General features: G+C 42.7%; 6 protein-coding genes across 8 annotated transcripts; 4 read left to right on the forward strand and 2 right to left on the reverse strand.

Annotated features, from left to right (window-relative positions):
- Positions 1-19,456: 19,456 nt before the first annotated feature.
- adora1b (adenosine A1 receptor b) lies at positions 19,457-24,403 on the forward strand. The gene is made up of 2 exons (XM_084016178.1): positions 19,457-20,262; positions 21,745-24,403. The coding sequence occupies exons 1-2, from the start codon at positions 19,934-19,936 to the stop codon at positions 22,553-22,555; spliced, it is 1,140 nt and encodes a 379-aa protein (XP_083872304.1). The 5' UTR covers positions 19,457-19,933; the 3' UTR covers positions 22,556-24,403.
- A 10,835-nt stretch (positions 24,404-35,238) lies between these two features.
- Positions 35,239-39,537, forward strand: mmp9 (matrix metallopeptidase 9). Its single transcript, XM_084016549.1, has 13 exons — positions 35,239-35,563; positions 35,747-35,985; positions 36,148-36,296; positions 36,413-36,541; positions 36,659-36,832; positions 36,926-37,099; positions 37,196-37,369; positions 37,454-37,609; positions 37,713-37,920; positions 38,015-38,145; positions 38,235-38,385; positions 38,599-38,702; positions 38,809-39,537. The coding sequence occupies exons 1-13, from the start codon at positions 35,426-35,428 to the stop codon at positions 38,931-38,933; spliced, it is 2,052 nt and encodes a 683-aa protein (XP_083872675.1). The 5' UTR covers positions 35,239-35,425; the 3' UTR covers positions 38,934-39,537.
- Positions 39,538-39,995: 458 nt separating this feature from the next.
- LOC311017595 (zinc finger protein 335-like) lies at positions 39,996-51,591 on the forward strand. 2 transcript variants are annotated; one of them, XM_084016040.1, is made up of 28 exons: positions 39,996-40,132; positions 41,559-41,752; positions 41,906-42,182; positions 42,305-42,385; positions 42,643-43,752; positions 43,858-44,040; positions 44,167-44,331; positions 44,433-44,688; positions 44,783-44,960; positions 45,156-45,268; positions 45,366-45,384; positions 45,535-45,651; positions 46,461-46,537; positions 46,723-46,883; positions 46,979-47,223; positions 47,328-47,427; positions 47,658-47,746; positions 47,865-48,121; positions 48,579-48,693; positions 48,777-48,974; positions 49,323-49,465; positions 49,588-49,727; positions 49,866-49,963; positions 50,050-50,136; positions 50,222-50,305; positions 50,407-50,466; positions 50,579-50,684; positions 50,832-51,591. In XM_084016040.1, the coding sequence occupies exons 2-28, from the start codon at positions 41,561-41,563 to the stop codon at positions 50,951-50,953; spliced, it is 4,773 nt and encodes a 1,590-aa protein (XP_083872166.1). In that variant the 5' UTR covers positions 39,996-40,132; positions 41,559-41,560; the 3' UTR covers positions 50,954-51,591. The 2 variants fall into 2 exon arrangements, with proteins under 2 accessions (XP_083872166.1, XP_083872167.1); XM_084016041.1 differs by having other exon boundaries at positions 39,997-40,132; positions 47,000-47,223.
- Positions 51,592-51,900: 309 nt separating this feature from the next.
- On the forward strand, positions 51,901-53,822 carry LOC311016873 (uncharacterized protein). Of its 2 annotated transcripts, none has more exons than XM_084014873.1 (6): positions 51,901-52,215; positions 52,302-52,613; positions 52,852-52,978; positions 53,155-53,174; positions 53,253-53,299; positions 53,413-53,822. In XM_084014873.1, exons 1-6 carry the CDS (start codon positions 52,182-52,184, stop codon positions 53,581-53,583), a joined length of 711 nt encoding a protein of 236 aa, XP_083870999.1. In that variant the 5' UTR covers positions 51,901-52,181; the 3' UTR covers positions 53,584-53,822. The 2 variants fall into 2 exon arrangements, with proteins under 2 accessions (XP_083870999.1, XP_083870998.1); XM_084014872.1 differs by having other exon boundaries at positions 51,902-52,215; positions 53,062-53,174.
- A 560-nt stretch (positions 53,823-54,382) lies between these two features.
- Positions 54,383-56,959, reverse strand: LOC311017282 (pepsin A-like). The gene is made up of 9 exons (XM_084015533.1): positions 56,880-56,959; positions 56,476-56,617; positions 56,180-56,297; positions 55,777-55,895; positions 55,495-55,691; positions 55,293-55,409; positions 55,063-55,207; positions 54,740-54,838; positions 54,383-54,644 (listed from the first exon to the last, which is right to left on the reverse strand). Exons 1-9 carry the CDS (start codon positions 56,933-56,935, stop codon positions 54,510-54,512), a joined length of 1,128 nt encoding a protein of 375 aa, XP_083871659.1. The 5' UTR covers positions 56,936-56,959; the 3' UTR covers positions 54,383-54,509.
- A 1,592-nt stretch (positions 56,960-58,551) lies between these two features.
- On the reverse strand, positions 58,552-60,641 carry prok1 (prokineticin 1). The gene is made up of 3 exons (XM_084015162.1): positions 60,439-60,641; positions 59,430-59,555; positions 58,552-59,000 (listed from the first exon to the last, which is right to left on the reverse strand). The coding sequence occupies exons 1-3, from the start codon at positions 60,511-60,513 to the stop codon at positions 58,881-58,883; spliced, it is 321 nt and encodes a 106-aa protein (XP_083871288.1). The 5' UTR covers positions 60,514-60,641; the 3' UTR covers positions 58,552-58,880.
- Between the last annotated feature and the right edge of the window lie 307 nt (positions 60,642-60,948).

Genomic DNA, 60,948 nt, shown 5'->3' on the forward strand with positions numbered 1-60,948 from the left:
CTCCTCTCACCCCGGATTAGGCTGCAGAGTACATTAGCGCAGAACGAGAGAGAGATGGAGAAGAAGTCAGTTATGGTTTAAGTGTGAGAGCAGGTTTCATGTACTCTTGTCTTTGTTGGACAGTAGATAGCTGAGTGTTGGCAGCTGTCACCACATTAGTGCTGTGGCTTGCACGATTCTTCACTAATAATAAGTGGCTGTTTTTTTGGGTCGAAGACATGGCTGAGGTGCAAATTAAAATAAGAGACGGCAGGGTTTTCAGCACAGAAAATAAGGGGATGATACCTCTGGCTAACCCACTTTTTGTTATGCTGTAGTTATCATTTACAAAACTGTGGATTCACACAGTGCAATAGAAAATGGTTGAAATTATTCATGCAGCTCCAGTTGGGCTGACATAAAAGACACTTTTATGGCATCTCTCCCTGTCTTTTTCCCTGTAGATCACTCTATTCATGTTCTTTTCTTTCTTCCTTTTTTTTCTGTTGTCTTTTCCAACCGCAACCTTTTTTATCTGGCTTCACCGTTTTCTTGGTTCCCCAATTTCCCCTTTTTAATATTCCCACATCCTGATATGTATAATTAAATTTAATCTCATCATGATAGTGGTAGAACTAGTTGATACGATGCAAGCAAACCCATGACGCCTTATCCTGCAGGCGTAAAGGTTGTCCTTTAAATATCATAAATTTCAAATATGAACAGAGATCGACACAGTGAGAACAACATTATTTTCTGTGTATCTGCAGTGCTTTGATTAGTAAATCAGAAGAACTCCATGAATATATATTAAACATGTTGAATTGTGGTTTGGGTTGTTCCCTTTTTAAATCTGTTTAAAATGATGATAAAACTCAAGGTGAAGTACCCATTTGACACAATTTGCATAGAGCCAGATGTGCAAACAGTAGAAAAAAATAAAAGGACAAATGCTCAGGTAAACATCTGAGAGTGCTTCCGCCGCAGAGCGGGGAGTGAATGAAAAATGCTCTTTTATCTCATCTCGCTGCCTCTTCCTGTGCTCCAGATGCCAATATGTAATGCTTATGGATGGCCTGCTCAGCATCAATTACAGCCAATGTAAACGGAGGTGATCCAGTGCACGTGTAAGGACCCCATGGCAAAGTGAGAAAGCCGATTACGACAGTTTTAAAGGTCAAGTAATGAGGTTTTCATCTGACATAGGGCAGGGTAATTACATCAGTGGACTGTAGCTTCCATGTTAGTATTAAACACAAGTCCTATCTGTATAATAAGTACAACCCTAATCCAAAACAGTAGCACATGTTCTTTTCTGGAGGTTGCACTGTGTGATGATCTAATGGTCATTTTTAATTAGTGGTGCTTCCAAATTATTCACTGTTTATTGGCGTTGACTAATCCCACATACCACAGCATTTATAGGCTAGTTTGCAACGCCTGTCTACTGCTCTGACACTCGTCTACCTCTGTATAAGTATGATGCTGTTAAAAACAAATCAACTTCTTTCTGATGTATTGTCAGCAAAACAATGTTTGTTTGTATTATTTTTTATCGCGTTAGACAGCGTCTCTAATACGCTGCTGAGTGAGTATGTCGTTCAAATGAAATTACCAATATGAGTCAACCGTGAAGCAAACTGCTGCACCTCGGATACGGCAGACGTTCCCTCTGAAGTCTAAATGCACAGAGCTGCACATTTATTCACGAGAGCGATTTCCAATAATGAGGCTAAACAGCAAGGCTTCATTTGTCTCCATTACCTCGTGTCTGGTTAACAGACTTCAAAGGCTGAACTGAAGTTAAAGAAGATCCACTGAGGCAGTGCAGCATTCAGCAGTGTGATAGCATGACAGCAGATGGTTTAGTCAAATGTGAAGCCTCTTGTACAGCTCCAGTATAGTGTATTTTATTAGGATAAGAACCCATTTGTCAGGGTTTAAAAAAAACAAATCAAGGTCAAATGTAGGTTTTGCAATTAACTACCCACGTGATTAAATCTAGGGTAGAATATTGCAATAGTGTAGAAATGGGGTGATGCAAACTGTATATAAATAATATTAAAGCAGACAAGGAAAACAAGCTTAATCCACACACCCCATTAAAAAGATATTAGTGGTGCACTGAAAACAGGGTAATAATGTGATGAATCGTGGGGAAGAATCATTACCAGTACCAAGAAATCATTCATTTTGAGTTCTTGACCTGATGCATTTAAGTCCAACATTCCCTTTCTATTTTTTAGCTCTGTTTTTGGTCTCCACCAACATCCTGAGGATTATTTCTGGCTCCTTAGCTGCTTCGGGGAACTGCAGATTCAGGCGACCAACATTGATGTGATCATTGTTATATCGGTTTAAAAATATTGATCACATCCCCTTATTATTTATTTAACAGCAGGAATCACTGGTCAATCAATTAGGTCGTGTTATGAAATTCTGCCCTCGCTCTGCTCAGAGTTTGATCCTCCAGAGCACACGAGGAAGTAGATTTCAATATTCTCCTCCTCTGAGATTTGAATCCACATTCATCTCTCTCCATGTGTCGTGTCAGCTGACCCTTTAGATAAACACACTCTCAGTTTGATGGTCTTTTAAGATTCATCTTATGTACAGCAAGTGAAATATTAATACCTTCAGAAGCCTCCAGAGAGTTGAGGTCTTACGCGGGGCATCAAGTGGTAACAAAAGATGTTTGTTATTCACTTGGGAGTGCAGCAGAGAGCAGCTTCAGAAATAGCAGCCCCTGTATTTTGGAGATCACTTCATTGGTGCGAACGGAGAATTTTCTCATGAGGTTTTAAAACGCTTCCCCCTCCCAATACACAGGTTATGATAAATTATTTTGCTGCTTTGATTTTGGCTCTTGTCAAATATGACAGAACCGTATACCCTACCTCTTCTATCATTCAGCACACTGGCACTCCGTGTCAGCAGAAGGAAAGCGCTCAGTTCTGAGTGTTTTTTTTCTTTCTATTGTAGACATTTGTGCCAGAGAGGCAAAAATATCTTATTTTCCAGTATGCATAATTCTTCAAACTGTGAAAATAAGCAGCCAATCTCAATCTGCCGCCAATGCATCTGCGTTTGCTGCGTCTATCTTATTGTCAGCAGACGGCAGCGTTCTCATTATGGTTTTATGAGGCCCAGTTGGCAGAGTGTTTGGCAGAGTGCTGTTCGCCTCGGACTCTGCTGGAGTGAATTAACTTAAAACAGGATTCAGAAATTTGCCCCAGATATTTTTAGTATCTTCTCTGGGCTGCAATAAAGGCACTGAATGTCCAGAGCTCAGACGGTAACCTTTTCCTGCAGAGCTGATAACGGCTCGGGATCAAGAAGTTGGGAGTCTGCAGATTATTTTATCACACTTCTCCTCTCAGGTACAACCACTCTAGTTGAGCCAAACTTCCAACTCTACATGCAGAACATCTGTTTCCCTATCAGGATATCGAGGCAAAAAAGACCTCGGAAGTTTCTATTGATTGCAGCAGGAAAAATCAATACAAGTGTGAAACCAAAGCTCATTTTAAATGCAGCAGCTCTGTGTTTGTTGCTTGTTAAAACTAAATTACTGGAAGGAACAATGGGTTTAAATAAGGCGACCAACAAGCGCTGGCGTGTTGCAATGCTGCGGCCCATATTAAAAAGCTGAGAGTCTTTATCATCATGTCGTGTACTTGGATGAATTACTCACTTTAATGAGACAACTCACGGCAGTGGTTTTCTTTACAAATCATGAGACGCCTTCGGTTTTATCGCGTTGTGGGGGGATATGCTTGTTTGTCACGCAGGGAGAGATAAACCCACCGCACAAAAAGGGAATGACGGAGGGAAACGATTGCTGGAAAACTCAGCAACTCAGCACTTCTAAACGGCTGTTAACCTCATCTCCATGCTCAAGAACGTCAGCGGATTGTTTGACATTCAATGAGCCGGTTATTATGCAGACGGACGGAGGTGGAGAGTCCTGTGCAAACACGGGTAATAGAAAAAAAGCTTTTTAGGGAGGTTGCTGTGCAAGTCCTGCAGAGGCAACGTTTTCAAGTGCGGAGCAGATCGGTTCAGCGAATTGCATCGGATACTGTACAAAAAACTGCCCACGTTCGCATAGCGACCCTCACGCCATGTGACTCATTAAGGAGTGCGTTTCGCATTTAATGTCACAGAAAGGCGAGCCCACGAGGGAGGGCTGCTTTCGTACTTTATCAAAAATCTGCATTTGCTTTAATGTTTTCCTTCAGGCCAGATTTTCTCAGTAAGAGTAAGAGCTAGAGGCGAGCAGTGAGATAGCAGAAAAACACTTAGCTCTGCAAAAAAACTGACTACTGTTCTGTTTCCTCCTGTCCTCCTCTCACTCTAACTTTTTTCACTATCAATTTGTTTTTCTTTCATCAACATGAAGAAGAAGAAACTTTTCACTCAGAGTCCGGCCCTCTCTGTAACCTTGAATATCCTTCTGGTTTTTGGTGCGTCAGATTCTCGGGGCTGAGGAGACGTTGACCTGCCAGCTATTGATTGCAGCAACGAGAGATGCAATCCAATATTCAGTATCCTCCTACTGTCATGCCAGCCTGACATGTTGACGGACTATTTTGAGAGCAGCATGAGTGGGCATCCATTATTCATGGGGTCGAGGGCGCTTGCTGTGCCTAACAATTTCATATACATTTCATGTTTGTGGCTGCAGCATGTGCTGTAACTACAATTACTATTGTATAAGAAGGGAAAACGTACTTGACTTCACACTTGAACCGCTTCTTACTTTCCGGACTTTGCTCCACCGACCGGCAGCACATTTAAATTCCCTTCACTTATAAGTACGGTCACTTATCAAACCCTCTCTGCTTAGGCCGGCCACCTCATCCACCAACCTGCTCCGGGGGGGAAAGAGTTGCAGAACGAGGTGATTATATGCCGTCGGTCCTCCCCCTCCTTCTAGAGAGAGTGATGATTTTGAGACACATGGTTCCTCTCAGTTAGTGAGAGAAGCCGGGTGACTCAGGAGCCGAGGCAGGAAGAGCCCTCCAAGGAATGCTGCTGCTCATTACACCTGCCACCGTGTCAGGGTTGAAAATATTACTGTGTGTGTGTGTGTGTGTGTGTGTGTGTGTGTGTGTGTGTGTGTGTGTGTGTGTGTGTGTGTGTGTGTGTGTGTGTGTGTGTGTGTGTGTGTGTGTGTGTGTGTGTGTGTGTGTGTGTGTGTGTGTGTGTGTGTGTGTGTGTGTGTGTGTGTTCTCTACCTTAATGATGACATGATGGCAAATTGTTTGCAAGGAACAAACACACATTCATACACACACACACAGCCCTATAGCACACCAATGTGACAATTTGAAATGGGGGGGGAGAGAAAAAAAACCCTCCAAAGATGTGTGGAATATATTCCACCATCACCTCATTAAATTGGCATTTCTATGACGGCGTGTCAGGGATTAGCCGTCAGATTGGCGGTTCAGATGAGTGTCATCCCTGATTGAGATGGCGCTTAGCCTCCCGTTGCGAGCGCCCCAGAGTTTTACATTACAGCCCTGTTCTAATTGACAACGCCCTCGTGCCAGCGTGAGCGTAATGCTCACACTGCGTGGCAGCAGCTGGTGAGATATAAAACACGGGATTACGGGAGTGTGAAAAAATGCGTGGTCTGTGGGTGGCTGGTGTGGGAGGTGGGGAAGTGTGTGCAGCGTTGGCGCAGGGATGAAAAGGACGAGAGCAAACGAAGGGAAGGGTCGGCGAAGTGGACAGCTGGAGCGGGAAACATCACACAGCTGGACAGGTGAAGCGTGTAAAAGACAGCAGGGAGATGAAAAAGAAAAGCCAAGGTTAAAAGATAAAGATGATAAAAGATGGAGAATGCAATAGTATGATTAAGAGAGCCGTAGGACTGGATAGCAAGACTGTGCCGGATCTTAAATTCAACTAGTCGACTGTGAGAACAGGGCTGCCATGACTCGAAGGCAAGGCGTGACCTGTGATTGGTCTCGGTGGGAGCCGGGGGCTGAGATTGAGGCGGTGGCCGAGGCCGCGAAACGCCTCGGCAAGAGGCAGGCACTTTTTTCTTTATCACTCTCCGTTTCTGACAAGACAGGTTCTGCTCCAACAGAGTGAGTGGGGACAGAGGGAGAGATGGATGAAATATTAATTACAAGCCCGGCGCTCTCCACTGAGATACAGAGCTTCGTTTTTTAAAGAGAGCTTCCTCTCTCGGTCTTTATCTCACTCTCTCTATCTGTCTCTCCCTCCCTCCACCCCTCTGTGTTGCTTAAAAAGTTTTCCATTAAGAGAACTTGCACTTTCCAGTTGTCCAGGTCATCTATAATTGAGCAGTTTGTCCCATGGAGTTGCTTACTTTAGAGCGTTGGTGTGCTCATGGTCTCTTTGTCGGTGGCGCAGCCAGGAGTGGTTCCTGTCGAGAGCAGTTGATTTGATTTTAGATCAGGTGTTCCCTCAACTGCTCTGTGGTACAATGTCCAGTTAACTCAAGTTGACCTTTGGGTGTTGAAGTCAAATGTGTGAACGTATTTAGATAGAAATGCATTAGATTCTTAGACGAGATGTTTCCTGGAAAACTGGAAACGGAAAACTATTTCTGATTGACCAAAATCTGCATGACTGAAACTAAACTAAATTGATGAAAGAGACAGGCGAACCTTTTAACCTTTCCACACACGAAAGCAACAATCTAATAAAAACAGATTTTTGTGAGTTACCAGACCTTGATTCATAAATCGTAGTTTAACGGGGGTTAAATGTTACATTTTGCCTTGATTTTGTGTGGAAGAATAAACACGGCTTATTTAATGCAGGCTGACACATCTCACATCTCACATCTGGCACGTAAGCAATTAATTCTGCTCTGCTCTGGCTGCTGCACGTTTCCAACAAGTCATCCAACTTAAATTACAAAACGCATTGTTTCCCTCCGGGATGTATTCAAGCCTTGTTCTGATCTGATGTTCCTATTAGCAGAAAACTCCAGAGTTCAAAGTCAAAGTAACTTTATTAGTCTCTGACTTGGGTAGTAGGGTAATTGCTGCATCATTAAATTACAACATACAGCAGACATCCAACCAACACAAAAAATATATAGAAAGTAGACCATAAAAGTATTTGGGCTACTCAAAAATGAGCTGTGCAAATTGCCATCCATGTGCTTATGTAAAAGCATACATACTTCTGTTCCACCTTACAAAGTGTTAAGTGCTGCCTTCCAAACCAATGGTTTAATTACCATTTTTCTGACACTGCTATGGATGAGGTTTGGTCCGTTTTAGGCACTTAAACAACTGGTCACAGCCACACTGGGCTGTACTCTGGCAGCATGCTAACATCAGCAGGGAGTGTATATGTTCCCCGGGTCCTATGTTCCCTGCTTTGTACGTGACCGGGGAAAATAGGACATTTTTTTAAGATACAAGATACAACAATTTACAGCCTAAGCTCTCCTCATCATATTTGGATATGTGTGACACGTGGCCTGTAATCTACCGTAACAAAATGCTGAATTATATCAGTGAAGGCATAGGTTTATGTCATGCAATTCGGCAATTATGGAAATCATGGTGGAAAAAATAAGCCCTTTCTAAATATTATTAGGATCCGTTAAGGGGAATTGCGGGGAACCTAGGACCCGGGGGAACATAGGGATGACCCCCATCAGTATGCTAACATGTTCACAGTAGCTGTCTTTTCCATTTGTGACGTTACATTTAACTTGCATGACTGATCAGCTGTTTCTGCTGTTGCCATCTTCTCGGATATTTCCATATTTTCAAATGCTTGTCTTTCACCATGAAATGTGGCCGATAACTACCTGACATGAAGGAACATTCAAAAGTTCATTCAAATTCCTGAACACTAACATTTTTCTTTCGCAGGTGGATTAGATGGCCAAACTAATATGTTTTTTTCTGGTTTACAACCTCTACGTCTTCTACTCTAGCCTATATCGCCAATGTCTGGCCACAAGTTATATAAGCTGTATAACGTTCATTTTGTTGACTAGGGCTATCACTACTGATTTCCTGAATGGATTCCATTCGGATTCACAAGGTCCCGATTTGATTCAATATCCAATTCAATCAATTTATTTAGCAATATTTCAGTTTCAAAGCCAATGTTGCCTGGTCATGAAGGAGGTTTTCACATATCAGAGTTTACAGCTAGGAGTGCCAAAATCAGTCCAGTGAGCTGGTCCTTACCCAACTTGTGACAAGGGTTAAAGTTAGTTGAGGGGAGGGTGTTAGGTTAGTGTTAGGTGGTAACCTCTGACCTCTGACCCCTGATCTGATCCTTGGGTAAGGACCAAGACAGTTCAGTAGACAGCGAAAGAAAATTGATGAAGGAGCTTGACCTGGGCATGTATTATTCATGTGCATTTACAACTAGGTAATGAAAAGCACTTCTTAAACTAAACAAGCAAAACTTTTTAATTGACGGATATGAATATATTGTACTAATAAAAACATTACTGTGGCTTGAGAGCACTAGAAACACTCGTCTTAAACTTCACTTCAGTTCAATTTAAACAATGCTATTGGAGATTCTGATGCATTCTTTTATTACCATTTTGTTAAGAAACTCAGGATTTTAAAAACAAGACATTTTGTGCAGACTTAACTACAAGGATTTCAGCAGATTCCTCAACAACACTGGGATTATCTGGATCCCAGCATCGTAACATCTGTGTTATAATCTGTGCCCTCGTTTGTCCGTAAACCATACAACATGAAATCAGCCGAGACACTTTCATTCCTCCTTACAGGGCACTGCTCAGTGTGCAATATCACAGAGAATTTATGGTTTGTAATAACCGGACATATGAAGGCAATATATAACACGGTGTGTACTGGTTCATATGCTTTCTGTGAGATCAATGGACAGTTGTAAAATGATCAGCATTATTTCTCTGTTTGGCAGAAATATGGTTCCAAAATACCTGAATGTTTATGTACCAAAACAAACGAAGACAACCTGTTGAGCTATGACATCAGCATCAGGACTGGAGGTAGAAATCAACAAAGTATTTACCTCTAACGATGCAAGTGATCAAGACCAGAAGTTTGAAGCCCCACCGGTGGCTCCTAGAGGCTGCAATATATATTACACCTCACTAGCAACACGTTTGGCCATGAATGGATTGAAATGAGCAATCAAGTGTAACTATAAAGCTTTATTTATAGCACCTTTTAAAGAAACAAAACAATGTTATAAAGTACTTTGTATGGAAACAAAACAAAAATCCTAACCACATTTAATAAAATCAAGCGAATAAAAGTCCAGAAAATGTAATTGTAGACTACCATCAAATGAAATAGAAACTGAGAAATAAACAAAACACACATAAAACATAATGGAACCAGGGACGTTGAACTTTGGGCTAATATTAAAAAAGGCTTTTCAGGGTCATTGACTGCAAAATCTGTGTCCTCTATGATTGTAAAGTTACCAGCTGCCAGAATATAATCAATGTTAGCATGAAAAAACAAATCTCACACTGGAATTAATAGATTTAGCAGATTAAATATTGTCATTAACTTTTTTTAACCTGAGGATGGAGCATAAAAAAGCTCATAGTCTCCAAAATGGAATGTGGTTCGTCCTCTGTGGAGCATGAATGACTTCCATAAATGTCTATATGATTATTTTTAATACTTCTTATATGCAAGTGGAAATTTTGCCTTGATAGTGGTATAAGAAGAGGAGATCAAGAGGGTCAACAAAACCATTAGGATTCACCCTCAGGAGACAGTGAATATGCAATTTAATCGGTCTGTCCTGTCATGAGATACTGGAAATACAAGCCCCCTTTCATTGTAATCCAATGCATCCAAAGAGCCATGCAGTAAATACAACCTTTTTTAAGTAAGTCCAGAAAGACAGCAGTGACCTCCTCATTCTGAGAGCAGTCATGAATCTCCGGAAGTTACTATAATATATGTTTTCCATGGAAAAAGTTATCACTTTACTAGTGTCTTCAAAATTTGATTTACAGTAAAGAAAAATGGTTGTATTGTTATAAGTCAATATGAACAAAGACATAATCTCAGATCCACAGCAAGCTCTGTTCCCAGTTAGTCTGAAGGTCCAAAAGGTCCTAAAGGATTTACAGTTTGGCAGACTCATAAAAAAGTAAATACACTTAGCGCAAGATTTGAAAACAAAATTCTTCCACGACTGTCGTTCACGCTGCCAGCAGAGTCTTTATGTTGATACAAATCCATATGTATTGCACAGGTGAAGTAATGGCAGCCAGGGAACAAGCTTACCAAGCTAACATGACATTTTATTCACCAATCTCAATATTTATAGCGAGACAAGCCATTGTCATAGACGGTGTTTCCTAAAGGTGTATTTCAGGCAGGTGAATATGGCACTTCTTCCCGTTTTAATAATTTAAGACATCATATAAGGCAGCACAAAGCCGCAGGTTGCAAGCTGCAGCTTTGTGTGTGTTCAGTTGTGTCAAGCAGAATCAACTCTTGCACATGAATATGCTAATAGAGGAGGAAGACGCCACTGGCTGTTTCACAGTCCTGTAACACCTCAGCTTTAGGGACACTGTCAGCAGTCAGTCAGCAGTGTGTACGCTGCCAGCACTGACAATGATCGGTGGCCCGTCAAGGAGTCTCTCACAGCAGCAGATCTTTTTGGTGACCCATGGACTATCGAAGGCAATGCTAATGGGATTTTTCAACCCTGAGCTGTTTAGCACGCTTTTCTTTCCACATCGATTCACTAATATTTACTGACAAATGCTGCATTTTTTTGGGCCTCTTTTTGCGTTTTTGAGGCACAACCTGAGAGTGAAAGGTGGGAGAAAACTGGAGATGGTCATAATGGAACCATCCCCATCAGTAAATCTCATAAATCAATCGTCCTGAGTTTATCATATTTCCACCCCGACACGCAGACATCTTCATGCGCACACCATTCATGCACACAACTTGAGTTATATAGAACCTCCTCGCTCACACTAATTTATTTAGTTGTTTGTTTATTAATTCACAAATGTATAATCATTTATTCTCTTTTATCTATTTACTCATTTTCTGATTTGTTTGCATTTATCTTCAACTATATATTAATAACCCTCCTGTGGCTTGGGGCTGATCTAAAGCAACAGAAAGAAAGCAGAGAAAGAAAAAGAAGAAGGGGGAAGAAAAAAAGGGAGGAAATCAAACAACATCAAACAAAATAAAACCAAAATAGATTTTTGGGCGAATACAGTAGAAATAAATAAACTCTGACCCAGCTGCCCTGATTCATACCAGTTCCATCCCACTGACCAGCTCCCAAAGGAGCCTGTTTTCTTCTTCTTAGCTCTTCTCTCTTTCCCCTCTTTGCCCTTTCATACACAACACCCACAAATACACCTGCTGGCATGTTTAGCACAATAAGGAAAATCTAAATCTATTAAATATACCTCCTGCTAAGCTCCTTGCACTATTAATAAACACAAAACAACTACAACAAAAAAACAGTCCTTACATGACCCCACTGGCCTGACATCTTATTCCTACACACGCAGCCCATCTGGTCCTTAATGGTCCCAAATACACCTGCAAACAGGGGTCTTGATCCCTCTCCTTTTCACTTAATTTATTTTCAAGTGTTACTCAATCTCTCCACTGCTGTGTGTTTGAATAGACCTGGATTGCCCATGCGTATAACATTTAAGTTGTTTGCAGCCACGGTCCAGCTGCCTGGGTTAAAAGGATTTAGGGGCAAATGACAGGGGAAAAGCTCACGTGGTTCTGCAAAAGCAAGCTAATCTGTTTTTCTCGGTGTTTACCTCCCTGTGCCCCTTGACACCGAAAACTAAAATATTCAGCTTGACTTCACCACAATTAATACAGGCTTAGTGTGCGTGTGTGTATGTGCATGTGTGTGTGTTGTGAGTTTGTATGTGCGACAATATCACTAACCACTGAACATATTTTCTCCAGTGAAAAGTTTAGAATGCATAAATTCCTACATTGGTATCAGTTGCCATAGAAACCAACATGAATTCCCATATTGAGGCTGGTGGATGATAGGGGGCCGCATACATCAGTGCAGTAGGAATGCAATTGGCTGCGAACAAAGCATTTCATCAAGAGCTTTTGCACGGCTGCCACATGCACTTTCAGGGTCACTGGGTCAAGAAGTAATCAGAGAGGATTTCTTGTGAACATGCTAAGCCATGAACCAATCTGCATATGAAAATAGCACGTACAAAAATGACAACACTTTATGTACATAATGTATACAGTAACCTCTGAGCACAGTCACATTCATCTATCCTGGTGTCAAACGTGTTGGTAAATATTCATGGTTGGTGACATATTTAAGAGGGAGGTCATATCTAAGAGAACTGCCAATGAGAACATCCCAATTGATGGATGGATGGATTTTTTTGGATGGATGGACCCTCATTTCACTGATGGTGTAGTTAGTTTTCACTTGACCTCCAGCCATCCAAACAATCCGTCCATCCATCGTCCAGATAAGTTGATCAACAACATGATTACATCCCAAAGCTGAACCCAGTGAAGACTCCTGCAGTTCAAAGATGCAGTCACAGTGCACTACACATGGCACTGATTGCTTTTATTATTTAATCATGACAATCCAAATGACTGACTAAAATGGTACCTAGGCTTATTTTCTTCTAAATTTGAATTACGCATCCACATATTTCACACAGATTTTATCCCCTCCCCCTGTGACAGAAGCGCTCACGTTGCAGAACTCTTTTATTGCCTGGCACTTTCCAGCCTCCGCACACAAGCAAGAATAATGCATTTCACATTGCTGTAATTATTTCCTGTCTTGGCTCCAATATTTAGACCTCACATTTCTGTAAACACGCCACTCTCCAAACGGTGCTTAATAATCCCCGGATCTGCCAAATATTTCCTTCATTTGCAATATTGCTCTTAAATCGAAATGGCAGGTGGCCATATTGTGCATAGATTTATCACATTAATGAACGATCATGCCTCCTCTCAGGTCATAGATGGTTTGAAAGGAACTCAGGGTGGCGAGAGGCAGGGGACCCTTTAAAATTAATTTTCAGCTTCTCCTTCGAGGAGAGCAAAGAGGGTGGTGTTGTTATGAAAAATTGACAGGGAAGAGATGTGTCTTCGGGGGAAACAATTCAGACAAACCTCTTTTCCCTGCGCCTTTCTGACTCAAGTGGTTGTTGGTTTTCAAGTATTAGATGGTAATATCTTCCCCCTTGAGGCTATCCAATTTTATAGAGAAGGCAAAGAGAGTGTGCTTTCTGAAGTGACTACGTTAAGGTTGTGACACCCACGCTGTTGTGTCCATCACCATGCAGCTATTTCTATTTTCTTCAGTTTTATCTGGATAACAGGAACAGAAATCAAATGTCTTACTCATAGAGATTTGTCATTTCTGGAGGCAGTAAAGGTAAGAAGCAGCTGTCTTGCCCACAGTGTTAACACCATGCGTTGGATATTATAAAAGCTTCACAGGACCCACGTAGCGGCCTTTTATTTCTACCACTCCACATTTTTTTTGGCCGATTCTTAGTCTTAAGAGGAGGTGAGCAGGAAAGATTCTGCAGCAACCCAGGCATGCTGGCATGCATGTGAATGACGCACATGTCCATGGAAGCATTGTGGGAGGAGCAGTCGTCACGAACGACTGTACACCAACAAATCCAAAAACATTTAAGCAAAATTCATATTGTGCAGTGTGCATGACACAGGCTATAAACAATTAGAAAAAACACACACGTTAGAGGAATTACGACATATTAGAAGATGAAATGCCTCCTACCCATCCAATCAGCAGCATCCATAATATGTTTGTGCATGATGCATCATTCCCCAAAGTATGTCAGTCTGATTAGTAGCATCCTAACTGTTATGCATGATAAACCAGGACCAGTGCACAGTCCCAGCCCAATTTCATTGCGTGGTATAGTGATGTGAAACCAGAAAGTCTTTAGCATGCACACTGAATACTGCAGCCTCTTGATGTATCCTGCTGTATAGAATTAGGCTTGATTATTAATTATTTCTTTTTACAACACTGGATCCTGACAGGCTGCAAAATCACCGCGGCGACATCAAAGAAGCGGAGCACATCGTCCGCTTCCACAGAGGGCCCAAAACTACGCCTTTGACCCACTTTTCTTTCTCTCTTCAGGACGCGCTTTTCCAAAGCATCTTTTTCAAAGGAACATCGCGGCAAAGCAGGCCGACATGGGCTGTTACTTTAAAAGACTCACTCTGAAGCGATAAATGCACAAGAGGCCGAATCAAGTCCTTTGATTCGGGATTGACCACCCCTCTTAAACAGATTAGATTCCGAGTTTTTGTCACGAACCCACACGTTTTTTTTCCACCTCTTCCTCCATTTCCTTTCATCTCCGCTCTCATCCATCTCGTCGCAGTGCACAGCCCTAACTGATGCCTCTCTCCTACTCCTCTATCTAATTATATTCTCTCTCCCTTTTGCTCATTCTCTGCCACCTTCCTCTGTGTTGCCTTTTTATGCGATAGAGAGCGAGTTCACTGCTTTTGAGGCGAACGAGAACAAGAGGCTGGTTTCAAAGAGAAGTGCTGACTTATGTTTTGAAAGCCATAATTATTCAGCTCTGGCTTCATTCCCTATAAACTTTGCGATCTTTGTGAGACGTGTTAATGCAGTAATGAGGACATACGCAGCACGTGGTATTACACATTGTACTCCCCTAATTATCACCTTTGTTGACAAATTAGAAAAATTTGCAATCAGCGGCTCATATCATATCGAGCATCAATATTTCATGTGCATTCTGTGATCATGTTACTGTACATGCGGCTGTCAAAGTGCCTCCAATTAGTGTTGTGCAGCGTCAATAAGAGCACATGTTGGGGGAAAGACTTTGAATATTCCCTTTCGTTATCAGCCTTTCAATATCCATGCAACAGCGTTCAACCATGAGGAGAAATTGAGATTAATCATAATTTTTTTTCCTGCATTCTTGGCATCGGCTATGTTGGCTAATATAAATTATGTCAAAAATAGCACCAGGATGCACATAATAAAATAAAGTCAACACACCCACCTTCATGAAAACAGGATGTGGGTTCCTCACATTTAAACATGCCTACAAATAGCTCCGTATTTAACACTATGATTAGGCTGTAAAGCATTTTACTGTCAAGCCGTCTTGAAGGGGAAGCAGAAATGTTTTCAACCAAATCGTCTGCTCTTCAGTGAGCAGGGCAGGCAACACAGACCGAACATTAAAAATGAAAACATGCGAGGTGTGAATTATATATTTAACCTTGATATGTTGTGAGAGGCGGTGAGTGGCAGTGACTGTTTTTTCTGTGTAGACAGATGGAGTGGAGAGCTGTGGGAGATGCAGCGGAACATTTGAGAGGCTCTGTATTTTCTGCACAGTAATCTCATTTGGGTGCTGGTGTTGGATGACGCGGAGGCGCTTTTTTCCCCCCACAGAGCTGCATTACGGACACCCTGGTTTGGGTTTAGCTTTTCTTTTTTGAGTGGTCCTCTACTTCACGCCGTGGCACACAAACACACACAATCATACACATGCAGAGACAAAACCACATGGGGAATCCCCCACAATGCTCTAACTTTCTCCACCGAAGAGAGAAAATAGAATTTTGAGAGCAACGTACCTAGAAATACATGCTGACATTTTCCATGCAGATATCTAAGTAGGAGGATATTGTTCAAGGTATTATACTTGTTTTAGTATGGTTTATGCAGCTGTAGCCAGTGGCTGGCTAGCTTAGCTTAGCATGAGCAATGGAAACAGAAGGGGGAAGCTATGCGTCTGTATGAAAGATCACTAAATAACATGTTTAATTGTTTGATTGGTACAAAAAATCAGAGATGTTAAGCAAATAAGTACATCACCCAAATTGTTGATAATAGTTTAATAAACTCCTCATTATTGTATCTGAGGATTTCAGGGGGGGGTAAATATTTGTGGTGGACTTTACAGCTACTCACAATTTCCACAAATTTTAAGGCTTATTTTAATTTGAAAAATATAAACTGGTTTCCACCAGAATGTTGCATTTGCAAAAAGTGTAATTGAATAGTTTAATGAATTTGAAATAATGAAACAATGAACCATCTCTTTGTATGTTATGCACAGGCTCCGGCTCTGCCGGGAAGTATATTATTTGATAAAACTGAATGACTCATCTTGATATCCCAGTTTTGATCAAGGAGGGCTTTTTGTATGAAACCAGCAAGCAGCCGGACTAGGTGTTGACATTTTCCATTTTCACCCTGCTGACTCAAGCTTCAAGTGTATGTGGTGGTTAATTTCACGGGCACACTGTGGGCGACCAGCAGGCGAAACGATGTGGGTCAGCCAGCCGGCAGCTCCGAGACGAGCTCTTACGCTAAAATAAGTATAAGTCCGAATAAAGAAGAAGTCCAACTAAACGAATGTACTTTTACGGTGTGATTTTGTCCTCCAGAGACTCAACAGGACTCAGGATTCCAACTAACTCTATTTTTGTGAAACGCATCCCGGGTGGCATGGTTAATGTAAAATTGAATAATGACAAATGCATTTGTTCTGCAATCAGATGTGCACTATTTCTACCCATGATGTCACCGCTTCAATGAAATCTATTATTCCTCAGGCAATATATTCTGCCTTCTCTCTGTTGTAACGTTGCTTTAATGTCATATTTATATTAATTGTAGTGGAAATTAGCTGAATTAATTGGTGTATGAAAACGAATGGTTTTCATGGAAGAGATTAGTACGCATATTTCTTTTTTTCTTTTCCCCCCCCTGTGCTTCTCTGGGGATACATGCGCGAGCTTAAGTGTTCACATATTGCCTCCCATCTGAGATTTTCATTGAAGGTCTTCTGAGCGACGAAACCGAGGTTATCCGTCTTGTGTTGTTTTTCCTGGAGGGTCTGTTGTAATACCACCGCCGTTGTAGTCCTCGATGGCCCCAGTCTTGTTTGAAATGGCTAAACTGTTTTCCTGGACAGTGTCCTGGTTAATAGGCCCTCTTTGTCCCTAATAATGTGATTACCGTCTGGGTCAGTGGTCTGCTGGGAACACCAATGCAGTTAATTGCTGGAGCTGTTATTTTAATGAATGAGCAATACAGCTTTTGAACCCACAGACAAGACACTGGGGAAGATGTGATGTTTGCTCATTTAAATATGGGCGTGGCTCAGCGCTCGCTTCCACATCTCGGTAGTAGAAGCCCTCATATAAATGATGCTGTGTCAGAAGAAAAAAATGAGAAAAAAACTCAAAAAAATTCCTTCGTGAATCAAAAAAAGACTCAGAGATGGGTGAAGGCCACATGTAATCTGTAACCGCTGTGATATATATATAGCACTGAGCTGTAGAATTTCAGAAAGCCGAAGCAAACTGCACTTCACTGGCCACACGTCTCCAAATGGCCAAAATCTGACAAATGTTTACTGAAGCATCACCTCGTTTTCCTGACTGCAGATGTTGCAGAATTGTTAGAAGCAGTTGTTCAATCAAATTCACCCCCGACAGGCCTTTGGTAATAAGAAAAGTCAAGCTATGCAATGGAAGAATTTATAAGATACGGGGAAACGTTTTATACTTGCAGCCGTGTCCTCGGTGAAAAACACAAACAGCATTATGAGGTCTGTGCCATGTTGAGCGTGACTGTGTTCCCCGAGTCTCTGCGCTGCTAAAAGGATAAACACAACGGGAAAACAGCCTGAAGTGATGCAACTTTCCGGATCCCTTTTACTCTCAAATAAAGCTTGACATTGCATTGGAATCTGTGTAGAGGAGGAAGTCCTGAATTACACATATATGTTTGTCAATTTAAAAGATAATTTTACACGTCTAGAAAGTCACAAAGGTTTGACTGTGGAAATGCATAATTAGAAGGACAAACTCCGGAGTCGCCTCTGCGTGACGTTTCTTACTGAAGCTACGATGTCTGTGTGGTTTACATACGTACATATTTGTATTGAAATAAAGTCCAGTGGCGGTCCACTTCGCCTCTCTGTACTGATTGACAAATGATGGAAAAAGTGGAAGAAAAATATTTGGGAAATGTGCTAGCTCACACCATTTGCTCTAAAAAAAGGCCTCTCCTGCATCCCCGCCACGCTTATGCTCATTAAAATGACACAAATGTGTCTGATGCCAGTCATCACCAGAGGACCATATGGCTGCCTCCTTCCCCGGAGTTTACTGGCTGACCTCTTTACCCCTCGCTGATGTCTCTGACCACGACGCCCATCACAGATGGAAACCGGCTTCGGCGGACCTCCTGCTGACTGTTGGACCGTCCTGCCATCACGCTCGGTCTCCCGGCATGAACGCTGACCGCAGTATCACCCTTTTTTTGTGTCGCTCTGACTCGGCTGCCAGCTGAAACCCTGGGACCTCCATCTTTGCCTTCTTCCATATAAGGCGTCATGAGTTACAGTGAGTGAGCAGAGTGCACCATCTGGGACGCCTTCACATCCAACTTACATATTCATTCCTGCTCAGATGTGAAAATAGAGATCCTGCCACGGTCAGAGGTCACACAGCTGCCCGGTGTTCACCTTTGAACCGCGGCGAGAGCACAAGATGCCAGCGGCCCGCCGCCGTACACTCGCATTGCTTGGCCACTCAAGGGTCCTTGTGCGTGTTTGTCAGAAAGCGACGGGGCGGTTTGTCGTGTCACTATCATGCCACTGAGTGGTCAGAGTCAGTAGCAGGAAGTATTTGTTTGACGCTGAACAATAGATCTAAATCACTCATACGGTTTCCTGTCGTGTTGTTATGGATTTCTCATTAGTTGGGAGGATGGGGCTGGCCCCGAGCTCAGAGCGGAGGTCTTTGAAGTCTGAGGCGCATGAATATATTTAGAATGACCTGAATATCTATTTGTAGTTCAGATTTATGTCTCTCTGAGGTGCTTTGAATTAAGTGGCGTCTTTGTTGGCATATGAGCAAAAAAAAAAAAATGGCGGGCTTTGCATTGTGTGCACACTCCCGTAATCGTAATTCTATCGCTGGGGAATTGTACCTCTGCCATTTTCATTGAGCTTTATCTGTGTTATTCTGTGTCAGCTGTGGCAGTTCACTGCCTCACCTCTTATCAGAACAATGGGCGACAGAGCAAAGGTCCATTAGCATGTGGAAGGGTGTGGAAGGGGAGGAGGCGTGCACGGCCACAACAGCGACCACGAGAGTGAGTTCAGATCACCTCTGCACTACCTGACTTCCTTGGGACCGTCCCGCGTTAGGGCTGCAGAGGCGTTTATTTATTTCTGCGTGGAGAATGAAGCAGGCACCGACACGAACGGACGGAGAGAAACCGAGATTTTCACAGAGACAAAGAGACATCTGAATGCAACAACAACAAGATAAAAAAAAAAGGGCGAGAAAACACACAGCTATATCCGGCAACTGCATTATTTGTTTCTTACTGAAGGCACAGTGGGAGGGTGAGGGGGAGCACACGCCTTCGCAGGAGCAGCAGCCGTGCGCGCTTCCATCCAGCAGACAGACATCTCCTCGCCTTGTTAACAAAAAAACGTGCTTTGTTCAATTAAAAACTGGAGGGATGAAGATGAATCGCCCTCTCGGATAAGGGGGAGGATGCTGCTCTGCCCCGAGAGCTGCAGGTGCATTCAGCCAAGTGGAGGCGCGGGACGCACAGCAGCTACCGGACCAGGACCACAACACCTTCTCCACCACAGGAACCCCCCTCCTGCTTACACATATGCTGCTGGTTAACGCGCGTCTTCCTCTACAAACAACTGGATTTCATCCCCCCGACGCAACTCATATTTTAATGTGAACAGTGTGGTATTGATGGACTCACCGCTCATTTTGGAAATATATATATTACAAAAAAAAACAACAACAACAAATAAACCAAGGACCGGTGTGTTGGCTTTCTCGGAGAAGGCTGCTTCACATCAACCTCGTTCCCGTCGGGGACGGTCTCGTGCGCCACGATGCCCGGAACGGAGGCTCTCTACATCGGGATGGAGGTGGTGATCGCGCTCGCCTCCGTCATCGGCAACGTGATGGTGGTTTGGGCGGTGAAAATTAACAAGTCGCTGCGGGACACCACGTTTTGTTTCATCGTGTCCCTGGCTCTGGCCGACATCGCGGTGGGCGCGCTCGTCATCCCGCTGGCCATCACCATCAGCATCGGACTCCAGACTCACTTTTACAGCTGCCTGATGGTGGCGTGCACGGTGCTGGTGCTGACGCAAAGTTCAATCCTGGCCCTGCTGGCTATTGCGATCGACCGCTATCTCAGGGTCAAGATCCCGACCAGGTAATGAGGTGTTCACAACAGGGAGAAGTACAGTTTTATTCTCACTATCTGTGCCACGTGGGTAACGTGACAGTGATGGTGATGGGAATGCGGTGGATGGTGTTTTATGTTCCTCACACACTCACAGCTCCATTTGCTTCGCTCATTAATTTCCTCATGGGTCTGGTTCCACTTCACTAAGGATGCCTCCATGCTGTCCCTTTACATGCACATAGATCTGACTCACCACCGCCTGACATGACAGCCAACCGGGGGCCTATCTGATCAACCACCAACTTTAATTAGCCCCTCTGTCCTCAAGATGCTGTAACAGGAGCACAGTGACAGAATGAGTGCGTTTAGGGGTGTGGTTGGGTGCAGGAGACAATGTGTTCACCGTTATTTCCAGAGGGCACGAGAAAAAAAAAGGTCAGATTTGCTGTCACCGTGTTCATCTCTTTGGATGAGTTGCAGGCTTAAACAACCGAGCAGCGGTACTAAAAGGCTGAAAAGATACGCTTAGTAGAGCGGGGACATTTATTGTCAGTGGAGTCACAAGGACAAGGTGATAAAACTTTGAGGCTCACAAAGTCTTCAGGGCGTTATGATGGCTGTTTTCAGCTTTTTACTACTTGGTCTTTTAAATCCATCCAAGCTTAATAGTGTCTGCCAAGACAACGTCACGATGTACAGTCCTTTTCTTATTTAAATCAGAAATTCTCTGGAACCACTCCCTTCCCACAACTTCTATTAAGCAGAAGAATTTCCTCCGCTTTTCCTCCCACACGCTCTGCTGTTAGATTAGTATCTGATCTCTTCTCAGCAGACCGACTCCCCGGCTCAGTGTGTGGATAATGATCTTCTTGCCATGCTTCAGACACAGACCTGGCTCAACACATGGGCACTGGTAGATACTAATCCCATACATGGCACTGGGCTAAATAGCATTTTTTTTTTTTTGCTTCAGGCTCCACTTCAGCAGGTCAAAGGTCATGTTATTGTAATGTAATTGTAATAATCCGAAAGGTAGCTCTGAACACTTTCCAACGTGATCTGATCACATGTGTTTCCCTGCTTCTAGGCAATATGTCATTTCTTGTCTTGGTCAGAGGACCGCAATGATAACATTTTACAGCCTCTGCACCTTTTTTATCTTCTTCTACCTCCTGCTTCTTATCCATAAAACACTGTAAACAATAAAAAAAGACAAATCTGGGGACTTTGTCCACTGTGCCACTGTAATAAATTAGTAGATAATATTGCAGATTGTAAGAGTTTATGACTTTTTCATTTTTCCCCCGAATGAAAAGAATCATAAAAATCATGTGTTTGCCCACGCATTCCTGCACAAGTGGAAATATGTGCTGCAAGGTCAAGGGGGACTTGTGGCTTTTCTTTTGAATCACACCTTTTGTTAGCCCTCGGGCACTGACATGATGGAAAATGAATTGAATAAGGAAGCATGCTTGTGAAAGTGCTGACATGATACTGTGTTGCTTGCAGGTACAAGCGCGTGGTGACCACTCGGCGAGCGGGCCTGGCCGTGGTGATATGCTGGACGGTGGCCTTCATCGTGGGGCTGACCCCCATGTTGGGCTGGAACAACCTGAAGCGCCTCCAGGAGAACGGCTCCATCAGCTCCGACCTCATCATCACCTGCCAGTTCGAAAACGTCATCAGCATGGACTACATGGTCTATTTCAACTTCTTCGGCTGGGTGCTGCCGCCGCTGCTGCTCATGCTGGTGATCTACGCGGAGATCTTCTACGTGATCCACAAGCAGCTCAACAATAAGAAGTTCACCACCAGTCACACGGACCCCAACAAGTATTACGACAAGGAGCTGAATCTGGCTAAATCGCTGGCTCTGGTTCTGTTTCTCTTTGCAATCAGCTGGCTCCCCCTCCACATCATCAACTGCATCACTCTCTTCTGCCCCGAGTGCGAGACGCCTATAGTCCTCCTCTACATCGCCATACTGCTCACCCACGGCAACTCCGCCGTCAACCCCATCATCTACGCCTTCCGCATAAAGAAGTTTCGCACGGCCTTCAGGAAAATCTGGCAGCAGTACCTCTGCTGCAAGGACACGCCAGCGCTGGAGATCCAGCCCAGCGACAGGAAAGAGATGCCCAATCCAGAGCCGAAGCAGGTGACACCACCGCAGCCCCCTCGGAAGGAAAGCCTGAAAGCTGATCCACCACAGCAGCAGCAGCAGCCGCCGCCTCCGCCTGAACAGCAGCAGGACCAGAGGATCGAACCACCTCAGCAACCCAAAGAACATCCACCGTTACTGGAGCAGAACACAGTCTGAGCACGAGGAGCGGAGCTGATGGCTGGCTGGAAACACAATGATCAGTGCACGAGCATTGGTTCTCTCCTCATTTGAATGTTATGAGGGGCATGAAGTGCTACAACGCTGTTGGGAGCGAGGCGACTTGGATCATGCATCCAATATACTGGAAGATCATTTATCTTTACTCAGGCGGAGTGGCTTTACTGAAAGTCTGGTCAGAGCAAAAAAAAGAAAGAAAAAGGTGTCTATTAATTTGCAATAATGGAAGTCTTTTTGAGAGCGACTGTCTATCTTAGTAACAGACTGAAGACATTGAGCTTTAACTGTTGTTCATTATGGTCAATCGGTCGGTGTGTACGTTACAAAATGTGCAATATAAGTTATCGTGGTTGGTCAGTATCGGAATATCACCTGTTATAACTGGCTTTATGAGGAAAGTTTATACGTTGAATTGGGTGATTTTACTACTGTAATATTGTGTGTGTGTGTGTTTATACAGTGGCTGAAGAATATGAATGTAATAATGTAAATAAGAGACTACAGCAGCAGCAGCAGAAGCAGCACAGCCCCGAAAGCTCATCTCTTCTTCAGGGTCTTAATCGCACAACAGTGGTGGAGCAAGAGGCACTATGGGAGGGAGTTTTTGCAGCAAGGAGGTGTGTGTGCGTGTGTGTCTGTGTGTGTGTGTGTGTGTGTGTGTGTGTGTGTGTGTGTGTGTGTGTTGATTGAAGGGTTTTGTAATCCCTTAACTCTTCTCCACTGGAGCCCCTCGGTGGATTCAGCAGCTCTGATCCATTACTGAGGAGATGGACAGGGATAAGAAACAAGCAGCTGGAGGGAATGGGAGGTTTGAACCTTTTAGAAGCTGCGTGCCGGCGACTCGGAGCTGCAGGACGACAGCTTCTCACGGGGGAGAGAGACAAGATGCACTTAGAGCTCGTGTTTATCCGGCCTCCATGCCAGCTGGTGGTGGGAGCTGGGGTTTCCCTCTTTTTTTCTTTCGCTATATGGAAAGATGATAACATTGTCACAACCTACCACTAGGAATAGTGGCTTCCAATGCCTTAGTCACTATTGTAATTAGTATGGACTGGACTGGAAAAGACAACCTAAAGATTGTGAGTAACTTAACTTCACTGTAAGCTCGACATTTTTTGCGTAATGCCACACCGGGGGCATCTGTAGACTAGTAATTTTGTTCAATCCCGCTCACATAAAAACACTGTACGAGAATGTAAAGTAATTCTGATTCATCTCTTGTAAAGACAGAGTGCTCTGGCCAAGACAGTTGCTGGTATTCTGCTAAGTGGGTGACAATCTCTTTCTATTAGGTTAAGACATTTTCTATTGGAGTCTTGACAAATATCTCTGGGGCACGACAGAAACCCAGTGTATCGGCCAAGTGACTGTATATAAGACACACTTGAAAGGAGAAAAAGAGGATCAATAAATGTATAATATTATGTGCTTAATACTATTTACAACATATGTCATGATATACATTTGTGATATGTTACTTCATAGCTTGATGAATGATCTCTGGTGCAGATGTGACTCCTGACAACACAGTCAAACTCCAACTATTTTGCCACAATAAATATGTTTTGAAGGAAATGTAATGCCGCCCATTACATTTTCCATGACGATGAAATGTCAAGTCACAATAATGTAGTGATATTGATATCATGTAAACAAATCAGCCCCTCTAAATAATTTTTATATACGTACCGTTACTTAATTAATTTGCCAAAAATGAGATAAAATGCACAATAAACAGATGGAGATGAATCTTATTCCTTTTTTTATAGATTTTAACGACGATATCGTTAATTATCCTGATATTTCGATAAGTGTAGTGACATCTGATATTGTGACAGCGATACACTGAATGCATCAGAAAAATGTCAACATATTGAATTTGTTTCCCCCCAAAATATACCATGTGGCAATATAGCATTTGTACTGCATTAATATTTTTATGGTTATGTTTAGGAATCTCTTTGGTTAAGGTCAAGGAAAGTGGTTGTTTACTACAGGAAACAGACAGCAGTGACTTGAAGCAGGAGATATAATGCGAGTCGTAACATTTAACTGAAACCACAGTCTTCCCATGACCTTACCCACAGTGCTTTGCTTGTCTCAGCCTCACCACAGACCGGAGTCTGGATGCGAAGCCCAGACTTTGGTGTCAAACTCCTGAGCTTTGCACGCCCAGCCTCCACTCCGACCGCATCCATGGGACTTTGTTGCAGAAGAGAAATGTCGAGCTTCATCTACAACAAACATCGTTGCCTCTCAACATCACCGAGGTAACGATTATGTTTGTCGCCACAATGTAAATCGATTCAGGCGTCTCTGAAGACGGCCTTGTACAAAGTGCCCTGGTGCATTCATCATATCGCTTAAAAAAATGGCTACGATCAATGCTTTCAAACTAAATATAGATCACATGACGATCGTATGTGAAAGAGCTTGTTCGAAGTGACGAACCCACGATTTACAGGTCTGATGAGCTCTAAGGAGGGTTAGCGTCTTTCAGCTTCTTTTTTTGGTTTCCCACCCGTAATGTAAGTTTTCTTTTGTCTCACTGCCTTATTTTTGGTTTCCAATGGATCTAGGCTGCTACTACTTCAGACAGAGCTGGCAAAAGGCTGGTGATGAAATGGGACACGTAATCAGGTATTTCAAGAGTTAGCCATAAATCACATCTAAACGCCAGCCGCAATGCCAAATCAGGCCAGAGTCAGAATGTGGGGGGACCAATGGCTCGTTCCTCACTTCCGAACCTCCCTGCTTCTGATGCTCTGCCTCAGACCACGCCCACCTTTGAACCCGGCCTTCATTTTGATGGCTGTTAAAAAACTGAAGTGAATATAGGACTTACATTCACATGACTCCAAATGAATGCTCACGCTGCAGAGGTATCTGCTGGTTTTGTAAACAAGTAGCTGTTTGAACCATTTGAACATATTATTTATCATAGAATTTTGACATTAACTTTAAAGGCTTAAAGGTTTCCACTTGCTTTGCTTGTTTCTGCTTGTCTTTCAAAAAGAAAAATCAGTAAATGCAGATTTAAAGGTTGTTACTAACAGCCAATCTGTTCCTTCCTCACATAAAGCCAGTACTTCCTGTGTGGTAACTGAGGATAAAGTACATCCACCCAGTGCATCTATTCAGTTATTCTTGTTTCAAAGAATGATAAGTAGTATGTTCTACCTATTCACTCCTCTCCCAAGTCTCCACTTCCTCAGCTGTAATTATTCCACTGCAAACAACTCTTAACTTTCTATTGGTACCTTTCTTGGCGGCGCTGTCAGAATTCTCATTACCACTGTAATAACGCAGCGAGTGGCTCTTAGATAACAGTCGAGAGTCGTCGCCGCCGCTTTGACAACCATTTTCCTCTCAGTGTGAGTTCCTTTGATATTTGGTGACGTATAAAGTGCCTGGAAAGACCAAGTAATCCCAGCAATGTCTCTCTCTCTCTCTCTCTCTCTCTCTCTCTCTCTCTCTCTCTCTCTCTCTCTCTCTCTCTCTCTCTCTCTCTCCCCATCTCTCAAGATTCACTTTGGTCTCCTCTTCCAGAATCCATAGAGCAGAAAATATACTAGACACGTGTACACCATCATGTGATATAGTGCTGAGCAGAAAGCGTATAAATCAATAGTCCAGTTCAATAATAGGAATGTTTTACATACAGTATAACACATCCCTCAGTCTTGGAGGCTATTCTTAACATGCTGCTTTGGTTGCCTGGGGGAAAGATGCTGAATTTCAGGGAAGGATTCGATATCAAGTCGAGGGAGACGTCTGATAAGAACAACAAATAAGAGGAAAGGAAATACAGTGGAATGGCAGAGGTAACCTTTCTCTGCAGTGACCTCCTGTCCTTGGGGCTAATGTGGGTGCTAACCGCAGATCCTGAGGGAAGGGGGGACGGGGAACTCTCTTTCCAATGCTTCATATTCACATTCTGCAGTAAAACCATGCTTCAGGTTTCAGTAAACCTGTATTTGATGTTGCAACACGTTTGCTTGCATTTCATTGAGTAAATGGCTTCATTCAGTAAATCCCTTTGCAAATGTGAATGCAGGGAATGTGTTTGGGAATGAATGCAAACTGTTATATAACAAGAAAGCAAGTGACCTCCAGCCGCCGCTGTCCCCTCGGGTGAAGTGCACCTATTTGTCTCCACGTTTCATCTGAATGGTTTGTTCCAACCGTGTTTCAGGTCAAAGCTCTGTACATAATATCTAACAGACACTGACCTTCCAATCCTCCAAAGACTCCCTGCACTTCCAGGACAGGCTGCGGGGAAAATGCATCCTATGTTCCATTAAAGGCCTTCTTCCATTAAAAATGGAGGAGCAGGTTTGAGCTACCTGGGCTCTGATCAGGCATCATGAATAAGCAAGCGTGTTGTGCCCCCGGTGCTGCTGCACAACAGGAATCAAGGCTTCTTGTCACAACACTTTATGTAGCATCACATACTATAAACAGCTGTAACACACTTCCAACCCAGAGGTTTGAAGGGCGAAGAGAAGACAAAAATGCACATAAAACTGTGATCGTGTTAGCAAAGCACGGAACCGTATCCACCATCGCAAACAGTCGTCGTTTTGTTGGCAATCTTATGCACGTGTGATTTCACAGGAAAGTAATCAGTTATGAAAACACGGTCACCGATTCTGCCTCTGCTGAAAGAGCATTTGTGTCAGGCTCATCTGTGTTGCCATACCGCCGTGGGAACATCAATCCCTAGTTGGCGGTGCAGCTAACGAGCAGCGCTGGATCCAAACAAATATGAATAAAAATGAGAAGATGCAACAAAGAAATAATAATAAATGAGTGGATGCATGTTTGTAGCAGATGTAATATTTGCAAGCAGTAATAACTAGACACGGTCGATTAAGACACAATGACATGAGACATATTTTAGAGAAACACCTGCGATAAAGCAAAGCAATTGAACAGAGCAGATTAACTGCCATCATCTTTGGCTTGCAAATGTACCCTAAAGGTGTTGTAACATATAAAACTGCGTGATCAATTCTCTTTTACAGTCCTTCAGAAACGATTTCATCCCACTCACTCACCCTCTCTGAAACAGCAATGAGAGCTCGCAGCATGTGTGAAGACCCTTCAATAAAACTGCATTAGGGTTCTGCAAATAAAACAAACGCATCTTCTCGAACAATCAATTATTCACCAAACAGGCTTACAAAATTAGAACAACATCAATATTTGATCTCCTTTAAAAAAAAAAAATCAAATCCCTGCCTCAGGGGGGGATTTTTGAAAAACAGCCTTGAAGCAAGGTTGTTAAATGTAGAGGAGGATTGGCTCCTGTGTGAACCCTGACTAAGAGAAGATCATACAATGGTTCCCATCATTTAAATTTTTTTTTTTTTTTTATGGAGCAGATTGAGCACGGATGGTTTTATGCTTTGCTTAGCATAAAAAGAGCTTTTCCTTATAAAGTACTGGCTGTTAAAGCTTGATGGTATATTCCTCCTCACCAGAGCTCTATTTCCCACTCTGGTTTGACGTCGACGGTCCTTATGACAGACTGCCACCTGCTGGTAGATAATATTTTAGTATGTTTGATTCAAACTGAGTAGGAGAACTCACTGCTGATCTGGCTCTCTAGTGGAGGGTACCTAGGTCACATCTGGTTCCTTCATTAAGCTTCTAGGTCCCGAAGGCGCTTTTCAGCCTCTATAGACTTTCATTTAAAATCTTTTGAAGGCGGCTCCAAAGACCTGCTTGGCTAATTAATCTCCCCAAGACACTAGAATAGCTCATGGAGGAGGGATGAGAGCCAAAACAAAAACCCTGTGCAAACACATTGGATTCAATTCACCCATATTGTGCTCAGAAACAACAAGATAACAAATGTTAATGATTTTCTTCTATAATTGAATAATGTGCAGAGTTAAGCACCACATTCTAATCATTGGTGTTTTGGTGTTTGCTGGGTGGGGATACGTTTATTTGATTGCATTGTTGTATAATAAAAAACAATGTGCAGTCAAAAAGAACGTTCTCCAGGATTTGCAAGGAAGTTTATCATCGATTTTTATCACAAGCAAATTATATTGTAGATTTGAAAATGTTGTTTGAAATTGTTATCTCACGGAGATCCTAAACGTTTTATCCAAGCAATGCTCCCACATGAGCTCACCCACACATTGTCACCATGCCAACATCGTGTTTCTCTTCTGAGGAAGTCGGCCAGTTCAGATAAAAGTAGGAACACTATAAACGATACCCCGTTACAGCTAAAAGTACTGCATAAGTAAAAGAACAAAAGTATTAACATCAAAATAAACTTAAAGGACCTAAAGCTCTAATGTTGTTATAAGAAGTATAAAGTAACATAAAGTACACAAAAATATTCAAGTAAAGTGAAAGTACCTCAAAAGCACATATAAAAACCACTGCCTCCAGGTTCAATAGATTATCAGTTTGTGTTTTTTATTTTGCATTCCTCAGGCATTTTAAATGGGTTAGTAAAATGCTTTGCTTGAGATAATATGATGGTAGATTTGCTGCTGTGCATTTTAGTGATACGGGCAGAGTCATCAACATAGAACCACAACAGTAATTCCAGGGTTCAAGTTGTTTTGATGCATTACGGGAAAATGACGCAGCGTTCGCACAACGATCAGGGTTTTTTTGTCCTGGAGGGAAATGTTGTATTTGTCTTAGGCCACGCGAGTTCAAACTTGGGCAACCCTGCATACGGTCACAGGGAGCCCGAACGCCAGCAAACACACATCAAAAGGAGGAATAATCGCCTGCCTCGACAAGTCTGAACCAGAGTGTGCCGAAGCAGCTGAAATGCTGAGCCTGACTCACTCCCCGCCTGCTATCGGCTGCTTGTCCTTTATCAGGAAGGGGAAATTCCCATCCTTGGTGATTTTAAAAACCTGTCTAATGGACATAACCAGTCTTGGCTCTTTACCCAATCTGTAACAAAGCACTTACGTTTTGTTTTGGATTGCAGGCCATCAGTTCGTCGTGGCCGATTGTTTTGAAAACAACTCTTTAAAAAAAGTTATGGAGGCGTTGCTCCATATGCTGTTAAACAAGCAATAATAATATTTGGTGTGATCAGAGCTCCAATCGTGGCCCATGCTGTCACTCCCTTGTGGCTGAGCGTTGGATGGCGGAGGATGGAACGCCCATAAAGGCCACTGCTTATGACTGGCAGTAATTCGCTTTTAACGGTGGTGGTGAAAGATGGCTGTCCATAAAGTCAACACAACGCCGCCTGCCTGGACTCGCTCAGCAGTGGCAGCCCACGCCTCGCCAGGCGCAGTCTACCCTCATGTGTGGCTCCTGGCCAAACCCGCCCGCTGCTTTTTTAGTGATATTATATAATTACAATTTGTCTACACTTCAGTATCACTTACAATTATACCTCCTCCCTGTGTTGGCCTATAGGGGGTTACGGCACGGACCGTGAACCACAATCACCCCCGGATCTCTGTTGCATGTCCTTCCCCCACTCTCGTCTAATTTCCTATCATCATCCTGTCATGGTAATTTCTCCCTCAGGTAAACTAAGTTCACAATGAAGATTATACGTTTGGTTCTCTTAAGGTCACAAAGGGACTCAAGTTACAGTGACCTACATATCCATACAAAGTACTCATCAGTTCCCAAGTGTCCTGATCCCGTAGAGTACCTGAGTGCAAGGCCTGGAATTGTGCTTTTTTTTTTATGTTCTGCGGTTTCCCCCGATGACAAGGGGGCCTCAGCAACGGGAAAGAAAACAGTGATAAGCAGAAATATTGCATGTTTATATTGCATAACTTTTTGAACAGCTTTGATCAACCTGACATGGCACTGTGCTTTGATCCCTGGCAATGTGGCGGAACTTCATTTCCCCACATCAAGATGGAGATAAGTTGTTTTCTGCTCATGTAATCCAGATGAAGTCTAAAGACAAGGTTCCTGAGAGGATGAGGTTGAAATGAACATTTTTACGTTCATTTTTTAAATCTACATTTAGTGTTTTTTGTTTGTTTGTATCTGTGCTCATCATCTTGGGGTGACCTCCTTTGACCTGAACCACTATTTTGAAAATGTTTATCCTGAGCTGGATGTGACATGGATGATATATCTACAGTGTAAGGACCATTATTATCACTATTAGTATTATTATTAATCTGTACTATTATCTGTAAGTACTGTAATGCATCTACAACCTGTTGACAACTGGTATTTGTATGGGAATCCAACTTTTCCATCTCCCAATCTTTACAGCCAATTAGTGGATCGTTACACTGAGATAATGTATGAAGCACGACATATTCCCAAAGGTGACTAATAGTCTAGATCTCGATAAAGTGTTTGGGGAAGCAGAAATAAACCTCCAGGGAAGCGTGAGTCAGAGCTGTGACCTCTTGTGCTCCTGGTCCCATTCGTATGACTGCATACACCTTTTATGGTGACTGGTGAGTTTGTTCTTGGAATTTTTTCTGTCTAATTCATCATAATGACTTATGACTCATTGGTGACCAGCTGGTGTATGAGTGACACTTGAGGGTTTGGAGGCACAACATGGTTTGCGCCAAGGCGATTTGCTTGTTTTGATCAGTTTTTGCTATGGTTGTCATCAGTTTTGTTTGGTGTGCTCTGAGGATCTTTCTGTGTGCCAACGTTACCCAGAAGCATGCGTAGCATCTTGACAGATTGAAAATGATTACAAATATTCAGAGGCAACGCATTAGACACGCTGTTTATTGCTGTTTTAGTTTCATTCTTATTGTCCTAATGAAGTGACTAACTTAAAATGACCAAATATGAACCTCAGAGGCAAACTTCTCAGGAAGCCAACATGAACTGTTGAGAGAGTTTAGTGGGGTATAAAAACAAGGCGATTCCCAGAATAACTGTCAGGCAGAGCAGACTCAGCAGGGCTGGGTAAAGTACCTGGACGTGGTGATGGAGTAACGCTCCCCATCCACATCAAACCCAGTGACGGCCTTCGTGTGTTGCACAGTCTCTGTGTCCCGCCGCAAAGTCAACAAGCCAGTCGTCATAAAACACGACGCAGCTCATGAGGAAGCTGGCCAAGAGACCACATCAACTGTGGCAGACAGGAAGTGATTTTTTTTACATTTAGAATGGCCTGCTAGAAACATACCATAAGAAATAAACACTTTGCTTTAACGAGGTAGAAACTAAACAGGGTATGAGCCAATTAAGGACAAGGTTGCAACACTTTCTGTACAGTGCTGAAATGTAAACACTGAGGCATGTGGTGCTCAGAAGGATATGTGCTGATTTAAGCACCACATTATAATCATAGGTGTTGTTTGGTGGAAAAACATGTTCGATTAGGTTGGAATTACTCTTTTTATTTGAATGCTTTGTTGCATAATAAAGTGTTGTTTGAAGTTGTTGATTATCTCACAGAAATTCTAAAGGTTTTATCCAAACAATGTTCCCATATCCACATGAGATCACCCACACATGATCAGTTTTCACCCTGAGCTTTTACTGACCTTAAAAAGCCCACATTTAACATGGAACAGGGATTTCAGGCATTTCAGGAGCTCCAGATAAAGAAATAGAGAGATATGTCACAAATGATGATCTTTATGATATATCATGGCTCTGTTGTGGCACGGTTGATCTTATCATAAAGATCCCACCCACGTGAGCTGTGAGGGTCTTGCTGCTTTCCGATATTATCCAGCCCTCCGATGACGCAGCTGGCAACCTCATACAATTGTGGTGTTGTGTGCCAACGGGGCTGTGCTGGGATTGAGGGCAATTTTGGGAAGAATGCCACACAAAACATTTTTTTTATTTTTTCGAGGTTTTGTGCCAGACGTCCTTTTGGAAGCAAAGTGGCGAAACCAAATGAAATGTGGCATTTGTTAAAATGCATGGAGCCATTTTCATTAAGCCTTTTGACGCCATGTGAAATCAGTGGCAGATGTTTTCAAAGGAGGCCTGGGGATCCACTGAGCTCCACATATAAACAGAAATAACCTTATGATTGTGTCTGAATGACCATAAAAAACGAATGAAGGAGGGCTTTTGCATTTTGGATGTGGAAAGAGCAGCTTTAGGCTGAATGAAATGTAATCCATGTGGCCAAAAATACATAATATGAATGTATGTTATGTAAATGCACTGTAGCTGGTCTTCTTCATTTTGTGTGTTATCCAAATGTCTACGTGTGTGTGTGTGTGTGTGTGTGTGTGTGTGTGTGTGTGTGTGTGTGTGTGTGTGTGTGTGTGTGTGTGTGTGTGTGTGTGTGTGTGTGTGTGTGTGTGTGTGTACACACACAACATATCACAACAAACAGGAACAAAGAGGAAGAACTTAATGACCAAATATAGTAGGAATGATGACGCAAAGTGTCAAAATGTGTTCATCATCAACCACATAGATTATGAGAAGAATACCCTCCTCATCTTCCCACCGCCTCTTCATTAGGACATTGATGGGTGCCATTGCAAAATGACCACAAAAGGAGAGTCATGAGAGAATCTGTCGTCATTTAATATTTGCAACCCTCCAAATGAATAATGTCTCAATTGCAGCTGATTTTCTAGTAGACACTTTTATGATTTGGCAAACATAGGCTTGGACAGGGCCTTCCCCTTCTACTGAAAATGAGTATTTTGACTTGGCTCATCAGTTTAAAAAGAATTGTTGATTTCCCTGCATCTGAAAATAGTAGAGCAACTGTGTAAACATGTTTTCATGGGAAGAAAGGATGTCAGCAGCGTGCTCACTGAAAAAAAAAGCCCCTCATATGCAGCTTTGGCCATTCATGCGGCCACGCATGTGAGTCATGATATGCTGGCTGAGACACATCCTTGCCCCACACCACCTTGATACTCACATACCTCAAAATATCACACGTCGTTCGTATACACCATTCCAGCTTAGCCAATGCAGATAAATTGTTCTTTAGAATAAAATGTAGGCTACTGTTGTTTCCATTTTTTTATTTGAAATATGACTCAAACCGTTACAACATGAGAAACAGGGAAGTCTGATCCACTTCGTGGGAAAATACAGAACACGTCGCTGCAATAGGCTACACATTTCAAGGTTGGACATTAGACCATTGCATTGAAGATGTTGCATCAACGCTGGATGATGATGCAAGCAGTTCCCCTTAAAATTGGCCAACAACAACACTGTAACATTACAGAATATCACATCAACATACCTGGGAATGTCTTCATCAATCAAGTTTCAACATTTTATCAACCCTATAAGCATTGTGATATTAATGTTATTCCTGCTTTAAATTGGGCACTAACAATATCAATGCACTTTTGAATTCATTTTATATTTATTCATCTTTTAAAAGTGCACTCTCTCCCTGCCGGGTTGCCATTAGGACCTCGTCTTCCTCATCACTATATATCACATCAACCTCACTCTCACCGATTGGCAGTGCCACATTTGCTTTATACCTTTCTGCTGGGTCATGGAGAACCGGTGGATTCATTCTCCTACATTAAATCATAATATGTGCAGTATGTGAATTACATATTTGTTTGTGCATCTAGCACTCCAAAATGTTATTCATGGTAGATAAATTTAGATATTTTTAACTTTTTCCCTAACAAATAAAATATACTTGCATTCCAACTTAGTATGCCGGGTAAGGCCTTATTTGATTCCATTATGGTACAATGTTGCCTCAGAGCAACATGCTGTTTTTTGTAATGTCCTATGAAACATTTCTTGATATTATTTCATGCAAAGTTTGAAATTGTATCTTTACTTAGCAGTGAAGGTTATGAGAGAAAATAGGGGGCTGTAGGATACAAGGAAGCAAAATGGACCTCTGTGAGGTATGTGATCGCTTTTTCTTTCATTTGTTAGTATTTGTGTTTCCCTTGCATGAGATAACATTGAACAATTAAATGGGTTTTTCATTTTATTTAAAACAGCTAAAATAGGCTATGTTGCCTGGAGGCAACACAGTAAACGTTTAACATCTCAGAGAATTAAACAAGAGATCTTTCTGTATGAATCCACTTTAGGCTTGACCTAGTTTGACATTTTATTCACTATCCAACTATAGTTAAAGAGGAAACAAATATCTATTTATGAAGAGAAGGGAACAAACTTTTTATATTATTACTTTGAGCATCTAAATAACAGAAGTGTCTGGCTGGGTCTCATGATGAGCGGGTTGTGCTCAGGTAAAAATACACATCGAGAAGAGCTTTTTTGCATGAATTTGAAAGGATGACAACACCAATGTACCCTGAACATCTAAACATTGTGTCTATGCTCTCTTTAGGTTGTTTCCTGAAAGATATTGCACCAGTTTTATGACATAAATCCTTAAGATAATGGCAACATTAAGAGCTTTCAAGGTAATTTGCTTCATATTTGTGTGGGTTTTCTGGTACCATGCTTTACTTTATTAACATAATGTGACCACAACCTTAATAATTTGCCATAATTGGTCTTATCCACCACTGCCATTGTTCACCCCTCCCACTTGAAATATTACCAAAAAAACAACAATTAGGCAACCACTCACTAGCTGTTAGGTAAAGCTAAATGTGGGCATTTTGGAAATTCCCCAAGTCCATTCAACATGCAGTCTGTCAAGATGTGAAGTGGGAGGGTTGAGGTTAGTAGTAGGCGGGGGCGAGGTTAAGTGACTAAGACGGTAGGTTGCATAAAAAGGAGGCCCACAGCCAAGAGCACAAAGCAGACAAGAGCCACCCGTCAAAACAAAGAGGGAAGCCGAGACTGAAGGAGAAACACTGCTTCTCGTCAGTGGAGAAGCTTTTCAACCCATTTAGTTTAACTGAGCGCTTGTTCACTGCAAGGTTCTTTTTTTTTTGTGAAATTTTGAAGCAATCTACAGTAGGTCTCATCATGAGGTGCTGCGCTTTAGCTGTGTGCTTATTTTTGGGGATAAGCATACAGGATGGATGGAGCCATCCCCTCAAGTCCGTCTTTGTCACCTTCCCAGGAGACATCATCAAAAACATGACTGATACGGAGCTAGCAGAAGTGAGTAGCAGATGGTTCTTTTTGTCTTGCTAGACAAACGGTGTACAGTCAAGCGGTAACGAAAATGAAAAAATGTTTTTCCCCCAAACCAAAGTTTACTCCCTACAGGCTCTACCTTGCTCGTCACATGGAATAATCATCCACTTGGTCTCATTAATGTGGTTTCTCATGTTCTCCTGTCAGGGTTATCTGAAGAGGTTTGGCTACATAAACACGGAGCACCGCAGTAGCTTCCAGTCCATGGTGTCCCCTTCCAACGCTTTGAAGAGGATGCAGAGGCAGCTGGGGCTGGAGGAGACTGGGCAGCTGGATAAGGCCACCCTGGAGACCATGAAACGTCCTCGCTGTGGGGTTCCTGATGTGGCCAACTACCAATTATTCGAAGGAGAACTCAAATGGGACCATCAGGACATTACCTATAGGTGAGTCGACGTCATCGACTTGATGGCATTATAATAATTATGCTTTGTGATGCAGGGCACCCGACACAAAGAGAATCTGTGATGGAGATATATCACCAAGTATCTTCATTTACACTGTTAATTCTAAAGTCTTAAAGAGTCTTATTCCGCTCTTCTCCACAGGATCCTCAGCTATACTCCAGACATGGAACAATCTCTGATCGATGACACCTTTGCCAGAGCCTTCAAGGTGTGGAGTGACGTGACCCCTCTGACTTTCACCCGCCTCTTCGATGGGACGGCTGACATCATGATTTCATTTGGAAGAGCCGGTATGTGTTTGCTTGGAGCTCATTTCATGTGGATTGCTCGTGTTGATGTCACATAGTTTTGCAAAAAAGACAATTTTACAATCAAAGATTGACATGCAATTTCATTTTCTATTCAGACCATGGAGATTTTTATCCATTTGATGGTGAGGGTAATTTGCTGGCCCATGCTTATCCCCCTGGGGAGGGTATTAATGGTGATGCCCATTTTGACGAAGATGAGTACTGGACCCTGGGGACAGGACCAGGTAATGAATAATAATTCCTCCACCAACAACAATTGAGAAGAGGTTGTCTCCCCCATGTGTTCACTATAAACATTGCATTATATTTATGTGTTGTTTTTTCTCTTCCTGTCACATAAGCTGTGAGGACTCGCTACGGGAACGCTGAGGGTGCCATGTGCAACTTCCCCTTCACTTTCGAGGGCAAATCCTACACCAGCTGCACCACCGATGGCCGTGAGGACAACCTGCCGTGGTGCTCCACCACAGCTGACTACAACAGAGACAAGAAGTTCGGCTTCTGCCCAAGTGAACGTAAGCTTGACCATAGGTCAGGGGTCAACCAGATTTGGCAATCGCTGACTCGCACCACCCGCTCATCCTTTCCCCTTATTCTCATCCTGACAGTTCTGTTCACATTTGGAGGAAATGCAGATGGAGCCGAGTGCGTCTTCCCCTTCGTCTTCCAGGGGGACGAATACGACGGCTGTACCGCCGAAGGCCGCAATGACGGCTACCGCTGGTGTGCCACCACAAACAACTTTGACCGAGACCAGAAATATGGATTCTGTCCTGGTCGTGGTGAGTGACTGCAACTACGATGCATAAACACACCACCAAAATGGCAATGACCAAAATGGTTTTCTCACCGTCGTTGTCATGTCTTTGTTTGGCTAGACACCGCTGTAAGTGGTGGAAATTCTGAGGGGGAGCCCTGCCACTTCCCCTTTGTGTTCCTGGGTCAGCAGTTTGACTCCTGCACGAGTGAGGGCCGTTCAGATGGCAGGCTGTGGTGTGCTACAACCGATAACTACGACGACGACCAAAAGTGGGGCTTCTGTCGTGACAAGGGTGAGTAACGTGAATATAAGACAGAGACAGTGAGGCAGATCAATACTCGTGCCTCTAATACTCACATACTTGTATGTGTTCCAGGTTACAGTCTGTTCCTGGTGGCAGCCCATGAGTTTGGACACGCCCTCGGCCTGGAGCATTCCAACATCAGAGAAGCTCTCATGTTCCCCATGTACGCCTACGTGAAAGACTTCTCCCTGCATGAAGATGACATTGAAGGCATTCAATATCTCTATGGTAAGGTCATGACAAACTGTGTTCTAGTACAAAATCAAACCAAAATGTTTACATTTCCAACTTCTCAACGCCTTCGCCCAACCAATACTACTTTCTTTTTCAGGACCCAAGACAGGCCCTAACCCCACCCCCCCTGGACCACGCACCACCACCACCACTGCATCCACCACCACCACCACCACCACAGTTGGACCCAATGAATCCACCACCACTACCACCACACCTGTGGATCCAGCCAAAGATGCCTGCAAGATCGACAAATTCGATACCATCACTGTGATTGAGGGAGAGCTACATTTCTTTCTGGATGGGTAAGCAAATCAGTCACTTCTTCTTTGTGAAAGAAGCAAACATGAATACAAAACTGGTAGTGCTGATGTGTTAATTGTACGTGTTGATACACAGACATTTCTGGAAGATGTCCAGGGGAGTGGTTCAGGGACCGTTTGCTATTTCTGAGAGGTGGCCTGCTCTGCCAGCAGTCATTGACTCTGCCTTTGAGAACCTTCTGACCAGGAAATTGTACTTCTTTTCAGGTAATAAAGATGCATACAGTCTATAAGCGACCCCTTACACTTCAGCCAAACGTGTAAGACAATGTTCTAACCATGATTTCTTTAAACAGGGACCCGATTCTGGGTGTACACAGGGCAGAGTGTTCTGGGTCCCCGCAGCATAGAGAAGCTCGGCCTCCCGGACAGCGTTCAGAAGGTGGAGGGAGCACTGCAGAGAGGGAAAGGCAAAGTGCTGCTCTTCAGTGGGGAGAACTACTGGAGGCAAGTTAAAACTAAATGTGCCTGAAATCACCATGGGAAGAGGCATGTCTGTCAGTGAAAGATATTCAGCTCAAATTCATCATTCATGCTCTTCTCTGACTATTCATGTTTAAACAAGCTGGTTAAAAAAAAAAATTCACATCATCTGTAAAAATTAAAAAGTCATCTGACTGTTTTGCCTTTTTTGATAACATGCTGTCTGTATGAACACAGGCTTGATGTGAAGGCCCAGAAAATCGACAATGGCTACCCCAGATACACAGATGCCGTCTTTGGTGGCGTTCCCAACGATGCTCACGATGTGTTCCAGTACAAAAGTAATTTCAAATATTTATACCGGCCTCAATTAACAAAATTAGCATGCACCAGTAGATTGTTGCATGTAAGACTCTTCATGATTAAAATTGAATATTTCTGCTTCAGGTCACATCTACTTCTGCCGGGACCGTTTCTACTGGCGGATGAACTCCCGCAAGCAGGTGGATCGTGTTGGCTATGTGAAATACGACCTCCTCGCATGCTCCGATGCTCCAAACACTTACTACTGAGGGGATGAACATACAGGGATGTGCTGGAAATTGTCTTTCGTGTGGTAGAACCTATTTCTCTCTCCTGTGCAGGTATCAGGGAGAATGTGATGCAATATTTGTGTATAGCATCTGTTGTATGATGTGTGTGTGTGTGTGTGTGTGTGTGTGTGTGTGAGTGTGTGTGTGCTTTCTGGGATGTAAATAATTGGCCATCATTGATGTTGGCTAATTACATAACGTGCAGCATTGATCCAAAGGAAAGCAAAGCCAATTGATCTTTGGCATAGTCTGATAATCTGTGATTATGGTTGGTTATGGCGCTCTAAAATATTCTCAAAAGATATCTGGATTACAGATTTTCTAAACAATTTCTTTGTCTGACAGGTTCAGACTTTTTAACAGTATTAGATGATTTTGATATGTATAGCAATATCTAATTTTGTTGTGCTAAACCTGGTTTGTTTTGTATAAATCTATGTGTTTATTTCTGAAAATGGCTTCAAAGCCAATCACTTGCACTGTAACATTTCCTCCACTTAAATTATTTATGAGCCTGATGTGTTTTGTATTAAAGTTTGTACTTTAAATGCAATAAACATTCTGTGAGAAATAATAAATCCCACTCTGAGTTATCTCAATCCTTCACTAAAACTCACATGCATATGGATTATGATAGCTCATGCTCATACACTTTTATTATTCGACGTTTGAATTCATGTTCCCACGACAGCAACAACATAAATGTATAATCCATTCCACATGATGCTGGTAATAAAGATACACCGTCGATTTCTCACGTAGCCAGTAATGATAACACGACCCGGGTTCTAGAAAATGTAATAGTATTAATTTCAGCAGTATCGCCTGTCTACAGTCTCCTGAAACAACAGCCCGAGTGAACGCATATTACTCCGCCTTCCTCTAAAACAATAGTCCACCAAGTGATATAAACATCACATTTCCTGAATATCCGAAACGCTTAACGAGGAAACTATAAGTAAACACACACATCGACGCAATAGTAAAATATACAAATGTTCGATTGAACAAGGAGGGAGTTTTCAACACAAATATAAAATAAGATCCGGTTGCACGGGCAGGAAGCAAGGAGAGTCTCATGGCGCCCGACTAGAATGAAGCAACAATTATCGGTTACTAATTTCTGTCCTGTTTAGCGCGTCTACGCTGAAGGACGACCTTCTACTCGAAAATACACGGTAAGAAAAAAGCATGGAGATTGTAGTTCCGGAGAAGGAAAACGTTATCATTTTCTTCAGGGAGAACATTTGGGCGGTCTGCCTCGGCTGAGGCCCTCGAGGTCCCCAGTAGAGCTTTCAGAATGCCTGAGTGTAAAACGGGGCTGCTTGGTGGAAAATGGCGACGCGGAGCAGGCAGGGTGAAGGGCAGCTGGGCCTGGTTTAAATGGCTAAGACGCGTCGTGTGGTGGACGCTGTTGTTACGCCAGTCGTGCCCACGATTACATCAGCGACATGTTCCTCATTCATCGGCGTTGCCATATTCAACCACCCAGACTAGTGCTGGGACAATTATAACTGTTTTGCAGCTTCGTTTAACCAAATACGGAGCTGACAACAATGCATGGTAGTCGGCTACAAGCTAACGCTAGCTGTTCTGGTTCCCTAGCTAACGTTGGCTAACGTTTCCAAACAAACTTTGTTGCTCTTTTGGGCCCGTCTAGTCACACTAGACTCGTCAAAACGCCACCCGTTCACCCCACTAGAACATACCTATTTTATTCGCACTCACGTTAACGTCCTAGAGTCACTTTATATAACTTGGCTAACGATAGCTAATGTCGACAGATGTGTACGGCGTTAGCTTAATGTTAGGTAAACGCTAGCGTTACTTATGCGGAGTAACTGCCGGAGATCTCAGGTCTAAAGTTTGTCCAAGATAACACTGTATTTACGTGAATCACTAACTGATGAATAAACAACTCGACGTCCTTTATTGAACTGAATGTAAGATCCATGTGTAAAATACAAAAAGAGTCGATTGTACATACTACCACATAAGAACTCACTCAGCCATTCGGTTTAGTTGAGTATAGTATGTGAGAGTATAGTAAGTGAGAATTGTCAGTAAATCAAACCTGTCTTAACGTGAATGAGTAAATCTACTTCTTTTTTCTCTACCCCTGGATATATATATATATTGCTTGTGTTGGTTATTTTAAACATTGTTTCCATATTTAGACTGAATCCAATGAATCATAGTTAAATTAAGGACGCACATGCGATGTAAACCGCATGCAACATTAACATTTCTTTGAAAGCATATGACAAAATCTCCAGAATTATTCTCAGTCGGTTGCCCATGTGTTATAGTTAATTAAAGCCAGGCAACATAACAACCATATGAAAGAGAATATTATGTTATTGGTTGAGTTACCTTTTTCCGATATTATACAACCTCCCTCACAGTTTTTGAAGAACTTTTTGTCTCAAATTTCTCACTTATTCTTTTTAAATTTCATACTTTAATATCTTAATCTGTGCATTAACAAACAAAGCTTTATGAGTTATCTTACCACAATTAACTTGCAGTTATGATCAAAATGTGCTTGAAGGTGACACAAACTTCAGGTTTGATACTGAACGTATGTTTAATTTTTGTGGATAGTCATGGATTCAGAGGAGAATGAGGTGGAGAGCAGCAGTGATGCAGGTCCCTCGGGGATGGAGGAACCATCTGAAAGTGGCATTGGTGTGGAGTCATCCGAGGCCATGTCTGCAGACAGCAGTGATGCTGCTGCCTCTCATGCACAGGCCCCAGAGTCTGACTGCCATGTGGGACAGAGCTCAGAGGGACTTGTGGTAAGCGTTTTTAATTTGAAAAATATGTATTTGTGTGCATGTGTGGGGGAAAACAGTCATATCTTGACTGCAATAAAACCAGATATAGCCGTTAGGCTTGTGCCATAAAAGTTTCTTGATATCGCCATCATGTTCTTGCCCCTTCCTGTCAAGGTGTTTGTCCCAGAAACCAGCTCCAGTACAGACGTCAGAGTTTCATCGGTCCACCTCCCAGACTCCTCCTCGGTGGCCCAGTCCACCAGCGTGTCCAGTGTCTCCACAGTGACTCAGTCAGTGCTGGTGTCCGAGTCAGCCCAGGTGCTGGTCCACTCCAGTGCTGCGTCTGAAGGAGCCATGATGGTTTCTGACTCAACTGCATCTACCTCGTCAGACCTCGGGTCTGCCATTGACAAGATCATAGAGTCCACCATCGGCCCTGACATCATGAATGGTATTTCCACTGACACTCCACTTTCTGTTGTAGGCTGAGCAGCTTTTAGGCTGTGTCATTTTGATATGTTTACCACAATGTAGCAGATATCTGATCCTGCCCAATATTCTTCTGTTGCATAGGTTGTATAGCTGTGACCAGTGCAGAAGATGGAGGTGCAGAAACAACCCGGTATCTGATATTACACCACGGACCAGATGATGGTACATGTACTTTTATGGTTAATGAGAAAATCATGATCATGTTTATCTATAATAGAAACAATATACTGAATACTTTGGTGGGATGTTACTCAGATAAATGATTTAACCATTTTATTCTAACTTGTTATGACCCAACATCCTTTATCAAGTGAGTTTTAATTTAAGTAATTTATAATAAAGTTAAGTTAATGAAACGCAGTATGAGAATAATTTAATAAAGATTGTACAACTCATCTGTATTTATTTGTCTGCTACAGGGGCTCCTATGGTAGCCCAGATGTCATCTTCGGCCCTCTCTGATCGTATAGCCATAGAAGGCCCCACGTCCACCTGTCTGGACCAGGGAGACCTTCAGGGCAACCTTGAACCTGATGATCAGCCTGGTCACTCGGGTTACCCAGAGGACGTCAGCAGTCAGCCTGACCAACCGCAGCACTCCCACCCCTCCCAGTATATGGACTGCAGTGCAGATGGTCCGGACCAAACGGGGGAGTCTTCATCTTCCTATGTGGAGTGTTCAGGCGAGGAACCTGACCAGACACGCTCCCAGTCAGGTTTCCCTGACTACAGCGGAGATAACAGTGACCAGGACTTGCCTGGTTATGTAGAGTGCAGTGGGGCTGACTCGAACCTTACAAGCCGGGGTCACTATGTGGTGGAATGTAGTGCTGGGTATCTGGAGTGTTCGGTGGACGATGGAGAGCAACCCCATCATTCACGCAGCTACATTGACAGTAGTGAAGACCACCGGACCCTGACAAGTCGGCAGTATGTGACCGAGTATAGAGGGGATTGTGTTGCAGCTGCAGACTCTGAGCAACCAGGTTGTTCTCGGTATCTGGCAAGGGACGATGACGAAGATGATGAGCAGAACCAGGACCCGGATCAGCCCCAGCACTCCCAACAGCAACCCCAGCACTCCTGTTACATGGAAAGCAGCAACGGCCCAGAGGCCTCTCTCTATGCTGATGACAGCTCTTCATCAGACCACCCTCTGGCAGACACGGCAGTTTCAGGGGGACTTCCTGAGGCACTGGAGTGCAGCGAGAGCCAGCCCGGGCCCTACATCAGCAGCAGTGGGACGTACAACTCCAATGCAGAGCCTGAGCTGGCCCAACAGTGCTCACCCAGCCAAGAGGAGCCCCAAGGCTCCCAGGGCCCTCAGGATGAAGCTGGGCTGGTCAGGGAGATGGAGACATCAACAGTGGCAGAAGGCTCAGGTCACAGAGCACCAAACCTAGCTGAGTTGGAGGAGATGATGGAAGTAGTGATTGTACAGCAGTTCAAGTGTAAGATGTGTCCATACAAGAGTGCCTCCAAAGACACACTCATTAACCACATGAGAGACAAACACTTCAAACCTGCAGGTAAGGTAGTATAGTGGACTATGTACCACTCTTAGCTCAGAATGTTTTGTTCTCAGTCTTCAAATAGAATGTAATACATTTCCTTGCATAATGTCTGTTTTTCAGGGGACGTATCAAAGAAGCGTAAACGTGGACGACCTCCTAAAAGTGAGACGTTTGCTCGCCGTCAGGCAGAGAGGGAGGAAGCTGAAGAGAAGAAGGCAGCAAAGGCAAAAGCTGCACAGCCCCAACAAGCCGAAGAAGAGGAAGATGATATTGTGGATGCTGGTGCTATTGATGATCCTGAAGGTCAGTGAAGAAGATTTTCATTAAATCAAAAAGCAGACAAACATACTTTTCTGACTTAGTGAATCAGTCAAAGGGATAAGAACTATATTCACGTATCTCTCTCCCTGCTCCTTTGTTCATTCCCAGAGGATAGTGACTACAACCCTGCAGAAGAGGACAACAAAGGAAGACCACCTGCCATTATGAAGAAGCGCGCACCTCCTATCTCTTCTTCCTCTCATGGGCGTCCTCGACGAAAGGTTGGCCGTCCAAGGAAGTACAGCCTTCTAGACGAAGGCTACAACGGCAAAGGTCAGCTTTCAGTGTTGACAGAGTAAAGCAGAATAACAGCTCATGACTAAGCAGGAGAGCCTACGTATTCTTCATTCTTCTTCTTCATTGGTTTGTTACAGAAGCAGAGAGTATTGCTCAGAATCCCAGGGTTAATTCTGATGCTAGTGCACCTGAAGAGGCAAGCTCCTCCGGGCTCAACAATGGTTCTGCTACGGTGACCGATGGAGACCCAGCTGAGGCAGCAATAAGCCAGTCAGACTCCGAGAACAAAGACCCTTCGTCCAACACACAGTCAGACGAGTTCTTCGAGAGGAAACGCGGCCGACCCTCCAAGCGTTTTCTTCGCAAGAAGTATAAGAAATACATCAATCGAAAGTGAGTATCAAATTATTAAATAAACTCGTGTTCCAAATGGTATTACATAATATTACAACGAGCGAATCGCTTCTTTCTGTTCATTATCTTCTAGTCGGTACTATAAATCCTTGAAACCGCTCCTGAGACCTCACAACTGCTGGATCTGTGGCTCACGCTTCCTCACTCAAGAAGATTTGCGCTTCCATGTGGACTCTCATGAAGGCAATGACCCAGAGCTCTTCAAGTGTCTGCAGTGCAACTATCGCTGCAAGCGTTGGTCTTCACTCAAGGTCAGTTTAAAAAATCTCCCTTTTTTTCCCCTCAACCTCAAATTCAAATCATCACGGAGATGATCATTAATAACATGGCTGTTTTAAAATCAGAGAATAGGAACATAGCACTATCAGAACACTAAATATATTTTGAAATCATGAATGATTCTGGAAATCACGTTTGTCCTAAAAGTCTTGTGGGCTAATTTGCAGGAGCACATGTTCAATCACGAGGGCACCAAGCCTTTTAAGTGTGAGGAGTGTGATTACACAAGTGTCTACAAGAAAGATGTAATTCGCCACTCAGCAGTCCATAACAAAGACAAGTGAGTAACTCAACAACAACAACATATAACACATACACAATAAATTATACCTAATAAGGTTTTAAAGTATTGCTTTTTTTCCCTCTCCATCCGACAGGAAAAGAAAGACGGAGATGGTAAGACATTTCAAGTCTCCCATAATTGAATGATGGTTAAATGCTAATCAGCATGCCCATGGTGAAATAATAGTATTATACGTTCTTAATTTTACAGCAGATTTACTTACTATCAAGTCAATTTTGTGGCTTTTGTGCTCATTCTCGCAGGTACCAAAGGTGTCGGAGTTCCTCTGCCCGGTGTGTCACAGAGTTTACCCCATGCAGAAGAGACTGACGCAGCACATGAAGACCCACAGCTCAGAGAAACCACACATGTGTGATAAGGTCAGGAAATAAAGATTGTACAATTTAGGAACACTTAGAGAACATTAATATTAATAACAGATTATGACACAGCTTACTTTAAGTAGCTAGAAATAGGCATGGGACGATAACACAATTTCCCAACAATCCTGGCCAAAATTATTGCATGATTCATGATATTATCCCACTAATCGTGCTTATAACTCTTAAAATTGCACTAAAATATACTGAAATAGCTTAACGTTACATTTTATTAACAAACAAATATTTGTATTGCATCAAAAATAGGACCCACGTCTTCTTCTAGTGAGCATCCTTTATAGTGAAGAACAACCAACAATCTTAATTAAGGTCATCATAAATCTGTCAGCATAAATAAATTAGAAAAATAGCAACAATGTGTTAATCTGTTCTTCCATAAATTATAATTATTGTATTTTTAAACTCCGGCTCTAGTTATAACTTCTCTACCATGATGACCTAGACAGCTTTTTGATCTGTTTCACATTTGAGAGAAACAACAAATAACAACTAGTGGAGACTTATTACCTGTTCCTCCCAGACAAACAATGTATTTTCCATACATTGTCTGTCAAGCTTACAGGATATTTTATGTTTGCACGTATTAGTGTACAGAATCTTTGGACATCGTTAAACAAGTTATGTTTTGCTATACATATATTCTTAAAAGGTCGAAAGTTTGGTTTTGGGGCCATATTGTTACTCCTGTAAGGTGCTTGTTTTTATCTCCCTCTATTCTATGAATATTTACTTCTAATATCCGATACAACAATTTTTATCTTGTTGAAAATGCTTTTCTCTCTCTGCAGTGTGGCAAATCCTTCAAGAAACGTTACACATTCAAAATGCATCTGCTCACCCACATCCAGAGTCTTGGAGACAGCAAGTTAGTATTGAAAACTTTTATTTCATCTCTTTTATTTTGTCACGCATCGGCCTCTAATTTCAAAATCATGAGTGTCACAGAATTGTCTGATCATCAATGTGGGCAAGAATATGCTTTAATGAATTGCTGTGTTTGTAATAATGATACCATCCGAGTGAATAACTCTTGTGACGATCATGTTCCAGGTTCAAGTGTGAATTTTGCGATTACACTTGTGACAACAAGAAGCTGCTGCTGAACCATCAGCTGTCCCACACCAATGACCGGCCCTTCAAGTGTGACTACTGTAAATACTCCACTTCCAAAGAGGAGTTCCTGGTCTCCCATCTGGCCATCAAACACACAGGTCAGTGTGGCAGAAAGGCTTTCATTATGTTTGTTAATGCTGACTGTGTATTTATGTTCACCTCATGAATGTAATGCAACTGTACACCTTTACAGTCAACACTGTGTCCTCTACAGGGGAGAAGCCTTTCTCCTGTGAGATGTGTCACTTCAACACAAAGCACAGGAAGAACTTGCGTCTACACGTGCAGTGTCGCCACCCTGAGACGTTTGACGAGTGGTCTGTGACGCACCCCGAGGAGCCTGTCAGGAGGCGACGCCGACCCTTCTTCACCCTGCAGCAGATAGAGGAGCTCAAACAACAACAAAACGAAGACAAACAGGATTTGCAGAACACTATTGTGAGTATTTGAGGTTTTTCTCTTTTATTTTTTAATTAGATTTAAGCATGTGTTTTTTTTCCCCTTGTTGGATGATAATGTTTTTTTCACCCCCTCTTCATTAGGTTGCAGTAGATTCTGCGACACTACAAGCAATGCAGGGTATGGAAAATGCCTCAGTCTCCCAGGATGCATTGGGAAACACAACCATCATCTATGAACAAGGTCAGTCCTCTCACAAGTTCTTTATTCTATTGTCCAACTTTTCATGACTAAGTTAATGCATTTGTTGCAGTCGGTCCCAAAGCTGCAATTTCTATCAAAGAAAAGTGTATATTTTCATTTGACCCATTATGCAAATTAAGTAATTAAAACGATTTGGTAGTATTTTAAATACTTTTGGTAGAATGAGGGTTATGGGCAAATGCTGACTTTTTCCATCTTGTGCTCCGCAGTTGATTCCGGCGATCAATCTGCCCAGAATGCCCTTGACCTGCTGCTGAATATGAGCAATGCCCGGGAATTGGTTGGAAACGCCTTACAGGTTGGTGCTATGACTCATCAAGATTTCATTTGACATGAACAGGTGATATAAATCAGGAAGGAATGTTTGCATTTTGGACCAAAGCAAATTAATGTAATAATTGACTGGTGCTCCTCAGGTGGCGGTACTGAATTCAGAAGGCAAAGCTTTGGAAAAGGGCACATGGAGTACGGTGACCTCAGCGCCCGGCCAGGCACAAAAGGTTGTGACCTTCCACGTGTCTGAGAGCGGCGAGACCGTGCTACAAGAGGCCTTCGAAGCAGCCACCTCTGAAACGGGAGAGCTCACCCAGATCAACATTGAAGCCTACGACGGCGGAGGAGAATTCAGTGTGGAAGAACAGGCAGCCGAAGAGATCCACAGCCCCGTATACAGGTAACATAACACAGTCTGACTCACTGGATATTGACGGTTGGGTATCCGCCTGCTGTTGACTGCGCATTTCACGCATCTCAAACGATAACAGGTTATTCTCATTGACCTATTATCGTTTTTCAATGGCACCGTTTTGCATGATTGGTAGAGCTTTCTTTAGCACTGACAAAGCGATGTGGAGATAGGTCTGTCTATGTGAGGTTACATAACACACAGTGTTTGATTTCCAATGATTAGGAAGAATGTTATTGTGTCACATGATTACTTTAAATGTTTTTAATTCTTAATTTTGGACATGACAAAAGATACATCAGCAGAAGGGCAATTTTATTTACAAAAGTAAGTCTATTATACAGTTTATTAGGGATAAATTGTGCACATTACATTAATTATGATGAGATTGAATGTTATTGATGACTCAATAATTCACAAGGTCATTAAACTGTTGTCATTGCAGTAACAGTGAGAGCAGTCCTTCTGAGGCTGTAGACGTTTCTGGGTCAGAAAGCCTCAAAAGTGACAAGTACTACCTCGCTTCAGCATTGTCTGATGGTGTTCTGCAACAGGTGGAGGTAAGAGATCAGTTGTTTTGGCATGTAAAGACTTGTCCGCAGCGTGTATCCCTCCTCTCTGACTGTCATCTGTTCTCTGTCAGCTGAGCAGTGAAGCCCCAGCCTCCCCCAATGGTGTGGGCTCTCCCGGTCTGAGCACCAAGAGGTTTTCCTGTCGAATATGCATGGAGTCTTTCCACGGACGCTCTGACATGGAGAACCACAAGAGGGCGCACTTGGACCCCAACACCTTCAAGTGTCCTGATTGTGATTTCACCTCCACCTCCTGGCTCGAGGTCAAGGTGAGGCTCTTAATTGTGCATCACAGTCTTCATCTCTCTACTCAACTCTTTTTTTAATCTTATCAAAAGCACTTTTTCATTGAAAAGGCAGACAATAATCACCAATGAAAGCCATAACCTGCCATAAAATGACCCCCGATTTTCCACAGGACACAGTAATGACACTCAAATGAATATTTAACACCTCATCAAGTAACATTTTAACAAGGTGAAAGACAAGATTTCCACTCTCATATAAATTTCAGCGCATTTAATATACCTTATCTCTTATTTCAAAGCATTTCTGTCTTGAGCCCCTCGTCTGAACATGATTCTCTCTGAAAATGATTGACATCCTGTTTTTTGTAGACTCACATGGAGCTACATTCCTACCTGCGCCCACACAAGTGTCCAAACTGTAGCTTCGCCTCCAAGAACAAGAAAGACCTGCGGCGACACATGATGACACACACCAACGAGAAACCATTCTCTTGCAAACTTTGTGGACAAAGGTGGGAGTGTAACTAACTTCAATGGTCACAAAACTGGTCTTTGCCTCACATTAGCAACACATTTGTATTCATTTGACGCAAAGTGGTAATGAACAGTTTTTTTTTTTTGCCCAATATCTCAGGTTTAACCGCAACGGCCATCTGAAGTTTCATATGGAGCGTCTCCACAACCAGGATCATCCCGCTCGCAAGAACCGTACTGGCACATCTCAGCAGACCATCATAGTGAATAGTGATGAGGAGGCCCTGGCCACACTGCAGTGTAAGGAACACAAATACAATGAAAATGCATGGATTAGAGCAGGTAGTAGGGCTCAACTTGGTTTAATTGTTAAGAAACAGTGGCCACATTTAGTGTAAAGCAAAATCTCAGACTTTTGTGTGTGTGTGTGTGTAACAGCCCTACAGGCACACCAGACAGTGATCACTCCAGAGCGGTTGCAGGCACTGGGCCAGGAGCACATCATCGTAGCCCAAGAACAGGCTCTATCAGACCAGGTACCGGTGTTGGACACGTTCTTTTGCCATACAGCATCAAGCCACTCTGTTTTGTAATAACTTGTATTAATGTGTACATTAATCAGGAGGAGGGCACGTACATCCAGCAGATAACCACCATAGATGGACAGACAGTTCAGCACCTGATGGCAGGAGAGAACCAGGTGACTGAGGTAAGAGACATTTATTTTCTATATATTTGTAACAGAAATTATTCTGTTCTTTAACTTTCATCTCAACTCATTCGTCCTGTTGCAGGTTCAATATATAATCTCACAGGATGGCGTTCAGCATCTGCTTCCTCAGGAGTACGTAGTCGTAGCCGATGGCAACCACATACAGGTCGGTGTTTTACTGTCTCATGAGAAGTCGCCGGAACTGATGAACACATGCAGCCTTTTAATATAATAATGTGCTGCTCTAACTGCCCGTCCGTTCCTCAGATGCCAGATGGACAGATCATCCAGTATGAGCATGACGGGACCTTCCTGCAGGAGCAACAGGTGAGGCACATGTTGAATTTGACAACGTGAGATAACCTAACCTCTACAGCGAGAGTTTTTTTGTTTTGTTTTGATGAAAACTCATTAGTCCATGCTCTTTCTCTGGGTCCAGATTGCTGTAAGCCATGACGGTCAGATCCAGTATCTACCTGTGAGCTCAGAGCAACAGATTGTGAATCCTGAAGATCTGGAGGCCGCTGCCCACTCTGCTGTCACAGGTTGGCTCTCTTATGATGTTATCCATTATATATAATAATAAGCTTGATAATGACATGAATAATGAAAGCACAATTATGTGAACACCAATAGGAACTTCAGCGCCCCGATATCAAACCCATCTAAATGGATCCTCTTTGTTCTTGTAGCTGTTGCAGATGCAGCCATGGCTCAGACGCAGACAGTCTACACTGAAGCTACGCCTGAACAGCTGGAGCAGCTGCAGCAGCAAGGCATCCACTATGATGTCATCACCTTCACGGACGAATAGACGCCTTCTTTAACCGACTGGGATACAACTTACTAAAAACCACTATGAGCTGCACTCTCTCGAGTACAGTCACCTCAAATTATTTATACATTCTGCCGGCTGTGAGCTAAACACGGTCTCCCCGCCCTGTCGCTGCTTGGGGGCGGATGCTGTTTAATAAGATCAACAATGTTTTTGTTAATTCAAGTGATTGCACCCATTGCTTCTGACTTAATCATAGGGGCTGTGCATTTAAGAATTGATTTAGCAAGGTTGATCTGTTCTATAATTATCAAATGAAGAATTCATGTTTACATGCCTCAATTGCTTCCATTTGCAAGACAATGTTATCAAAGAAAATGAAATGGCTTATATCATACTTCAGAAAATATACTGAGTGTCCAAATGAAAATTAAATTTCTGAATAGTGAAAGGAAAGGGGAGTTTTTTTTATTATTATTTTTTTTTTGCTCTGTAATAATAATGGCAATTGTTAAGATACCACAATGTTGTGTTTACTAAATATTATGTACATACCTTTTGCATTTATCTTCTGTTCCATGATGGAGGATATGTTTTGATTTGGTGAATATGAAGTGTTTAATAAGCTGAAAGCTGACACCAAATAAATCACATTGTGTATATTTGTGTATACGCTACTACTGTATTGTGTCCATACTCTGTAAATGTCCAGATATTATTCAGATGGATATATATATATATATATATATAATGTAAGAACAAAGCCAGTACAAAAGTCGTTTCCAAACTTTGCCAGGAATCAGTTGATGCAACACTTTAGTCATCGTGTGGCTGTAATTTGTGGTGTTATTTCATTATAAAGGGCAAATTCCAGCATGTGTCAACATTTTTCTACCAATGTAATGTAATGTAATCCTATACAAGCCCACCACAAACTTAGCAGAGCTTAGTCAATGTCTGCTGTCCTCTAACAGCGTGATCACACAGATCGCAGTTGTATCATACTATGCAGCCATTGCTGTTCCTGCTTTATGGAAACAGCTTCCATGTAATTAAAAAATAAGTTAAAAATGAAATGTAGAAGTGTGCCGCAACAATCCCCAAAAGCGTGGGCACAGACAGGGACACGTCTGTCTGCTCCCTCTGGCTGCTGAACTCACAACTTCCTCCTTTATTCAGCAAGGAGGGGCCCCAGATCCTCTAAAAAAAGTGGAAAAGTGTCAAAAAAAAAAAAAAGTGCTGAGCTGCAGTGAGCAATACTCTGAAGATGAAGTTTTCCTTTGTCTTCTTTCTTTTATTAGGTATGTTTTTCATTTTTAAAGACACTACATTTGACAATCCTCTGAGGCCGCATTGACACATTAATGATTGACTGTTTGTTTTCCAGATATCCCTCATCTAACGGGGCCGCAGACCATCAAGGTGTTTGAACACCTCCAGCTGAGACTCAGCTTTCCTTCATATTACAATGGTTTCAACAAGTCCTGCTGTAAACTCTACCCGGGAGGATGCTACAAGCTGCTTGACAGTGCAGGATTTACCTGTGACCTGCTGCAAGGAAGAGTTACGAAAACCGAGAAAGACGGCTGGATAGAATTTAAAATATCAAATGTGCGCTATGTGGACGGAGGCTATTACAGATGTCTTGTGCTGGGAACTCAGAACCACATCTACACCGACTACTACGTTGAGGTGTCTGGTGAGCAGTCTTATAATCCTCTTTAATGCAATGTTATAAATGTGAATTGTGCCATTGCCTCTGGTGTGTGCAATAATGCTTGGGCAAAAACTGCATTATTGCAGCTTCTTAAGATGAATGTTGACTTGCAAAATTATATTTTAGTGATTTTTTTTTCTAGTAAAGTCGGGAAGTGATTGTAAAGGTGGATTCCAGTCATAACCTCTGCAAGCTTATTTCATCTTCTTGGGTTTTCCAGATGTTTCAGGTCACCATAGCCAATCTCAGCCTTCACTGACAACAACCGTCGAAGCCCCCAACACCTCCAGAACAATGCCAGACTCCACTGAGCCTGCTCTGGCACAGGACCACAGTGACGACCCCAGGTATTCCCTGCACATTAGTCATCTCATTTTCTGTTCCTTGTCCACCATTATATGTACTGTACATATATGTGTTATCCTGTTAGAGTTCCCTGGAGTTTTGGCCTGCCAGTAGCTATCATTGTGTCTATTGCACTGATGATTGTGATCACTTCAGTTATTGCTGTTATTTGCTGCAGAGTCAAGGCAAGACGTCCAGGTAAGCAGTTTTCTTAAACTCATGATCACAAAGAAATAAGGTAAATAGAACCAACATGATTTTGTTTTTTCTTTCCAGATAAATATAGAGAAAATCTGAGTGAGTCAGCGAAACAAGAGGCCCCGGTAATTGCTAAACAGGGAACATGTAGCTTCTGTGATTCATTGTCACTTGCAGATTGCATGTGCTTCAAACTTCCTCTTCGACACTGTCTATTGACAAAGTGCGTCTCCCCCAGGAAATGAGCAACGTAGTCTACACAACGGTGGACTTCAGAGCTCACCAGAAGCAGAGCGAAGTGTACGCCAACGTGAGGACGCACAAAACCCAAGTGGGAGCCCCCGACTCGACCTGGAGTGCAGAGCATGATGGGATGGTGGAGTACTCCACACTAGCAGTCCACCAGTGAACACACCTGTGAGGGTTTAGTTACTTAATAAGATTTGATTTGTTCCACCACTTTGTTTATGGGGAAATCTTAAAATGGCATAATTGTGGCTAGTACCACTCAGCTGGTATGGAGCTTGTATGCATCGACCAGACAGGGAGGCTCTAACTAAAACATGCATTTGGGTGCATTCTGGGAAATGTAGGATCCAGCATTAGGGACTGAAAATAATCCTGTTCTGGTGCTTTGGTTTCAACTTATTGAGCACTATTGTTGTGAATCCTACCACGATATTAAATGGTAAACTTTTTAAGTATATATAGCATGTGTTATTTGTGAAAATGATGAATGATATTAAATGATGCATTAAATCAATGTCATAGTCTGGAAAAGTTAAGACCAAAGAAAACTTGTTTGACTCCTTTCAACATCACAGCTTATACAGTAGAGTTGTCAGGTGATGTCATCAGGTTATCTTTTGTTACATCGGTGTTTGCCTTTATCAGTTTCTTCTCGTTTACGAACCGGCTATTCCGAGAGCCGCTTGATATTCTATTCTTGGCCTCTTCTTCCTTTGCACAAAAAAAGCTGGTGGCAGTCCTCTTTGTGTCCTCTATAAAAGGTCAAGTTTCTCCAAAGAGCGAATGAATAAATCAATTCTTATTCCCGTGACATTTGAGTGTAGCACTGTGGTAGAAAACTACGGCAACTGAAGATGTTTCTAAAGGTGTTTTTGCAGCTTTGATGTGTGATCATCGCTATAGTCACCAGTCAGACTGACACACAAAAGAAATACACAGAACACTTTTAGTTGCTACAATCTATTTAATTCAAAGGCAGCTGCAATATGTTCAAACGGATTTCCACAATTTTCCTTTTTTCCCATTTTTTTGGGCTTTCAATTAGAAATACATATTTATAGATGATCCAGCAGGCGTCTTGTTTGATTACGCAGACTTGGCCAGACCAATGTACTTAGCCTGGGAGTCAAAGACGGTGTAGTACTCCCTGATGAAGACGTCTCCCAGGATCCAGAGGTTTGAGCCACCCTGGCCAAAGCCTGTGTTGCAACCGTAGTTGCTCTGTGGAGAGACAACAGAACGCATTTAGGTCCCCCACATCTTCATTACAGAGCCGCAAACTCTCCTGTTGCCGTGGCGGCCGGCGTCTAACTGACCTCAGAGACGTAGGCGGATGCAGGGAGGGTGAAGGCGTGTCCGCTGAGAGTGAAGGTGATTTCAGGCATGCTCGCGATGTTCTGGCAGTTCACTGTAGCCTGTCATGAGAACATCACACACACACACACACAGTTGAATACTCTGTAGCAGCAGAAGCTGTATTTATTGGTATTTCACAAGTTTCCAGCTGAGGAAAGTAACCGAGTCACTGTTAATTATTTTTATTTGAGAGTTCTGACGTCGGTGCATTAAATGTGTTTACTCTGGGTTCAGGCAATGGGAAGATTTACTTGGAATGGTACGCTATGAACCAATGACTCACCTCTCCGTACTGGTTGGTTGAGGCTCCAACCCAGGAGTTCATGTTGTTGATGTCACTGGTTGGACCAGCGATCAGGGAGGTACCAGTGTCAATGATGGCCTGGCAGCCACCGGCGCAGGCCACAGTCTGTCCATTGATGGTAACACTGTGAAGAGGAACAGCAGAATAGGGATTACACTCAAGCTAAGAAGATGCTTGTGTTTTTTGTTTTGTGTTGTTTTTTGACGTACCTGTCCATCTTGATCTGCCAGTAGGTGGCAGAGGTCAGAGGGATCCAGGTGACTTGTCCAGTATAGTGGCTGCTGTCAGTGCCACCGAAAACCACCTCACTGCCCTGCTCGCTATTGCTAAGAGAGGGGAATATTATACGGAAATTAACACAACATATTATATACAAATCCAACCAACGGATCTCCGTCACCGTTACATTACCCGCTCAGGTAGACGGAGAACATGGGCTGAGACACGAGTCCGTCCTTCACCATGTTGTCAAAAACGGGGACGACGTTGTCGGAGGCGATGGACTGGAAGGCCAGTCCCAGGATGCCATCAGCCTTCATGTGAGCCATGAAGGGAGCCTCTGTGCGACTGATTCCGAACACCTGGTTGGGCACAGTCATGCCGCCCACCTGGACACACAAGACAGCTGTCAGTCATAGTTCAACACGACACAGAGATATGCCTGTTTGAAGTCCAAATAGACTTCGGTTATACCTCAACGGTGTCGATGGCCAGATGTCCAGTCATGCTGCCAGTGCCATACTGGATAGACAGAGCCTCGCTGCCCCATTTGAAGGTGGAGGACTGCTGTGGGTTGTATTTCTGGTGGTTCTCTGCAGAGGGATGGGGTCTTTGTCAAATGTGCATTTTTAGAAATATGCCCAAAAAAACACGGACCATATCTCTTGAAGTGAGATGGTCCGTGATCTTTTGGAGTATTTAACCTCTGCCTTTTAGTTGTTCAACAAGTAATTCTGCTAGTAAAATACAACAAACTTGTATTAGCTTACTATGTAGCAAAAGCACAAACGTATTAGCAGAAGAAAATGTCCTTTCATTACTGAGTACTAATGTAGCGAAGGCCCCGGGCCCCAGTGGTAGTCTCTGTAACACTCACCACACGCGGCGCTGGAGCAGTAGACTGAAGGGACCCACAGGTTGGAGGAGCCGGTGTCGAAGATGACGGTGAAGGACTGAGGAGGGGTGCCGATGGAGATCACACCGTAGTAGGACAACTAGAGCGACACAAGACCAGAAGGTAACAGATGATTAAAATGTAGCATAAAATATGTCTGTGTTTGAAGTGTAACCAGTGCAACACCGGTGAATACAATTATTCATTCAACATAATGTAAAATAGCTCCAATTTGTGCTTTAAGTGCTCTATAAATGTCGTCTCTGGTCTGAACTCACGTCAGCATCGTTGGTCATGGCCTCGGTACCAGTCTGGTAGAACTTGGCCATTGGGTTGTATGGATACTGCGTCCTGTACTGCTCCCATAATCCTTTCTCCTGCAGGTCTTGCCTGGCGGTCTTTCCCTTGATCAGGGGAATCCTACGCACAGAAGTGGTATTAAAGAATCATCAAACTGCATATCATATAATGGCATTTTATAGCCAGATAAATCAGAAAGCGAGCTCTTCTTTTAGCTTTGCATAGGTTGGAAATGTCCGACAGCTCAAAGCAAGACAGAAAAATGTAGACGTCCCCTCAGGGACTCTAGATGGAAAGATTGCCTTTCAACAGTTCGGCCTTTTGAGGTGTGAAATGTCAAAGAAGGAACAAGTAGCTTTTCAACCAGCCAGGGCAGACTTACTTATGGAGGCATTCGGAGAAAGCCACGAGGGCTGACAGGACCACAAGCCACTTCATCGTTTCCCTTCACTGTTGGACTTGAACAAGTGTGGTGCCAGTCAGAGTCCAGCCCTTAAATACAACAAATCAAGGTTGTGTCTCCAGAATGCCCTTCCACGTAGCTTGATATCAGGTTTCAGCTGGAGATAAGAATATGTGATAAAGTGTTTCTTATCTAGGAGCAAATATCCCAAACAAATGAACAAACTTTTGCTGGAAGTTAAAAAAATATATTTTGTAGCGACAATTTACTTCAAAATCAAGCATGCTTTATGAAGTGCAGCTGATGTTTTGTACATTGTTTGAACAATATGTTGTAGAAATTATTTTAATCAATAGAACCTGTGCTTCTGAAATTGATGATTGGAAAGGGTTGTGTTGGAGAACCCCTACATGCAAAAGTAACAGTGTTTATCTCAGCGTTTTAGCGGTTTATTTCACTTCACTCAGGAATTCGTAGAAATGATATATCGTATCTAACCTGATGAATATAATATATTTACTAAGTGCAAGATAAGTGTTTCATAACGGACACAGAACACACTTAATGTGTTGACATGTTTATCAGCAGATTTGATGCCCAGAGCTCCTGTTTAACATTGATACGGAAACTTTCCACACGTTTCCAAAGATGTGAGCCGAGGCTGTTTAGGCAGATTTATCTGATAACATTAATACGCAAGACAAAGACAGGGACATGCAGCGAACTCAGTACTTATGCTGTAGTTTGATTTTGACAAATAAAGTGCACATATTTACGTTGTTGATGTTTATTTTAATTTATTTCATCTAAATTAGAAATAAATCATATACATAGTTGCTTCCGTAACCTTGAGCTTGTTTCACAGCAGAGGCCATGAAATACTGAAAGTATGTAATACAGAAGATAACATTCAGTAATCTTCACTCTTAGATTCAGTAGAATAGAAGGGTAATATTATAGCATTGTGAGGAAATAATAATATTAAAGCAGAAGCACCATAAAAATGTAGTGTTACATTCCAGCAAGCACTATATACTGCCATGAATGGCAAAGCTCATATCTTTGGTGATTTCATGTTTTGTATTAGAATCAATTAATTTGACCCTTTTTGTTGTCTTTCATAAAATAGTCAAAACCACAATTATTAGTAGTATTACAATAATAGTATTATTATGAATAATATTTAATCAATATCCCCTTATTATTTGCTTCTATCAAACAAAAGATTTGAAGGAGGATTGTGTGACACAAAGATACTAAAACAGGACAAAAGAGCTTTTCATTTCATTTCAAGACATCCGTACATTAACTATTAGAGGTTAGACTCTTAATGTGAGGGGGAAACGGTTGAAAAAAACACCTAAATATGCAGTTGGAAATGTTTTGGTGGAATTGCCCTTTGCCAGTCGGTGAGGTCATCAGTTCAGTTACATATACAGCTCCTGAGTTTGCTTGTGGAGGTAATAGGACATTATGTACGTGACCTTCATCATAATCAGCGATTAAAACCACTTGACATTCAATAACACACGTTTTGTTTAATCAAGTAACATAAAGTGAACACAGGAAAAGAAAAGGGCAAGTACATATTCAGCAACAATGTTGTTCTTATACTTTTATTGACATAAATATTTATACATTTCCCGTGACAAATCGACATAAAGTAAGCATGAAAACAAAACGGAAAATGTTTCAATAGTTCACAAATAGCCTCTTTGTTTTTATCGAGTAAAAAGGTGTCTGACATCTGCAGCTTCGGTTAACAGGATACACTTGGTTGAAATGTCTATTTCTGTCCTTGATGTGTGAATTGACAGAATCCAAACGATGCATTAGAATGCGTCGTACACGAGTACACGAATGAAGAATACAGCCAGTGAAGATTAAATATGTGTTTCTGGTCCACAGTCTATTCAAGTCTTCAGTCTGAATGCTATTTCTGCTGTGGACTTCTTCATCTGAATGTTCGGGGGGCGTCTGTTAAAAATCCATGCTTTTGAAGTCGTCAGTACATCTATACTTGTGTTCACTGTACCTGGTGCACATCAAATGGGGGAGACAGGGGCAACTGTGATGCTGCCTTTTCCCTGGATAGGGCACCTGGAAGTGGGGAAAGGGGGGGGGGGGGGGTGATAATCTGACAGTTTCAATCCTTCCTCAGCTGACAAGTGGGGCTGCAAGTCTTAAAAGTCTGCTTTTTAAAGGGCTGAATTTAGAGACGGATGTGGTGTTGGAAGAACTAATTGTTGCCGTTTCCCAACGATCAAAGTGATGTACGACTCTCATTGGCGGCTTCGCTCCGGAGGAGATCGATAGCCTTTGCGGTTATCAGCAGCTTTTCTAAAGCTTCAGCCAACCTGCCAGCAGTTTGATATAATCTGAGTTTCCACTAATGCAAAAAAACAAGTGCAAGAGAGTATGACTGTGTGTTTGTGTGTGTGTGTGTGTGTGTGTGTGTGTGTGTGTGTGTGTGTGTGTGTGTGTGTGTGTGTGTGTGTGTGTGTGTGATGACATCACATTTCTCCCCACCTTATGGCTAAAGGGGTGGCATTCATCCCCTTCCACCCCTCTGGGGATGCACATCCTCAGGCCTCTCAGCCACAGACTGACGGCGCAGCAAAGACCGAAACCACACTGCACGTCTCGCTCACAGGCCTGCAGGACAGAGGGAGAGAGAGAGAGACGGGTGGAGGACAGACAGAGAAGAATAAAAGAGATGGACGAGGAGAGTTCTTTTGATGCCAGTGGCGAAAAGAGATGCCCTTTTATGTTTGAACATATTTCATTTTTACTTATTGTAATGGAGATGCTCTCTAATGTCCGCATATCCATTGACTGTCGTCTCCCTAATCCATTTACAAATGAATATCAATCAGGGGGACGGAGATAATATCCTCTCGTTCTTCCAATGGACTTAAAGTGGAGGAGGATGCAGTGTCCTGTCATTCATATGTAATCGAATTTTAGAAAAACATTTCAGAAAAGTGAACTGTGCTGTTTGCACATATATCGTTTTTTTGTGCAAATGTATAGTTTAAATATGAGAAAATCAAACCAAAAGTCAAGGGGTAATATTAAAACAAAGTTGTAGAGGTTTGAGTGCAAGGGCAGCACACTTACCAATACATGGACAGAATTAGTTCAATTTGACAATTAAACCATCAAATGTAAAATTAATTGCCAACAATAATAAGTAAATTGCTTTAATAAGTCAGTCATTTATCAAACTCCTGCCACACAAAAGTGAGGATGTACTGCTTTTCTTTTATATTGTTGTAAATTCTCTATTTTTGGGCTTCGGACTGTCAGACAGAAACAAACCACATGTCGTTATTTTACACGTTACGGACAAAAAGATGAATTGAGTAATCAAAAAAGTAATCGACAGATAAATCAGTAATGAAAGTAATCATTTAGAAACTGGAGATGATCACAGAAATAGAAGATAAAAATGTAAAATTGATATCTTTAATCGGATATTACTCAAAAGAGTAATTGGAGTAATTAATAGCAGCAGAGCCAGAAGCCTCTCACTCACCCCTGTGATCACGGCTCCTCTGGAGCAGCTCAGAGACACCAGGAGGAAGTACAGCAAGATCGCCATGACGCCCATGACAGCAACAGGAGGCTCTCTCAACACTGGACAACAGCTGTTAGTGGTCTGTCCGGCACCTCGCACTGGATCTCCCGGCTCCCCAGTCAGTCATGCAGGTTCCCAGAACTCCTCGGAGGGGGCAGCCACACTCTCTCCCTCTCTTTATCCACCTCCGACCCCCACCCAACCCTCCCTCCCTCCCTCGCCAAGTCTGATTTCCCCACGCCCTCTCTGCCTGTCTCCTCAGCACCTTTGTCATCTCACTCCTCCAGACGACAGCTGATGGAGGCTCCCAGTCCCCTCTGCCTGTTACATGAGTTCTGACCAACGCAGAGACAGAGTTTCCACGACTCAAGTGGTTTCACGCCAACGCAAAGAATATGGAAACTGCTCAACAAGTGATGACATTCACATGAACTGAAATTAATGTGACACCTCTTTGTGAGGAAAAAG

The sequence above is a fragment of the Eutrigla gurnardus genome, assembly GCF_963514095.1.
Source record: "Eutrigla gurnardus genome assembly, chromosome: 8".
NCBI classification, from domain to species: domain Eukaryota; kingdom Metazoa; phylum Chordata; class Actinopteri; order Perciformes; family Triglidae; genus Eutrigla; species Eutrigla gurnardus.

Coding starts and splice junctions, on each gene's coding strand:
- prok1 (XM_084015162.1), bottom strand. CDS start 60,513: ATGGGCGTCATGGCGATCTTGCTGTACTTCCTCCTGGTGTCTCTGAGC. Junction 59,556..60,438: donor GAGGAGCCGTGATCACAGGG/GTGAGTGAGAGG, acceptor TCTGTCCTGCAG/GCCTGTGAGCGAGACGTGCA. Junction 59,001..59,429: donor GCCACCCCTTTAGCCATAAG/GTGGGGAGAAAT, acceptor CCCCACTTCCAG/GTGCCCTATCCAGGGAAAAG.
- mmp9 (XM_084016549.1), top strand. CDS start 35,426: ATGAGGTGCTGCGCTTTAGCTGTGTGCTTATTTTTGGGGATAAGCATA. Junction 37,921..38,014: donor CTACATTTCTTTCTGGATGG/GTAAGCAAATCA, acceptor GTTGATACACAG/ACATTTCTGGAAGATGTCCA. Junction 38,386..38,598: donor AGTGGGGAGAACTACTGGAG/GCAAGTTAAAAC, acceptor GTATGAACACAG/GCTTGATGTGAAGGCCCAGA.
- LOC311017595 (XM_084016040.1), top strand. CDS start 41,561: ATGGATTCAGAGGAGAATGAGGTGGAGAGCAGCAGTGATGCAGGTCCC. Junction 47,224..47,327: donor AGGATTTGCAGAACACTATT/GTGAGTATTTGA, acceptor CCTCTTCATTAG/GTTGCAGTAGATTCTGCGAC. Junction 50,467..50,578: donor CCTTCCTGCAGGAGCAACAG/GTGAGGCACATG, acceptor CTCTGGGTCCAG/ATTGCTGTAAGCCATGACGG.
- LOC311017282 (XM_084015533.1), bottom strand. CDS start 56,935: ATGAAGTGGCTTGTGGTCCTGTCAGCCCTCGTGGCTTTCTCCGAATGC. Junction 55,896..56,179: donor CTGCTCCAGCGCCGCGTGTG/GTGAGTGTTACA, acceptor ATCCCTCTGCAG/AGAACCACCAGAAATACAAC. Junction 54,645..54,739: donor CATCCGCCTACGTCTCTGAG/GTCAGTTAGACG, acceptor GTCTCTCCACAG/AGCAACTACGGTTGCAACAC.
- adora1b (XM_084016178.1), top strand. CDS start 19,934: ATGCCCGGAACGGAGGCTCTCTACATCGGGATGGAGGTGGTGATCGCG. Junction 20,263..21,744: donor AGGGTCAAGATCCCGACCAG/GTAATGAGGTGT, acceptor TGTTGCTTGCAG/GTACAAGCGCGTGGTGACCA.
- LOC311016873 (XM_084014872.1), top strand. CDS start 52,182: ATGAAGTTTTCCTTTGTCTTCTTTCTTTTATTAG. Junction 52,979..53,061: donor GACCACAGTGACGACCCCAG/GTATTCCCTGCA, acceptor TTATCCTGTTAG/AGTTCCCTGGAGTTTTGGCC. Junction 53,300..53,412: donor CAGCGAAACAAGAGGCCCCG/GTAATTGCTAAA, acceptor CGTCTCCCCCAG/GAAATGAGCAACGTAGTCTA.